The sequence below is a fragment of the Diorhabda sublineata genome, unplaced genomic scaffold, assembly GCF_026230105.1.
Source record: "Diorhabda sublineata isolate icDioSubl1.1 unplaced genomic scaffold, icDioSubl1.1 Dsub_29, whole genome shotgun sequence".
In the NCBI taxonomy this organism is placed as follows: domain Eukaryota; kingdom Metazoa; phylum Arthropoda; class Insecta; order Coleoptera; family Chrysomelidae; genus Diorhabda; species Diorhabda sublineata.
The window spans coordinates 164,087-236,175 of NW_026614232.1; the positions used below are offsets into that span (position 1 = coordinate 164,087).

Genomic DNA, 72,089 nt, shown 5'->3' on the forward strand with positions numbered 1-72,089 from the left:
ATTAGCCATAAAACCCAAAGATTAGCCATAAAACCCAAAAATTAGCTAGAGAAACTCCAAAATTGGTTAGAAAAACTCAGAAATCAGCTAGAAAAACTCAAAAATAAGCCATAAAAGCTCAAAAATTAGCCACAAAAACTCAAAAGTTAGCCTTGAAAATCCACAAATTAGCCATAAAAACCAAAAAATTAGCCATAAAACCCAGGAATTAGCCAGAAAAACTAGAAAATTAGCTAGAAAAACTCAGAAATTAGCCACAAAAACCCAACAATTGGCTAGAAAAACTCAGAAATTAGCCACAAAAACCCAACAATTGTCTAGAAAAACTCAGAAATTAGCAACAAAACCCAAAAATTAACCATGTAAAACCAAAAATTAGCCATAAAACCCAAAAATTTTCCACAAAAACCCAACAATCAGCTAGAAAAACACAGAAATTAGTCACAAAACCCAAAAATTGTTAGAAAAACCCAAAAATTATCTATAAAAACCCAAAAATTAGTTAGAAAACCTCGAAAATTATCCATAAAAACCCAAAAATTAGCCATAAAACCCGAAAATTAGCTAAAGAAACTCAAAAATTGGCTATAAAAACTCAGAAACTATCTAGAAAAACTCGAAAATTAGCCACAAAAACTCAAAAGTTAGCCTTAAAAATCCACAAATTAGCCATAAAAACCAAAAAATTAGCCATAAAACACAGGAATTAGCCAGAAAAACCCAACAATTGGCTAGAAAAACTCAGAAATTAGCAACAAAATCCAAAAATTAGCCATAAAAACGCAAATATTAGCCATAAAACTCAAAAATTAGCTGGAAAAACTCAGAAACTAGCTAGAAAAACTCAAAAATTATCAACAAAAACCCATAAATTGGCTAGAAAAACTCAAAATTTAGCCATAAAACCCAAAAATTAGCTAAAAAACCTCAAAAATTAGCCATAAAAACCCGAAAATTAGCCAGAGAAACTCAAAAATTAGCTAGAAAAACTCAGAAACTAGCTAGAAAAACTCAAAAATTAGCCACAAAAATCAATGAATTGGCTTGAAAAACTCAAAATTTAGCAATAAAAACCAAATATTAGCTAGAAAAACACAAGAATCAGCTGGAAAAACTTGGAAAGTAGCCACATAAACCAAAGAATTTGCTCAAAAATCCCAGAAATTAGCCATAAAAACCAAAAAATTAGCTAGAAAAACTCAAAAATTAGCAACAAAACCCAAAAATTGTTAGAAAAACCTAAAGATTAGCTATAAAAACTCGTAAAATAGCTATAAAACCTAGACATTAGCTAGAAAAACCCAAAAATTAGCTATAAAAACTCGTAAAATAGCTATAAAACCCAAAAATTAGCTAGAAAAACCCAAAAACTAGCTAGAAAAACTCAGGAATTCGCTAGAAAAACTCAGAAATTAGCCACAAAATCCAAAAATCGTTAGAAAAATCCAAAAATTAGCTATAAAATTTCGTAAAATAGCTATAAAACCTAAATATTAGCTAGAAAAACCCGAAAATTAGCTATAAAAACTCGTAAAATAGCTATAAAACCCAAAAATTAGCTAGAAAAACCCAAAAACTAGCTAGAACAACTCAGAAATTCGCTAGAAAAACTCAGAAATTAGCCACAAAACCAATAAATTGTTGGAAAAACCCAAAAATTAGCTTTGAGAACCCAATAATTAGCTATAAAACTTAAAAATTAACTAGAAAAACTCAGAAATTAGCCATAAAAACCCAAATATTAGCCATAAAAGCAAAAAATTAGCAAGAAAAACTCAGAAATTAGCTAGAAAAACTCAGAAATTAGCCACAGAAACCAATTGTTAGAAAAACCCAATAATTAGCTTGAAGAACTCAAAAATTGGCCATAAAATCTCAAAAATTAGCCACAAAAACCCAAAAAATTAGCTAAAAAACTCAAACATTAGCTAGAAAAACTTAGAAATTGGCTACAAAAACCAATAAATTGTTAGAAAAGCACAAAAATTAGCTTTAAGAACCCAAAAATTAGACATAAAACCCAAAAATTGTTAGAAAAACCCAGAATTTAGCTTAAAAACCTCGAGAAATAGCTATAAAATCCAAAAATTAGCTATAAAAACCCAAAAATTAGCCTTAAAAACCCAAAACTTACCCATAAAACCCGAAAATTAGCTAGAGAATCTCAAGAATTAGCTAGAAAAACTCAAAAATTGGCCATAAAAACCCAAAAATTAGCCATAAAACCCGGAAATTGGCTAGAGAAACTCAAAAATTAGCTAGAAAAACTCAGAAACTAGCTAGAAAAACTCGAAAATTAGCCACAAACACCCATAAATTGGCTAGAAAAACTCAAAATTTAGCCATAAAACCCAAACATTAGCTAGAAAAACTCAAGAATCAGCTAGAAAAACTTGGAAATTAGTCACATAAACCCAAAAATTGCTAGAAAAACCCAACAATTAGCTATAAAAACCCAAAAGATAAGCTATGAAACCCATAAATTTTTGGGTTTTATAGCTACTTTTTGGGTTTTTATAGCTGATTTTTGGGTTTTCGTGGCTAATTTTTGTGTTTTTCTGGCTAATTTTTGGGTTTTTATTCCTAATTTTTGAGTTTTTCTACGTGATTTTTGGGTTTCCTAGCAATTTTTGGGTTTTTCTGGCTAATTTTTGGGTTTTGTGGCTAATTTTTGGTTTTTATGGCTAATGTCTGGGTTTCTATAGCTAATTTTTGGGTTTTTTTGGCTAATTTTTGAGTTTTTCTAGCTAATTTTTGGGTTGTATAGCTAATTTTCGGGTTTCTCTAGCTAATTTTCGGGTATTATTGCTAATTTTTGGGTTTTCATCGCTAATTTTTGAGTTTTTCAAGCTAAATTTTGGACTGTATAGCTATTTTTTTGGTTTTCATAGCTAATTTTTGGGTTTTTCCAACAATTTTTGGGTTTTTGTGTTTAATGTCTGGGTTTTTCTAGCTAACTTTCGAGTTTTCTGGCTAATTTTTGGGTTTTATGGCTTATATTTGGGTTTTTATGGCTAATTTTTGGGTTTTTTTAGCTAATTTTTGGGTTTTATAGCTAATTTTTGGGTTTTTAAAAATAATTTTTGGGTTTTTCTAACAATTTATTGGTTTTTGTGGCTAATTGCTGAGTTTTTCTAGCTAATTTTTAGAGTTTTCCTAGCTATAAAAACCTAAAAAATAGCTATAAAACCAAAAAATTAGCTAGAAAAATCCAAAAAATAAGCCATAAAAACCCAAAAATTAGCTAGAACTCAAAAATTAGCCATAAAAACTCAAAAATTGCTAGAAAAACCCAAAAATTAGCTATAAAAACTCAAAAAATAGCTATTTATTTATTTATGGGTTTCATAGCTAATCGTAGGTAATTTTTGGATTTTTATGACTAATTTTCGAGTTATTCTAGCTAACTTCTGAGTATTTCCAGCTAATGTTTAAGTTTCCCAGCTGATTTTTGGGCTTTTATGGCTATCTTTTGGGTTTTTCTAGCTAATTTTTGGATTTTACAGCTATTTTTTGAGTTTTTATAGCTAATTTTTGGGGTTTCCCAACAATTTTGGGGTAAAAACTCCAAGAATAAGGAGAAAACAACTGAATTTTCCAGAATCATAATTCAGCAAAAAGCTGATTATGAAGCGCTGGTTGAGAAGATGGGGCAGCAAATTAAATCCCTCGAAGAAAGAATGAGGAATTATGAACAAACGTTAATTGCTAAAGACAAGCAAATTAAGTCCTTAGAGGACATTATTAAAGAAAACAATGCCGATAACTACAAATTGGCAGACACAATTGTAGAATTGAGAGATGAGATAAAAACTCATGAGAAAAAAATACAAGAACGTACACAAATCGAAGACTGCCCTATGGAAGGAGACTTCACGGAAGTGAAGAACAAAAAAAAAAGAAAAAAAGCAGATAAACAATCCTCAGACGAAGAAGAAGAAACATCAACGGACAATCAAATCCAAGAAGAATTGGAGAAAATAAAAAAAGACGAACAAAGGAAACAGACAAAACCGGAGAGAAGGCCACCTCCGATAATTTTAAAATCCCCACTGATGTGGACAGCACTACGCAAACAGCTAGTGCAAAGGAAAATCAATGCCCAGTGTAAAATGGGAATACACACGGGCAAAATAACGACGGCGACTAAAGACGACTTTAACAAGATGAAGATGCTCCTGAGCGAGTATAAGGAAATTGAGTGGTATACATACCTACTCAATGAAGAAAAGGAGAGGAAGCTCGTCATAAAAGGACTTGCTGTTAACACCCCAGTGTCGGAGGTAGAGGAGGAATTGAAGGAAAATGGACTTAGACCGAAGAAAGTATGGCAGTTGACAAGCCGTACTCAAAGAAATCAGGACAACACACGAAAACTACTACCTATATACATGGTAGTAATAGAACCGAAAGAAGAACCAACTTATAAGAAGTTGAGATACCTCTGCCACACAAAAATAAGTGTGGTAGAACAAAAAAGGCACGACGGACCTGTACAATGTTACAGGTGTCAGGGATTCCATCACGGACAAAGCACGTGCAACATGGACGTGCACTGCGTGAGATGCGCGGGAGCGCATAGAGCGGCGGAATGCACGCTCAGCAAGACGGAAAAACCGAATTGCAAGAACTGCGGAGGAGAACACCCCGCAAACTACAAAGGGTGCCCGAAACACCCGAAAAAGACGGAGAACAACCAAGCAAGGAACACCACGCAAACAGGACGCACTTACGCACAAGTTGCGAAGAAAACAACGAAGACAGAAGAAAAAACACCGGAACTACTGAGTATGTTGCAAAATATGCAGATACTCATAGCAACACTTATCGCCCAACAAAAATAAACCACAAGAGGACACCCCCCGACACGGTAATTCTGCATTTCACAAGGAAATGTAGAGTTATACATCGGGGACAGCTATAGAGAAGGCGAAGGACCACTCGGACTAGATCTTTTCCTATCGGCATGAGGTAGGAAGAGGTTTACCCGAGGCCGCGAAACACACACACACACGAAGACGTCCAGAACAAGAAGCCAAGAGTGTATAGCCAACAGGCTAATCTCTTTAATAAAAAGATAAGACATCCCAGAATCTCCCATAGACCTAAGGGGAGAGGAGGGATTCTACACGCGAAACTGCGACGTGAGAGAGGATGAGGACCTGTCGGAAGTGACAGGGGGTGGTTGGAATGTTCTTCTTCGCACCCACTCGTGGATTTATCCGGGGGTGGATGTCTAGAGGGACGGGCTCGTCTCAAGGGAAATGTGTGTGTGTGCACACACAGGCAGCGAAAAAAGCCGGAAAGGCTCAAAAGAATATTTCGAAAGCCGATAAAAAGAAAAAAAGGAGGAGGAAGGAAAGTTATGCTATTTACATTTACAAAGTACTTAAGCAAGTTCATCCTGATACCGGTATATCGAGTAAAGCTATGAGTATAATGAATAGTTTTGTTAATGATATATTCGAACGAATCGCCGCCGAAGCATCCAGATTGGCTCATTATAATAAACGTTCAACAATTACAAGTAGAGAAATTCAAACTGCAGTGAGATTATTGCTTCCCGGAGAATTAGCAAAACACGCAGTCAGTGAAGGAACTAAAGCCGTTACCAAATATACTAGTTCTAAATAATAAGTATAACACATCTACTATATTGACCGAAAATTTTTTATTTTATTTACTTAAATGGTAACATCGACAAAAAAAAAAAAAACGGTTCTTTTCAGAACCACAATACTACTTTTTTTTATTTATATGATATATGATAACAACGAACGAACGACTGACTGACTTTAATTCAATTGATATTCCACTTAACTGAAAATTATGTATATATATATATATATATATATATATATATATAAAAACTTTCTAACGTCGCTTTTGTTTAAAAAAGTTTCATATACTAATTCACTGTCGGCTAAAGGCAAAAAAAAACCCGACCGTCGGTAAGATAAAACATACAAAGCGGTTGGTCGGTTGCCGTTGTCAAAGTAGTTTTTGTGGCGTCTTTGAAATTATGTTATAAACACTTTCTTTTTCTTTTCAAATTGGTTTGAAATTTTAAATAAAATATGTTCATTTCCTAAAATAATATACTATACAATGTAAAAAAGAATAAAAAATGTCGGATAAAATATTAAATATTGTAATAGACAGACATAGTTGCGAATAGAGCGAAGTAGCTCGTTCAAAGAAAATTTAATCAGTCAATCAATTTATTGTAATAATTATAATTTGCTACTACCACTTACCCACCATTCGATATCTAAAATGAAATATACGCGGGTTCCAATATTGAAATTTGATATTTTTCTTATATTTAGTATGTCGGAACACATTGTTATTGAAAAATACTCATAATAATATATTAGTTGGGAACATATAGTAGAAACGTGTCGCGTAAATCAGGGTAGACATGTCACCGTTCAAATGATAATTGCGGTATTATTTCAATTCGTTTTGATATTTTTAAATATTGGTCATTATTGTGAATAGACACGTTTCTCTTTACCTTCATTGTATTTTAAGAAGGACTTTTATTTAATTTCGAAATTATATCTAAAGTGCTAAGCATCGACGGAAATAAATTTTTAACCATTTTTAAGTGGTACTTTTTTTTAATAACAAACGTTGTTAGCAATTATTAAATTATAGTAAAACTTCGGCGAAAGTTCGAAGTATACCTTAGTTAGTTATTTGTCAATTTTTTTCATTACATTCGATTCGAAAATCTCGAAGAAACCAAGGTTTTTGAGGTTGGTTTGGTTTATGAGGTTCGTTTTTTAACTTAGTTCTATTCGTTCGTTCAGTCTTCCGTCCGCTTTATTTGAATGACTCCTCTTGTAACTCATTACACGCGAAAAATTAAAAGTCTTTTATACTTTTAAGTATATAGAGAGGTGAAATTTTTTAAAACTAAATATAAAAGTACATCCAATATTTTTTTTTTTTTTTTATATCAGTTTAGTGTAGTTTATCGACGATATAATAACTCTCAAGGTTGTTTGTTAGTAGTTATGGCGGATACAGAAAATCAAACTTCGGTTGTAACCGCAACGTCTGCGTCTAATTCACCGCAGGTTTCGTCGTCTCCAATAAATAAAAAGGAAAAAAAAGCTAAAAATCCTAGGACCAAACCATCTCATCCACCGACTTCGGAAATGGTAAACAATGCGATCAAACGTTTAAAGGAACGCGGAGGCTCATCTTTACAAGCAATTAAAAAGTACATTGCTGCCAATTACAAAGTTGATGCAGAAAAAGTAGCGCCATTCATCAAAAAATATTTGAAAGCATCTGTAGTATCGGGATCTTTGGTACAAACTAAAGGTAAAGGAGCTTCCGGATCGTTCAAGTTAGCTTCGGCAACTTCGACTGGTGGTACTTCGGCTAAAACGAATGCTATTGACAAAAAGAAAAAGAAAACAGCCGCTTCTACTCCAGGCGTAACTAAATCCAAAAAAATTGTAACAGCTGCAAAAAGAAATGCTATTATTGCAGGAGGAGGAGGAGGAGGAGGAGGAGGAGGAGTGGATAAATCGAAAAGTATTAAGAAATCTAATAAAGGCAAAAAAACGACAGGTACAGCAGCGGCTTCTTTAAAAACTTCGACAACAACAACACCAACTACTGATAAGAAAGGCGTTAAAGTTGCCAAAAAAACAGATAAAAAATCTTCGGCTAAAGGAGGAGTCGCCGCCGCCGCCGCTACCAATACAGCCAGTGCCGCATCATCCGAAATTAAAACGAAGAATCCTACTAAAGCAAAAAAATCTAATAAAGGCAGTCCCACGAAAAAGCCGAAAGCACCAAAACCGAAAACTGCGAAAGCAGCTGCTAGCAGTTCCTCTCCTAAAGCAAGAAAAGCCGCCGCCGCCGCCGCTCCTAAAAAGAAGAAATAAAAAGAATATTTTTTTTCTGACAGAAAGATAGTACAACAATCGAGAAGTATTATCGGACTGATGATGGGTACGACGACAATCGACAATAATAACAAATGGCCCTTGTCAGGGCCACAATTTTTTCATTTATTTATGAAGAAAATGAAAAACAAATAATGTTTGTTTTGATGAAACAAGAATTTTTTGAATTTCGGTTCAATAATTGATATGTTATGTTATATATAACATTTTCATCGATCGATGTAATGTAGGTTGTTACCACCTTCTAGATTTGTCTCGACCTACCTACGATATAGTAGATCTAATCTGTTTTATAAACTTTCAATTATTATATGTCGATATTGTCTAAAATTTGTTAGTTAAAAATAATAATTTTCTCTATCTCGTGCGTGCGTGCGTGCGTGCGTGTGTGTGTGTGTGTGCGTGCGTGCGTGCGTGCGTCTTCTTTACCCAATCAACAATCACATCCTTCTTTTATATTTCAATGTTTTCAAACGAACATCCTATATTTATATCAAAATATTATACTACTATCATAAATGTTAAATTATTTGTGGTTCTGAAAAGAACCGTTTTTACTTACAATATATATATAAAACAAAAAATCTATTATAATCAAATAGATAAAATGTAATTTTATATAAAAAAAAAAAAAAAAAAATTTGTATTTATGCTCGTTCTCCGCGAATTCTTCTAGCCAATTGGATATCCTTGGGCATAATGGTGACTCTTTTAGCATGAATGGCACACAGATTAGTATCTTCGAATAGACCTACCAAATAAGCCTCACTAGCTTCCTGGAGAGCCATAACCGCTGAACTTTGAAAACGTAAATCTGTTTTAAAATCTTGTGCTATTTCACGAACCAATCGTTGAAACGGCAATTTTCTAATAAGTAATTCGGTACTCTTTTGATAACGTCTTATCTCACGAAGAGCTACAGTACCTGGCCTATAACGATGAGGTTTTTTTACTCCACCAGTAGCTGGTGCGCTTTTACGGGCGGCTTTCGTCGCTAATTGTTTACGAGGAGCTTTCCCTCCAGTCGATTTTCTAGCAGTTTGTTTAGTACGAGCCATCTTATTTTTTTTTTGTAAGTATATAAGAAATGTCAATATACTAAACCGCTATAGCAACTCGATAAACACACAATGAATGAGATAAATTTAAGAGAGAGAGAGAGATTCGTTGTGAAAAATTAGGAAGGAAGGGTTTTTTTTTTTTTTTTTTGGTAATTTGGTTATGATTTGCATTAGGCCCTGATATAGGAATTTTTTCCTCTGCAGGGCTGGGTGTGGGGATATTTAGTTGGGAAGTGTTTGCTCGGCTGCTTCTAGCGGTGCAGTTACATTTTTTTTTTGTTAAGATTTTTTTTTTCTTTTTTATATTTTTTTTGGGGGGTTTTTTTTTTTATATATTTTTTTTTGTTTATTTTTTGTTTTTTCTTAATCTAATTGGGGGTGGGCGGGTACAGCTGCGGCTGTATTATTCCCTATCGTCGGACATTTGTCTGGAGAATCGGTTCTCCAGGTTGCAGGGAAACCGCAGAAAACCTGCAACTCCGACGATGGATAAAAATGAGGGTGGGTGTTGGGGGTAGGAATTTATCTGATTGATATGGGAGCTATTATTGAGGAAATTGAGGAAGGATGAGGAGGGTCCCTTTCGCCACGGAATTTTTGATTCTATGGATCGAATCAGTTAGAAGGGGCTTGGAGGTCATTTAGGCGGCTTGGAATGGGGGTTATGTCAGTATTGACATAAATGGCGTTGCTAGGGCTAACCCTACACTTTTTCAGTGGGACGTGTTTGGTTTTTGGGTGAAAGCGAAATGAATGCGGTTACCCACGCCGCTGGTTACGGTACAATTATAACCGTAAAAAGGGGGAATGAGGCGTTGTAGCGTTTCGGCTACTAGCGCCCGAGAAGTAGGGATGGCGTTCATTATTGTTGTTGCCAGGATTTCGATTAGGATTTTAGTGTCAGTAGACAGGTCGTAAGGGGTTTGAGGTTTTTCTAGGGTGACTGGGGCTGTATCCTGGGGGGCTTTCGGAGTTTCAATCCTTTTCGGACAGCGGGGGTGGAAGGCGGGGTGAGGTCCGCCGCAATTTTTACAGGTAGGGGAGTTAGCTTTTGGGCATTTTTCTGGCTTGTGACCAGAAGCACCACAGGTTGGACAAATAGGTTTGGCATTGCAGGTGTCTGCGGAGTGGCCGGTAGATGAGCAACGGTTGCAGTATTTGGGGACTGCGGGTATGGTGTTTGAATTTGAGGCTTCGCAGTAGTGCGGAAGCCCGTGGAAGTTAATACCCTTGGTTAGGGCGTGATGGTAGGCGGTTTCGGAATCTGTAATAATTCGGAACATGGATGTGGGTTTATTCGTGGATCTAGCTATAATTCTCCAAGTTTTAAGGACAGGGAATTTCAGGATAGAGAGGATCTCCAGGAACTCTTCTTCGGTGTAGGATTGGTCTACATTCTTGCAGACCAGAGAAAAGGTGGTTTTTTTGGTTTTAGTGGTGAGGGGTTTTTGGGCTCTTTGGGGAGGGTTTATCGGGATTACGACGATTTTCTCGTCGCCTATGGCGTAACGGATTTTCCTTGCCAACGTTTCGTGATGAAACGTGGAAGGAATTTTGAGGAGGGCGGTTCCATTGGGGTTAGCTTTGAGAAAGCTCATTTGTCCCCTCAACAGCTCTTGCGTGTTGAGGAGATTGTAGAGCTCTCTCTGTGAGGTATATTTAGTTGGGAGGTTTCTCAAATTGAGTGTTTGGGTGATGGTTTGGGATTGTTGGTGGGTTTTGGGGGTCTGGGATTGTTGGTGGGTTCTGGGGGTCTGGGGTTGTTGGTGGGTTCTGGGAGTCTGGGTTTGACTTGGTGCCTGGGGTTTAGTGGTATTTTGGGTATTTTTTTTTGGCTTTTGAGGTATTGAGATTGACTTGGAATTTAGAGGGGGAATTTTGTTTTTGGGGATCGCGCCTTGTCGGGTATAATCAACACGCTGGGATTTAGAGTTGGACGATTTCTGCGAGACCCTAGAAGCATAGGAATCCGCAGATGGTGCTGGTGAGGAGCTTCTATTATTCTCGAGTGATTTCCGTTTGATATACTCAATGGCATTACGAACTTGGGTGAATTGATTTGGACTGTACCGCGAGTATTCTGCGACCAATTCTGCAAAGGTTTCCTCCTCAGAAGGAGAATTGGGGTTGGTAGGGAGTGGTGGGAATTCATCGATGGTGGAAACAGGTTTACTTCGGGTTTGAATGGGGGAACGGGGTACTCGGGGCATTTTCAAAAGTGAAATAGGTGAAATAAAAGATCGATAGAGTCAGATCAAGTGAGGATAAGAAATAAGGATTTCGAGAATTGAAATCCTTTGTTAGTACCTAACAAGAGTTGGCTATCAAAGCCGACAGCGGACTCACTGCCGGAGGGAGTTTCCTCCCCGGTTAAAGAATTCCTGACCCTTTTGATTGCCTGTTAGTGTTTTATAAAAATGAAAATAATATTCACCTGAAACTGGCTGATCCTAGGACTCACGTTGGTTCTTGAAACACTTGCCCCCGAAAGGGTTTATTTCATTATAAAAAAAAGCCCCGAAAAGGGCAGGTAGGTAGAGCAACAAAGCCCCGAAAGGGGCATTTTTTGCAATGGTATACACTAATAATACGAGTTTCTTTGTCAGCGAGAATTTTTAATCGCAGTAGGCGACCCTGCGTTTACCGGTGTGTTTTCTAAAATAAAACAGTGACCGATTATACAGCAGTCCTTTAATCCGTACTTGCGACCTTCTCGAAGCGCTCTAAGAAAGCAACTGGAGATAAATTTATTTATGACCTTCTTTTATAGCTTTGCCCAACATTACGGAGTACTAATCTGGGATTGGTGCGTACTTTTTCTAATGGGCGGAGCCGATAGGTATTATAAAGAGATTAGGGAAAATTCTTAGGTCAGTATTTTGAAGTCTTTTCGAAGTTATCATCGGATTGTTTTAGGTATATAGAAAAAACAAAATAAAAGAAAAATAATGACCGGTCGTGGAAAAGGTGGTAAAGGACTTGGAAAAGGGGGTGCAAAACGACACCGAAAAGTTTTACGTGATAATATCCAAGGAATTACCAAACCTGCTATTAGAAGATTAGCTAGACGTGGAGGAGTAAAACGTATATCGGGATTAATTTACGAAGAAACTCGTGGAGTTTTGAAAGTGTTTTTGGAAAATGTTATTAGAGATGCCGTAACATATACTGAACATGCTAAGAGAAAAACGGTAACGGCTATGGATGTTGTTTATGCTTTAAAACGTCAAGGTCGTACTTTATATGGTTTTGGTGGTTAATTTTCATTTTTCATATTTGAAGTAGAAGAATATGTCCTCCATCGCATTCTTCCCATAGCATATGTATATATACAAAAAAAAAAAAAACGGTTCTTTTCAGAACCACAACATATTTTGCTTGAATATGAAAATAAAAAAAAAATAAATAACTTACACATTAGTTTGTTCTCTTATATATAAGAACAACCTCGCATTTATTGATACGCACATACATATACACTACATACATACATATAGATAAGAACATAAGCGAGTAGAGGAACTTTTATTTATCTTCATCTCATTATTTGCAATTTTTATTTCTAGTACGAACGTTATTATTAACGATGCTGAAAATAATCACATTAACCAACCACAATTCCAGTTATTATTACAGATGATAAGTTTTCTTATATATCAGGACATTTATTTATTTTTTTTTTATCTAACAGTACGTTACACGAGAATCTCTTCTATCTCAACCAAAGAAAATAGAGAAATCAACGAATCAATAAATCTATCTAGCTCTATATATATATATATATATATATATATATATATATATATATATATATATATATATAAATATAAAATTTAACTATATTATAATCTCTTTTTTTATATATATATATAAAAATAAAAAAAATTGTGGCCCTTAAAAGGGCCGGTTTATGCATATGTATTTCGATAAAATAAAGAAAAATAATATAATTAATAAAGAATTAAGCTTTCTTTTCTGTCTTTTTCGGTAAAAGTACAGCTTGAATGTTAGGAAGAACACCACCTTGTGCGATGGTTACTCCAGACAACAATTTATTCAATTCTTCATCGTTTCTAATGGCTAATTGTAAATGCCTTGGAATTATACGGGTCTTTTTGTTATCTCTAGCAGCATTTCCTGCTAATTCGAGTACTTCGGCTGCCAAATATTCCATAACAGCTGCCAAATATACTGGAGCTCCGGCACCGACTCGTTCTGCATAATTGCCTTTTCTCAACAAACGATGTATACGTCCTACAGGAAATTGTAATCCAGCTCGGTTTGAGCGAGACTTTGCCTTTCCCTTTACTTTACCACCTTTACCACGTCCAGACATTTTTTTTTATATATATTTTTCTTTTTCAAAAAAAAAAAAAAAATAGAACTGTGTCAATTGAAAACTATGAAGCGCAACCGATGCGACGAAACTAACTGTTAAACAAAAAATTTACACTCGACCTATTTATTTATATTAACATGCCCTACCAATGAAATTATAGCAAATGCGCAAACGTAGAAAGGCGGAGCCTATTAGAATTACGTACGTTGATATAAAAGAGATGGACATAAGTGCTGTTAACTGCTAATTTTACCCATTTTTCGATAAAAACGGTACGTCATTCGAGTGTTTTTATTTTATTTCAAGAGAAATAATGCCACCAAAAGCTAGCGGAAAGGCAGCGAAAAAAGCCGGAAAGGCTCAAAAGAATATTTCGAAAGCCGATAAAAAGAAAAAAAGGAGGAGGAAGGAAAGTTATGCTATTTACATTTACAAAGTACTTAAGCAAGTTCATCCTGATACCGGTATATCGAGTAAAGCTATGAGTATAATGAATAGTTTTGTTAATGATATATTCGAACGAATCGCCGCCGAAGCATCCAGATTGGCTCATTATAATAAACGTTCAACAATTACAAGTAGAGAAATTCAAACTGCAGTGAGATTATTGCTTCCCGGAGAATTAGCAAAACACGCAGTCAGTGAAGGAACTAAAGCCGTTACCAAATATACTAGTTCTAAATAATAAGTATAACACATCTACTATATTGACCGAAAATTTTTTATTTTATTTACTTAAATGGTAACATCGACAAAAAAAAAAAAAAAAACGGTTCTTTTCAGAACCACAATACTACTTTTTTTTATTTATATGATATATGATAACAACGAACGAACGACTGACTGACTTTAATTCAATTGATATTCCACTTAACTGAAAATTATGTATATATATATATATATATATATATATATAAAAACTTTCTAACGTCGCTTTTGTTTAAAAAAGTTTCATATACTAATTCACTGTCGGCTAAAGGCAAAAAAAAACCCGACCGTCGGTAAGATAAAACATACAAAGCGGTTGGTCGGTTGCCGTTGTCAAAGTAGTTTTTGTGGCGTCTTTGAAATTATGTTATAAACACTTTCTTTTTCTTTTCAAATTGGTTTGAAATTTTAAATAAAATATGTTCATTTCCTAAAATAATATACTATACAATGTAAAAAAGAATAAAAAATGTCGGATAAAATATTAAATATTGTAATAGACAGACATAGTTGCGAATAGAGCGAAGTAGCTCGTTCAAAGAAAATTTAATCAGTCAATCAATTTATTGTAATAATTATAATTTGCTACTACCACTCACCCACCATTCGATATCTAAAATGAAATATACGCGGGTTCCAATATTGAAATTTGATATTTTTCTTATATTTAGTATGTCGGAACACATTGTTATTGAAAAATACTCATAATAATATATTAGTTGGGAACATATAGTAGAAACGTGTCGCGTAAATCAGGGTAGACATGTCACCGTTCAAATGATAATTGCGGTATTATTTCAATTCGTTTTGATATTTTTAAATATTGGTCATTATTGTGAATAGACACGTTTCTCTTTACCTTCATTGTATTTTAAGAAGGACTTTTATTTAATTTCGAAATTATATCTAAAGTGCTAAGCATCGACGGAAATAAATTTTTAACCATTTTTAAGTGGTACTTTTTTTTAATAACAAACGTTGTTAGCAATTATTAAATTATAGTAAAACTTCGGCGAAAGTTCGAAGTATACCTTAGTTAGTTATTTGTCAATTTTTTTCATTACATTCGATTCGAAAATCTCGAAGAAACCAAGGTTTTTGAGGTTGGTTTGGTTTATGAGGTTCGTTTTTTAACTTAGTTCTATTCGTTCGTTCAGTCTTCCGTCCGCTTTATTTGAATGACTCCTCTTGTAACTCATTACACGCGAAAAATTAAAAGTCTTTTATACTTTTAAGTATATAGAGAGGTGAAATTTTTTAAAACTAAATATAAAAGTACATCCAATATTTTTTTTTTTTTTTTATATCAGTTTAGTGTAGTTTATCGACGATATAATAACTCTCAAGGTTGTTTGTTAGTAGTTATGGCGGATACAGAAAATCAAACTTCGGTTGTAACCGCAACGTCTGCGTCTAATTCACCGCAGGTTTCGTCGTCTCCAATAAATAAAAAGGAAAAAAAAGCTAAAAATCCTAGGACCAAACCATCTCATCCACCGACTTCGGAAATGGTAAACAATGCGATCAAAGGTTTAAAGGAACGCGGAGGCTCATCTTTACAAGCAATTAAAAAGTACATTGCTGCCAATTACAAAGTTGATGCAGAAAAAGTAGCGCCATTCATCAAAAAATATTTGAAAGCATCTGTAGTATCGGGATCTTTGGTACAAACTAAAGGTAAAGGAGCTTCCGGATCGTTCAAGTTAGCTTCGGCAACTTCGACTGGTGGTACTTCGGCTAAAACGAATGCTATTGACAAAAAGAAAAAGAAAACAGCCGCTTCTACTCCAGGCGTAACTAAATCCAAAAAAATTGTAACAGCTGCAAAAAGAAATGCTATTATTGCAGGAGGAGGAGGAGGAGGAGGAGGAGGAGGAGTGGATAAATCGAAAAGTATTAAGAAATCTAATAAAGGCAAAAAAACGACAGGTACAGCAGCGGCTTCTTTAAAAACTTCGACAACAACAACACCAACTACTGATAAGAAAGGCGTTAAAGTTGCCAAAAAAACAGATAAAAAATCTTCGGCTAAAGGAGGAGTCGCCGCCGCCGCCGCTACCAATACAGCCAGTGCCGCATCATCCGAAATTAAAACGAAGAATCCTACTAAAGCAAAAAAATCTAATAAAGGCAGTCCCACGAAAAAGCCGAAAGCACCAAAACCGAAAACTGCGAAAGCAGCTGCTAGCAGTTCCTCTCCTAAAGCAAGAAAAGCCGCCGCCGCCGCCGCTCCTAAAAAGAAGAAATAAAAAGAATATTTTTTTTCTGACAGAAAGATAGTACAACAATCGAGAAGTATTATCGGACTGATGATGGGTACGACGACAATCGACAATAATAACAAATGGCCCTTGTCAGGGCCACAATTTTTTCATTTATTTATGAAGAAAATGAAAAACAAATAATGTTTGTTTTGATGAAACAAGAATTTTTTGAATTTCGGTTCAATAATTGATATGTTATGTTATATATAACATTTTCATCGATCGATGTAATGTAGGTTGTTACCACCTTCTAGATTTGTCTCGACCTACCTACGATATAGTAGATCTAATCTGTTTTATAAACTTTCAATTATTATATGTCGATATTGTCTAAAATTTGTTAGTTAAAAATAATAATTTTCTCTATCTCGTGCGTGCGTGCGTGCGTGCGTGCGTGTGTGTGTGTGTGTGTGTGTGTGTGTGTGTGTGTGTGTGTGCGTGCGTGCGTGCGTGCGTGCGTGCGTGCGTGCGTCTTCTTTACCCAATCAACAATCACATCCTTCTTTTATATTTCAATGTTTTCAAACGAACATCCTATATTTATATCAAAATATTATACTACTATCATAAATGTTAAATTATTTGTGGTTCTGAAAAGAACCGTTTTTACTTACAATATATATATAAAACAAAAAATCTATTATAATCAAATAGATAAAATGTAATTTTATATAAAAAAAAAAAAAAAAAAATTTGTATTTATGCTCGTTCTCCGCGAATTCTTCTAGCCAATTGGATATCCTTGGGCATAATGGTGACTCTTTTAGCATGAATGGCACACAGATTAGTATCTTCGAATAGACCTACCAAATAAGCCTCACTAGCTTCCTGGAGAGCCATAACCGCTGAACTTTGAAAACGTAAATCTGTTTTAAAATCTTGTGCTATTTCACGAACCAATCGTTGAAACGGCAATTTTCTAATAAGTAATTCGGTACTCTTTTGATAACGTCTTATCTCACGAAGAGCTACAGTACCTGGCCTATAACGATGAGGTTTTTTTACTCCACCAGTAGCTGGTGCGCTTTTACGGGCGGCTTTCGTCGCTAATTGTTTACGAGGAGCTTTCCCTCCAGTCGATTTTCTAGCAGTTTGTTTAGTACGAGCCATCTTATTTTTTTTTTGTAAGTATATAAGAAATGTCAATATACTAAACCGCTATAGCAACTCGATAAACACACAATGAATGAGATAAATTTAGAAGAGAGAGAGAGAGAGAGATTCGTTGTTAAGAATTTGGAAGGAAGGTTTTTTTTTTTTTTTTTGGTAATTTGGTTATGATTTACATTAGGCCCTGATATAGGAATTTTTTCCTCTGCAGGGCTGGGTGTGGGGATATTTAGTTGGGAAGTGTTTGCTCGGCTGCTTCTAGCGGTGCAGTTACATTTTTTTTTTTTGTTAGATTTTTTTTTTTTTTTTTGGGGGGTTTTTTTTTTATATATTTTTTTTGTTGTTTATTTTTTGTTTTTTTTCTTAATCTAATTGGGGGGGGGCGGGTACAGCTGCGGCTGTATTATTCCCTATCGTCGGACATTTGTCTGGAGAATCGGTTCTCCAGGTTGCAGGGAAACCGCAGAAAACCTGCAACTCCGACGATGGATGAAAATGAGGGTGGGTGTTGGGGGTAGGAATTTATCTGATTGATATGGGAGCTATTATTGAGGAAATTGAGGAAGGATGAGGAGGGTCCCTTTCGCAACGGAATTCTTGATTCTATGGATCGAATCAATTAGAAGGGGCTTGGAGGTCATTTAGGCGGCTTGGAATGGGGGTTATGTCAGTATTGACATAAATGGCGTTGCTAGGGCTAAACCTACACTTTTTCAGTGGGACGTGTTTGGTTTTTGGGTGAAAGCGAAATGAATGCGGTTACCCACGCCGCTGGTTACGGTACAATTATAACCGTAAAAAGGGGGAATGAGGCGTTGTAGCGTTTCGGCTACTAGCGCCCGAGAAGTAGGGATGGCGTTCATTATTGTTGTTGCCAGGATTTCGATTAGGATTTTAGTGTCAGTAGACAGGTCGTAAGGGGTTTGAGGTTTTTCTAGGGTGACTGGGGCTGTATCCTGGGGGGCTTTCGGAGTTTCAATCCTTTTCGGACAGCGGGGGTGGAAGGCGGGGTGAGGTCCGCCGCAATTTTTACAGGTAGGGGAGTTAGCTTTTGGGCATTTTTCTGGCTTGTGACCAGAAGCACCACAGGTTGGACAAATAGGTTTGGCATTGCAGGTGTCTGCGGAGTGGCCGGTAGATGAGCAACGGTTGCAGTATTTGGGGACTGCGGGTATGGTGTTTGAATTTGAGGCTTCGCAGTAGTGCGGAAGCCCGTGGAAGTTAATACCCTTGGTTAGGGCGTGATGGTAGGCGGTTTCGGAATCTGTAATAATTCGGAACATGGATGTGGGTTTATTCGTGGATCTAGCTATAATTCTCCAAGTTTTAAGGACAGGGAATTTCAGGATAGAGAGGATCTCCAGGAACTCTTCTTCGGTGTAGGATTGGTCTACATTCTTGCAGACCAGAGAAAAGGTGGTTTTTTTGGTTTTAGTGGTGAGGGGTTTTTGGGCTCTTTGGGGAGGGTTTATCGGGATTACGACGATTTTCTCGTCGCCTATGGCGTAACGGATTTTCCTTGCCAACGTTTCGTGATGAAACGTGGAAGGAATTTTGAGGAGGGCGGTTCCATTGGGGTTAGCTTTGAGAAAGCTCATTTGTCCCCTCAACAGCTCTTGCGTGTTGAGGAGATTGTAGAGCTCTCTCTGTGAGGTATATTTAGTTGGGAGGTTTCTCAAATTGAGTGTTTGGGTGATGGTTTGGGATTGTTGGTGGGTTTTGGGAGTCTGGGATTGTTGGTGGGTTCTGGGGGTCTGGGGTTGTTGGTGGGTTCTGGGAGTCTGGGTTTGACTTGGTGCCTGGGGTTTAGTGGTATTTTGGGTATTTTTTTTTGGCTTTTGAGGTATTGAGATTGACTTGGAATTTAGAGGGGGAATTTTGTTTTTGGGGATCGCGCCTTGTCGGGTATAATCAACACGCTGGGATTTAGAGTTGGACGATTTCTGCGAGACCCTAGAAGCATAGGAATCCGCAGATGGTGCTGGTGAGGAGCTTCTATTATTCTCGAGTGATTTCCGTTTGATATACTCAATGGCATTACGAACTAGGGTGAATTGATTTGGACTGTACCGCGAGTATTCTGCGACCAATTCTGCAAAGGTTTCCTCCTCAGAAGGAGAATTGGGGTTGGTAGGGAGTGGTGGGAATTCATCGATGGTGGAAACAGGTTTACTTCGGGTTTGAATGGGGGAACGGGGTACTCGGGGCATTTTCAAAAGTGAAATAGGTGAAATAAAAGATCGATAGAGTCAGATCAAGTGAGGATAAGAAATAAGGATTTCGAGAATTGAAATCCTTTGTTAGTACCTAACAAGAGTTGGCTATCAAAGCCGACAGCGGACTCACTGCCGGAGGGAGTTTCCTCCCCGGTTAAAGAATTCCTGACCCTTTTGATTGCCTGTTAGTGTTTTATAAAAATGAAAATAATATTCACCTGAAACTGGCTGATCCTAGGACTCACGTTGGTTCTTGAAACACTTGCCCCCGAAAGGGTTTATTTCATTATAAAAAAAAGCCCCGAAAAGGGCAGGTAGGTAGAGCAACAAAGCCCCGAAAGGGGCATTTTTTGCAATGGTATACACTAATAATACGAGTTTCTTTGTCAGCGAGAATTTTTAATCGCAGTAGGCGACCCTGCGTTTACCGGTGTGTTTTCTAAAATAAAACAGTGACCGATTATACAGCAGTCCTTTAATCCGTACTTGCGACCTTCTCGAAGCGCTCTAAGAAAGCAACTGGAGATAAATTTAAAAAAGAGAGATTCGTTGTGAAAAATTAGGAAGGAAGGGTTTTTTTTTTTTTTTTGGTAATTTGGTTATGATTTGCATTAGGCCCTGATATAGGAATTTTTTCCTCTGCAGGGCTGGGTGTGGGGATATTTAGTTGGGAAGTGTTTGCTCGGCTGCTTCTAGCGGTGCAGTTACATTTTTTTTTTTGTTAAGATTTTTTTTTTCTTTTTTATATTTTTTTTGGGGGGTTTTTTTTTTATATATTTTTTTTTGTTTATTTTTTGTTTTTTCTTAATCTAATTGGGGGTGGGCGGGTACAGCTGCGGCTGTATTATTCCCTATCGTCGGACATTTGTCTGGAGAATCGGTTCTCCAGGTTGCAGGGAAACCGCAGAAAACCTGCAACTCCGACGATGGATAAAAATGAGGGTGGGTGTTGGGGGTAGGAATTTATCTGATTGATATGGGAGCTATTATTGAGGAAATTGAGGAAGGATGAGGAGGGTCCCTTTCGCCACGGAATTTTTGATTCTATGGATCGAATCAGTTAGAAGGGGCTTGGAGGTCATTTAGGCGGCTTGGAATGGGGGTTATGTCAGTATTGACATAAATGGCGTTGCTAGGGCTAACCCTACACTTTTTCAGTGGGACGTGTTTGGTTTTTGGGTGAAAGCGAAATGAATGCGGTTACCCACGCCGCTGGTTACGGTACAATTATAACCGTAAAAAGGGGGAATGAGGCGTTGTAGCGTTTCGGCTACTAGCGCCCGAGAAGTAGGGATGGCGTTCATTATTGTTGTTGCCAGGATTTCGATTAGGATTTTAGTGTCAGTAGATAGGTCGTAAGGGGTTTGAGGTTTTTCTAGGGTGACTGGGGCTGTATCCTGGGGGGCTTTCGGAGTTTCAATCCTTTTCGGACAGCGGGGGTGGAAGGCGGGGTGAGGTCCGCCGCAATTTTTACAGGTAGGGGAGTTAGCTTTTGGGCATTTTTCTGGCTTGTGACCAGAAGCACCACAGGTTGGACAAATAGGTTTGGCATTGCAGGTGTCTGCGGAGTGGCCGGTAGATGAGCAACGGTTGCAGTATTTGGGGACTGCGGGTATGGTGTTTGAATTTGAGGCTTCGCAGTAGTGCGGAAGCCCGTGGAAGTTAATACCCTTGGTTAGGGCGTGATGGTAGGCGGTTTCGGAATCTGTAATAATTCGGAACATGGATGTGGGTTTATTCGTGGATCTAGCTATAATTCTCCAAGTTTTAAGGACAGGGAATTTCAGGATAGAGAGGATCTCCAGGAACTCTTCTTCGGTGTAGGATTGGTCTACATTCTTGCAGACCAGAGAAAAGGTGGTTTTTTTGGTTTTAGTGGTGAGGGGTTTTTGGGCTCTTTGGGGAGGGTTTATCGGGATTACGACGATTTTCTCGTCGCCTATGGCGTAACGGATTTTCCTTGCCAACGTTTCGTGATGAAACGTGGAAGGAATTTTGAGGAGGGCGGTTCCATTGGGGTTAGCTTTGAGAAAGCTCATTTGTCCCCTCAACAGCTCTTGCGTGTTGAGGAGATTGTAGAGCTCTCTCTGTGAGGTATATTTAGTTGGGAGGTTTCTCAAATTGAGTGTTTGGGTGATGGTTTGGGATTGTTGGTGGGTTTTGGGGGTCTGGGATTGTTGGTGGGTTCTGGGGGTCTGGGGTTGTTGGTGGGTTCTGGGAGTCTGGGTTTGACTTGGTGCCTGGGGTTTAGTGGTATTTTGGGTATTTTTTTTTGGCTTTTGAGGTATTGAGATTGACTTGGAATTTAGAGGGGGAATTTTGTTTTTGGGGATCGCGCCTTGTCGGGTATAATCAACACGCTGGGATTTAGAGTTGGACGATTTCTGCGAGACCCTAGAAGCATAGGAATCCGCAGATGGTGCTGGTGAGGAGCTTCTATTATTCTCGAGTGATTTCCGTTTGATATACTCAATGGCATTACGAATTTGGGTGAATTGATTTGGACTGTACCGCGAGTATTCTGCGACCAATTCTGCAAAGGTTTCCTCCTCAGAAGGAGAATTGGGGTTGGTAGGGAGTGGTGGGAATTCATCGATGGTGGAAACAGGTTTACTTCGGGTTTGAATGGGGGAACGGGGTACTCGGGGCATTTTCAAAAGTGAAATAGGTGAAATAAAAGATCGATAGAGTCAGATCAAGTGAGGATAAGAAATAAGGATTTCGAGAATTGAAATCCTTTGTTAGTACCTAACAAGAGTTGGCTATCAAAGCCGACAGCGGACTCACTGCCGGAGGGAGTTTCCTCCCCGGTTAAAGAATTCCTGACCCTTTTGATTGCCTGTTAGTGTTTTATAAAAATGAAAATAATATTCACCTGAAACTGGCTGATCCTAGGACTCACGTTGGTTCTTGAAACACTTGCCCCCGAAAGGGTTTATTTCATTATAAAAAAAAGCCCCGAAAAGGGCAGGTAGGTAGAGCAACAAAGCCCCGAAAGGGGCATTTTTTGCAATGGTATACACTAATAATACGAGTTTCTTTGTCAGCGAGAATTTTTAACCGCAGTAGGCGACCCTGCGTTTACCGGTGTGTTTTCTAAAATAAAACAGTGACCGATTATACAGCAGTCCTTTAATCCGTACTCGCGACCTTCTCGAAGCGCTCTAAGAAAGCAACTGGAGATAAATTTATTTATGACCTTCTTTTATAGCTTTGCCCAACATTACGGAGTACTAATCTGGGATTGGTGCGTACTTTTTCTAATGGGCGGAGCCGATAGGTATTATAAAGAGATTAGGGAAAATTCTTAGGTCAGTATTTTGAAGTCTTTTCGAAGTTATCATCGGATTGTTTTAGGTATATAGAAAAAACAAAATAAAAGAAAAATAATGACCGGTCGTGGAAAAGGTGGTAAAGGACTTGGAAAAGGGGGTGCAAAACGACACCGAAAAGTTTTACGTGATAATATCCAAGGAATTACCAAACCTGCTATTAGAAGATTAGCTAGACGTGGAGGAGTAAAACGTATATCGGGATTAATTTACGAAGAAACTCGTGGAGTTTTGAAAGTGTTTTTGGAAAATGTTATTAGAGATGCCGTAACATATACTGAACATGCTAAGAGAAAAACGGTAACGGCTATGGATGTTGTTTATGCTTTAAAACGTCAAGGTCGTACTTTATATGGTTTTGGTGGTTAATTTTCATTTTTCATATTTGAAGTAGAAGAATATGTCCTCCATCGCATTCTTCCCATAGCATATGTATATATACAAAAAAAAAAAAAACGGTTCTTTTCAGAACCACAACATATTTTGCTTGAATATGAAAATAAAAAAAAAATAAATAACTTACACATTAGTTTGTTCTCTTATATATAAGAACAACCTCGCATTTATTGATACGCACATACATATACACTACATACATACATATAGATAAGAACATAAGCGAGTAGAGGAACTTTTATTTATCTTCATCTCATTATTTGCAATTTTTATTTCTAGTACGAACGTTATTATTAACGATGCTGAAAATAATCACATTAACCAACCACAATTCCAGTTATTATTACAGATGATAAGTTTTCTTATATATCAGGACATTTATTTATTTTTTTTTTATCTAACAGTACGTTACACGAGAATCTCTTCTATCTCAACCAAAGAAAATAGAGAAATCAACGAATCAATAAATCTATCTAGCTCTATATATATATATATATATATATATATATATATATATATATATATATATATATAATATAAAATTTAACTATATTATAATCTCTTTTTTTATATATATATATAAAAATAAAAAAAATTGTGGCCCTTAAAAGGGCCGGTTTATGCATATGTATTTCGATAAAATAAAGAAAAATAATATAATTAATAAAGAATTAAGCTTTCTTTTCTGTCTTTTTCGGTAAAAGTACAGCTTGAATGTTAGGAAGAACACCACCTTGTGCGATGGTTACTCCAGACAACAATTTATTCAATTCTTCATCGTTTCTAATGGCTAATTGTAAATGCCTTGGAATTATACGGGTCTTTTTGTTATCTCTAGCAGCATTTCCTGCTAATTCGAGTACTTCGGCTGCCAAATATTCCATAACAGCTGCCAAATATACTGGAGCTCCGGCACCGACTCGTTCTGCATAATTGCCTTTTCTCAACAAACGATGTATACGTCCTACAGGAAATTGTAATCCAGCTCGGTTTGAGCGAGACTTTGCCTTTCCCTTTACTTTACCACCTTTACCACGTCCAGACATTTTTTTTTATATATATTTTTCTTTTTCAAAAAAAAAAAAAAAATAGAACTGTGTCAATTGAAAACTATGAAGCGCAACCGATGCGACGAAACTAACTGTTAAACAAAAAATTTACACTCGACCTATTTATTTATATTAACATGCCCTACCAATGAAATTATAGCAAATGCGCAAACGTAGAAAGGCGGAGCCTATTAGAATTACGTACGTTGATATAAAAGAGATGGACATAAGTGCTGTTAACTGCTAATTTTACCCATTTTTCGATAAAAACGGTACGTCATTCGAGTGTTTTTATTTTATTTCAAGAGAAATAATGCCACCAAAAGCTAGCGGAAAGGCAGCGAAAAAAGCCGGAAAGGCTCAAAAGAATATTTCGAAAGCCGATAAAAAGAAAAAAAGGAGGAGGAAGGAAAGTTATGCTATTTACATTTACAAAGTACTTAAGCAAGTTCATCCTGATACCGGTATATCGAGTAAAGCTATGAGTATAATGAATAGTTTTGTTAATGATATATTCGAACGAATCGCCGCCGAAGCATCCAGATTGGCTCATTATAATAAACGTTCAACAATTACAAGTAGAGAAATTCAAACTGCAGTGAGATTATTGCTTCCCGGAGAATTAGCAAAACACGCAGTCAGTGAAGGAACTAAAGCCGTTACCAAATATACTAGTTCTAAATAATAAGTATAACACATCTACTATATTGACCGAAAATTTTTTATTTTATTTACTTAAATGGTAACATCGACAAAAAAAAAAAAAAAAACGGTTCTTTTCAGAACCACAATACTACTTTTTTTTATTTATATGATATATGATAACAACGAACGAACGACTGACTGACTTTAATTCAATTGATATTCCACTTAACTGAAAATTATGTATATATATATATATATATATATATATATATATATATAAAAACTTTCTAACGTCGCTTTTGTTTAAAAAAGTTTCATATACTAATTCACTGTCGGCTAAAGGCAAAAAAAAACCCGACCGTCGGTAAGATAAAACATACAAAGCGGTTGGTCGGTTGCCGTTGTCAAAGTAGTTTTTGTGGCGTCTTTGAAATTATGTTATAAACACTTTCTTTTTCTTTTCAAATTGGTTTGAAATTTTAAATAAAATATGTTCATTTCCTAAAATAATATACTATACAATGTAAAAAAGAATAAAAAATGTCGGATAAAATATTAAATATTGTAATAGACAGACATAGTTGCGAATAGAGCGAAGTAGCTCGTTCAAAGAAAATTTAATCAGTCAATCAATTTATTGTAATAATTATAATTTGCTACTACCACTTACCCACCATTCGATATCTAAAATGAAATATACGCGGGTTCCAATATTGAAATTTGATATTTTTCTTATATTTAGTATGTCGGAACACATTGTTATTGAAAAATACTCATAATAATATATTAGTTGGGAACATATAGTAGAAACGTGTCGCGTAAATCAGGGTAGACATGTCACCGTTCAAATGATAATTGCGGTATTATTTCAATTCGTTTTGATATTTTTAAATATTGGTCATTATTGTGAATAGACACGTTTCTCTTTACCTTCATTGTATTTTAAGAAGGACTTTTATTTAATTTCGAAATTATATCTAAAGTGCTAAGCATCGACGGAAATAAATTTTTAACCATTTTTAAGTGGTACTTTTTTTTAATAACAAACGTTGTTAGCAATTATTAAATTATAGTAAAACTTCGGCGAAAGTTCGAAGTATACCTTAGTTAGTTATTTGTCAATTTTTTTCATTACATTCGATTCGAAAATCTCGAAGAAACCAAGGTTTTTGAGGTTGGTTTGGTTTATGAGGTTCGTTTTTTAACTTAGTTCTATTCGTTCGTTCAGTCTTCCGTCCGCTTTATTTGAATGACTCCTCTTGTAACTCATTACACGCGAAAAATTAAAAGTCTTTTATACTTTTAAGTATATAGAGAGGTGAAATTTTTTAAAACTAAATATAAAAGTACATCCAATATTTTTTTTTTTTTTTTATATCAGTTTAGTGTAGTTTATCGACGATATAATAACTCTCAAGGTTGTTTGTTAGTAGTTATGGCGGATACAGAAAATCAAACTTCGGTTGTAACCGCAACGTCTGCGTCTAATTCACCGCAGGTTTCGTCGTCTCCAATAAATAAAAAGGAAAAAAAAGCTAAAAATCCTAGGACCAAACCATCTCATCCACCGACTTCGGAAATGGTAAACAATGCGATCAAAGGTTTAAAGGAACGCGGAGGCTCATCTTTACAAGCAATTAAAAAGTACATTGCTGCCAATTACAAAGTTGATGCAGAAAAAGTAGCGCCATTCATCAAAAAATATTTGAAAGCATCTGTAGTATCGGGATCTTTGGTACAAACTAAAGGTAAAGGAGCTTCCGGATCGTTCAAGTTAGCTTCGGCAACTTCGACTGGTGGTACTTCGGCTAAAACGAATGCTATTGACAAAAAGAAAAAGAAAACAGCCGCTTCTACTCCAGGCGTAACTAAATCCAAAAAAATTGTAACAGCTGCAAAAAGAAATGCTATTATTGCAGGAGGAGGAGGAGGAGGAGGAGGAGGAGGAGTGGATAAATCGAAAAGTATTAAGAAATCTAATAAAGGCAAAAAAACGACAGGTACAGCAGCGGCTTCTTTAAAAACTTCGACAACAACAACACCAACTACTGATAAGAAAGGCGTTAAAGTTGCCAAAAAAACAGATAAAAAATCTTCGGCTAAAGGAGGAGTCGCCGCCGCCGCCGCTACCAATACAGCCAGTGCCGCATCATCCGAAATTAAAACGAAGAATCCTACTAAAGCAAAAAAATCTAATAAAGGCAGTCCCACGAAAAAGCCGAAAGCACCAAAACCGAAAACTGCGAAAGCAGCTGCTAGCAGTTCCTCTCCTAAAGCAAGAAAAGCCGCCGCCGCCGCCGCTCCTAAAAAGAAGAAATAAAAAGAATATTTTTTTTCTGACAGAAAGATAGTACAACAATCGAGAAGTATTATCGGACTGATGATGGGTACGACGACAATCGACAATAATAACAAATGGCCCTTGTCAGGGCCACAATTTTTTCATTTATTTATGAAGAAAATGAAAAACAAATAATGTTTGTTTTGATGAAACAAGAATTTTTTGAATTTCGGTTCAATAATTGATATGTTATGTTATATATAACATTTTCATCGATCGATGTAATGTAGGTTGTTACCACCTTCTAGATTTGTCTCGACCTACCTACGATATAGTAGATCTAATCTGTTTTATAAACTTTCAATTATTATATGTCGATATTGTCTAAAATTTGTTAGTTAAAAATAATAATTTTCTCTATCTCGTGCGTGCGTGCGTGCGTGCGGTGTGTGTGTGTGTGTGTGTGTGTGTGTGTGTGTGTGTGTGTGTGTGTGCGTGCGTGCGTGCGTCTTCTTTACCCAATCAACAATCACATCCTTCTTTTATATTTCAATGTTTTCAAACGAACATCCTATATTTATATCAAAATATTATACTACTATCATAAATGTTAAATTATTTGTGGTTCTGAAAAGAACCGTTTTTACTTACAATATATATATAAAACAAAAAATCTATTATAATCAAATAGATAAAATGTAATTTTATATAAAAAAAAAAAAAAAAAAAAATTTGTATTTATGCTCGTTCTCCGCGAATTCTTCTAGCCAATTGGATATCCTTGGGCATAATGGTGACTCTTTTAGCATGAATGGCACACAGATTAGTATCTTCGAATAGACCTACCAAATAAGCCTCACTAGCTTCCTGGAGAGCCATAACCGCTGAACTTTGAAAACGTAAATCTGTTTTAAAATCTTGTGCTATTTCACGAACCAATCGTTGAAACGGCAATTTTCTAATAAGTAATTCGGTACTCTTTTGATAACGTCTTATCTCACGAAGAGCTACAGTACCTGGCCTATAACGATGAGGTTTTTTCACTCCACCAGTAGCTGGTGCGCTTTTACGGGCGGCTTTCGTCGCTAATTGTTTACGAGGAGCTTTCCCTCCAGTCGATTTTCTAGCAGTTTGTTTAGTACGAGCCATCTTATTTTTTTTTTGTAAGTATATAAGAAATGTCAATATACTAAACCGCTATAGCAACTCGATAAACACACAATGAATGAGATAAATTTATTTATGACCTTCTTTTATAGCTTTGCCCAACATTACGGAGTACTAATCTGGGATTGGTGCGTACTTTTTCTAATGGGCGGAGCCGATAGTTATTATAAAGAGATTAGGGAAAATTCTTAGGTCAGTATTTTGAAGTCTTTTCGAAGTTATCATCGGATTGTTTTAGGTATATAGAAAAAACAAAATAAAAGAAAAATAATGACCGGTCGTGGTAAAGGTGGTAAAGGACTTGGAAAAGGGGGTGCAAAACGACACCGAAAAGTTTTACGTGATAATATCCAAGGAATTACCAAACCTGCTATTAGAAGATTAGCTAGACGTGGAGGAGTAAAACGTATATCGGGATTAATTTACGAAGAAACTCGTGGAGTTTTGAAAGTGTTTTTGGAAAATGTTATTAGAGATGCCGTAACATATACTGAACATGCTAAGAGAAAAACGGTAACGGCTATGGATGTTGTTTATGCTTTAAAACGTCAAGGTCGTACTTTATATGGTTTTGGTGGTTAATTTTCATTTTTCATATTTGAAGTAGAAGAATATGTCCTCCATCGCATTCTTCCCATAGCATATGTATATATACAAAAAAAAAAAAACGGTTCTTTTCAGAACCACAACATATTTTGCTTGAATATGAAAATAAAAAAAAAATAAATAACTTACACATTAGTTTGTTCTCTTATATATAAGAACAACCTCGCATTTATTGATACGCACATACATATACACTACATACATACATATAGATAAGAACATAAGCGAGTAGAGGAACTTTTATTTATCTTCATCTCATTATTTGCAATTTTTATTTCTAGTACGAACGTTATTATTAACGATGCTGAAAATAATCACATTAACCAACCACAATTCCAGTTATTATTACAGATGATAAGTTTTCTTATATATCAGGACATTTATTTATTTTTTTTTTTATCTAACAGTACGTTACACGAGAATCTCTTCTATCTCAACCAAAGAAAATAGAGAAATCAACGAATCAATAAATCTATCTAGCTCTATATATATATATATATATATATATATATATATATATATATATATATATATATATATATAAAAATAAAAAAAATTGTGGCCCTTAAAAGGGCCGGTTTATGCATATGTATTTCGATAAAATAAAGAAAAATAATATAATTAATAAAGAATTAAGCTTTCTTTTCTGTCTTTTTCGGTAAAAGTACAGCTTGAATGTTAGGAAGAACACCACCTTGTGCGATGGTTACTCCAGACAACAATTTATTCAATTCTTCATCGTTTCTAATGGCTAATTGTAAATGCCTTGGAATTATACGGGTCTTTTTGTTATCTCTAGCAGCATTTCCTGCTAATTCGAGTACTTCGGCTGCCAAATATTCCATAACAGCTGCCAAATATACTGGAGCTCCGGCACCGACTCGTTCTGCATAATTGCCTTTTCTCAACAAACGATGTATACGTCCTACAGGAAATTGTAATCCAGCTCGGTTTGAGCGAGACTTTGCCTTTCCCTTTACTTTACCACCTTTACCACGTCCAGACATTTTTTTTTATATATATTTTTCTTTTTCAAAAAAAAAAAAAAAATAGAACTGTGTCAATTGAAAACTATGAAGCGCAACCGATGCGACGAAACTAACTGTTAAACAAAAAATTTACACTCGACCTATCTATTTATATTAACATGCCCTACCAATGAAATTATAGCAAATGCGCAAACGTAGAAAGGCGGAGCCTATTAGAATTACGTACGTTGATATAAAAGAGATGGACATAAGTGCTGTTAACTGCTAGCAGTAGTGTAGTAGCAGTTGACTCCGAGACTTCGACGAGTGAACAAGTGTGACAGTGAAGTGAAGTGAAAGCGGACCCAGGTAGTCAGGTGAGACCCTGATTAAACTTTCCTTTTTCTTTTCAGCAGGTAGCTGTGCTTTGACACAGCCTTTTATTTATAATGCTAAAAAACATTTCTGCATGAAAGAATTGTGTTTATCAACACAAATTTGATTGTGCGGAATTTCTCCGTTTTAAAAATAGCCGTACTTCTCAGTACGGCTTAATATTTTATTTTTAGATAATTTCTAGGTACTCCAGAAAAATTGGAAAACCAAAACAGAAATTAACAGGCATGGAGCCTGAGAACTCCAAGAATAGGGAAAAACCCTACGACAGAGGATCGTCTGCAGAAAAACCGAGACAAAGCAAAGATACCAAAATTAAACGACTAGAAGAAGAGAAAATCATTGAGTGTTCAAAAATGATAACTGAATATCAATTATTGACAAAGACGTTGACCCAACAAATTAAATCACTCGAAGAGAGAATTAAAGATTATGAAGAGAGAGAGACTAAAAAAAATCAGCTTATTGTGAACTTAAAGGACTATACTTATGAACTGAAAGTCGAGAACGAAGCATTTGCAAAAAAAATAGAAGAGATGGAAAGGAACCCAACTACAGGGGGAGTAGATAATACGAAAACTCCGAAAACTCAGAAGAAATTGAACGAAGAACCACAAAATGAAGACTGCCCTATGGAAGGAGACTTCACGGAAGTGAAGAACAAAAAAAAAAGAAAAAAAGCAGATAAACAATCCTCAGACGAAGAAGAAGAAACATCAACGGACAATCAAATCCAAGAAGAATTGGAGAAAATAAAAAAAGACGAACAAAGGAAACAGACAAAACCGGAGAGAAGGCCACCTCCGATAATTTTAAAATCCCCACTGATGTGGACAGCACTACGCAAACAGCTAGTGCAAAGGAAAATCAATGCCCAGTGTAAAATGGGAATACACACGGGCAAAATAACGACGGCGACTAAAGACGACTTTAACAAGATGAAGATGCTCCTGAGCGAGTATAAGGAAATTGAGTGGTATACATACCTACTCAATGAAGAAAAGGAAATGAAGCTCGTCATAAAAGGACTTGCTGTTAACACCCCAGTGTCGGAGGTAGAGGAGGAATTGAAGGAAAATGGACTTAGACCGAAGAAAGTATGGCAGTTGACAAGCCGTACTCAAAGAAATCAGGACAACACACGAAAACTACTACCTATATACATGGTAGTAATAGAACCGAAAGAAGAACCAACTTATAAGAAGTTGAGATACCTCTGCCACACAAAAATAAGTGTGGTAGAACAAAAAAGGCACGACGGACCTGTACAATGTTACAGGTGTCAGGGATTCCATCACGGACAAAGCACGTGCAACATGGACGTGCACTGCGTGAGATGCGCGGGAGCGCATAGAGCGGCGGAATGCACGCTCAGCAAGACGGAAAAACCGAATTGCAGGAACTGCGGGGGAGAACACCCCGCAAACTACAAGGGGTGCCCGAAACACCCGAAAAAGACGGAGAACAACCAAACAAAAAATACAGGACGCACTTACGCACAAGTCGCGAAGAAAACAACAAAGACAGAAGAAAAAACTCCGGAGCTACTGAGTATGTTGCAAAATATGCAGATACTCATAGCAACACTCATTGCCCAACAAAAATAAACTACAAGAGGACACCCCCCGACACGGTAATTCTGCATTTCACAAGGAAATGTAGAGTTATACATCGGGGACAGCTATAGAGAAGGCGAAGGACCACTTGGATTAGATCTTTTCCTATCGGCATGAGGTAGGAAGAGGTTTACCCGAGGCCGCGAAACACACACACACACGAAGACGTCCAGAACAAGAAGCCAAGAGTGTATAGCCAACAGGCTAATCTCTTTAATAAAAAAAGATAAGACATCCCAGAATCTCCCATAGACCTAAGGGGAGAGGAGGGATTCTACACGCGAAACTGCGACGTGAAAGAGGATGAGGACCTGTCGGAAGTGACAGGGGGTGGTTGGAATGTTCTTCTTCGCACCCACTCGTGGATTTATCCGGGGGTGGATGTCTAGAGGGACGGGCTCGTCTCAAGGGAAATGTGTGTGTGTGTGTGTGTTAACTGCTAATTTTACCCATTTTTCGATAAAAACGGTACGTCATTCGAGTGTTTTTATTTTATTTCAAGAGAAATAATGCCACCAAAAGCTAGCGGAAAGGCAGCGAAAAAAGCCGGAAAGGCTCAAAAGAATATTTCGAAAGCCGATAAAAAGAAAAAAAGGAGGAGGAAGGAAAGTTATGCTATTTACATTTACAAAGTACTTAAGCAAGTTCATCCTGATACCGGTATATCGAGTAAAGCTATGAGTATAATGAATAGTTTTGTTAATGATATATTCGAACGAATCGCCGCCGAAGCATCCAGATTGGCTCATTATAATAAACGTTCAACAATTACAAGTAGAGAAATTCAAACTGCAGTGAGATTATTGCTTCCCGGAGAATTAGCAAAACACGCAGTCAGTGAAGGAACTAAAGCCGTTACCAAATATACTAGTTCTAAATAATAAGTATAACACATCTACTATATTGACCGAAAATTTTTTATTTTATTTACTTAAATGGTAACATCGACAAAAAAAAAAAAAAAACGGTTCTTTTCAGAACCACAATACTACTTTTTTTTATTTATATGATATATGATAACAACGAACGAACGACTGACTGACTTTAATTCAATTGATATTCCACTTAACTGAAAATTATGTATATATATATATATATATATATATGTATATATATATGTATATATATATATATATATATATATATATATATATATATATATATATATATATATATAAAAACTTTCTAACGTCGCTTTTGTTTAAAAAAGTTTCATATACTAATTCACTGTCGGCTAAAGGCAAAAAAAAACCCGACCGTCGGTAAGATAAAACATACAAAGCGGTTGGTCGGTTGCCGTTGTCAAAGTAGTTTTTGTGGCGTCTTTGAAATTATGTTATAAACACTTTCTTTTTCTTTTCAAATTGGTTTGAAATTTTAAATAAAATATGTTCATTTCCTAAAATAATATACTATACAATGTAAAAAAGAATAAAAAATGTCGGATAAAATATTAAATATTGTAATAGACAGACATAGTTGCGAATAGAGCGAAGTAGCTCGTTCAAAGAAAATTTAATCAGTCAATCAATTTATTGTAATAATTATAATTTGCTACTACCACTTACCCACCATTCGATATCTAAAATGAAATATACGCGGGTTCCAATATTGAAATTTGATATTTTTCTTATATTTAGTATGTCGGAACACATTGTTATTGAAAAATACTCATAATAATATATTAGTTGGGAACATATAGTAGAAACGTGTCGCGTAAATCAGGGTAGACATGTCACCGTTCAAATGATAATTGCGGTATTATTTCAATTCGTTTTGATATTTTTAAATATTGGTCATTATTGTGAATAGACACGTTTCTCTTTACCTTCATTGTATTTTAAGAAGGACTTTTATTTAATTTCGAAATTATATCTAAAGTGCTAAGCATCGACGGAAATAAATTTTTAACCATTTTTAAGTGGTACTTTTTTTTAATAACAAACGTTGTTAGCAATTATTAAATTATAGTAAAACTTCGGCGAAAGTTCGAAGTATACCTTAGTTAGTTATTTGTCAATTTTTTTCATTACATTCGATTCGAAAATCTCGAAGAAACCAAGGTTTTTGAGGTTGGTTTGGTTTATGAGGTTCGTTTTTTAACTTAGTTCTATTCGTTCGTTCAGTCTTCCGTCCGCTTTATTTGAATGACTCCTCTTGTAACTCATTACACGCGAAAAATTAAAAGTCTTTTATACTTTTAAGTATATAGAGAGGTGAAATTTTTTAAAACTAAATATAAAAGTACATCCAATATTTTTTTTTTTTTTTATATCAGTTTAGTGTAGTTTATCGACGATATAATAACTCTCAAGGTTGTTTGTTAGTAGTTATGGCGGATACAGAAAATCAAACTTCGGTTGTAACCGCAACGTCTGCGTCTAATTCACCGCAGGTTTCGTCGTCTCCAATAAATAAAAAGGAAAAAAAAGCTAAAAATCCTAGGACCAAACCATCTCATCCACCGACTTCGGAAATGGTAAACAATGCGATCAAAGGTTTAAAGGAACGCGGAGGCTCATCTTTACAAGCAATTAAAAAGTACATTGCTGCCAATTACAAAGTTGATGCAGAAAAAGTAGCGCCATTCATCAAAAAATATTTGAAAGCATCTGTAGTATCGGGATCTTTGGTACAAACTAAAGGTAAAGGAGCTTCCGGATCGTTCAAGTTAGCTTCGGCAACTTCGACTGGTGGTACTTCGGCTAAAACGAATGCTATTGACAAAAAGAAAAAGAAAACAGCCGCTTCTACTCCAGGCGTAACTAAATCCAAAAAAATTGTAACAGCTGCAAAAAGAAATGCTATTATTGCAGGAGGAGGAGGAGGAGGAGGAGGAGTGGATAAATCGAAAAGTATTAAGAAATCTAATAAAGGCAAAAAAACGACAGGTACAGCAGCGGCTTCTTTAAAAACTTCGACAACAACAACACCAACTACTGATAAGAAAGGCGTTAAAGTTGCCAAAAAAACAGATAAAAAATCTTCGGCTAAAGGAGGAGTCGCCGCCGCCGCCGCTACCAATACAGCCAGTGCCGCATCATCCGAAATTAAAACGAAGAATCCTACTAAAGCAAAAAAATCTAATAAAGGCAGTCCCACGAAAAAGCCGAAAGCACCAAAACCGAAAACTGCGAAAGCAGCTGCTAGCAGTTCCTCTCCTAAAGCAAGAAAAGCCGCCGCCGCCGCCGCTCCTAAAAAGAAGAAATAAAAAGAATATTTTTTTTCTGACAGAAAGATAGTACAACAATCGAGAAGTATTATCGGACTGATGATGGGTACGACGACAATCGACAATAATAACAAATGGCCCTTGTCAGGGCCACAATTTTTTCATTTATTTATGAAGAAAATGAAAAACAAATAATGTTTGTTTTGATGAAACAAGAATTTTTTGAATTTCGGTTCAATAATTGATATGTTATGTTATATATAACATTTTCATCGATCGATGTAATGTAGGTTGTTACCACCTTCTAGATTTGTCTCGACCTACCTACGATATAGTAGATCTAATCTGTTTTATAAACTTTCAATTATTATATGTCGATATTGTCTAAAATTTGTTAGTTAAAAATAATAATTTTCTCTATCTCGTGCGTGCGTGCGTGCGTGCGTGTGTGTGTGTGTGTGTGTGTGTGTGTGTGTGTGTGTGTGTGTGTGTGCGTGCGTGCGTGCGTCTTCTTTACCCAATCAACAATCACATCCTTCTTTTATATTTCAATGTTTTCAAACGAACATCCTATATTTATATCAAAATATTATACTACTATCATAAATGTTAAATTATTTGTGGTTCTGAAAAGAACCGTTTTTACTTACAATATATATATAAAACAAAAAATCTATTATAATCAAATAGATAAAATGTAATTTTATATAAAAAAAAAAAAAAAAAAAAATTTGTATTTATGCTCGTTCTCCGCGAATTCTTCTAGCCAATTGGATATCCTTGGGCATAATGGTGACTCTTTTAGCATGAATGGCACACAGATTAGTATCTTCGAATAGACCTACCAAATAAGCCTCACTAGCTTCCTGGAGAGCCATAACCGCTGAACTTTGAAAACGTAAATCTGTTTTAAAATCTTGTGCTATTTCACGAACCAATCGTTGAAACGGCAATTTTCTAATAAGTAATTCGGTACTCTTTTGATAACGTCTTATCTCACGAAGAGCTACAGTACCTGGCCTATAACGATGAGGTTTTTTCACTCCACCAGTAGCTGGTGCGCTTTTACGGGCGGCTTTCGTCGCTAATTGTTTACGAGGAGCTTTCCCTCCAGTCGATTTTCTAGCAGTTTGTTTAGTACGAGCCATCTTATTTTTTTTTTGTAAGTATATAAGAAATGTCAATATACTAAACCGCTATAGCAACTCGATAAACACACAATGAATGAGATAAATTAGAGAGAGAGAGAGAGAGATTCGTTGTGAAAAATTAGGAAGGAAGGTTTTTTTTTTTTTTTTTGGTAATTTGGTTATGATTTGCATTAGGCCCTGATATAGGAATTTTTTCCTCTGCAGGGCTGGGTGTGGGGATATTTAGTTGGGGAGTGTTTGCTCGGCTGCTTCTAGCGGTGCAGTTACATTTTTTTTTTTTTGTTAAGATTTCTTTTTTTCTTTTTTATATTTTTTTTTGGGGTTTTTTTTTTTTTATATATTTTTTTTTGTTTATTTTTTGTTTTTTCTTAATCTAATTGGGGGTGGGCGGGTACAGCTGCGGCTGTATTATTCCCTATCGTCGGACATTTGTCTGGAGAATCGGTTCTCCAGGTTGCAGGGAAACCGCAGAAAACCTGCAACTCCGACGATGGATGAAAATGAGGGTGGGTGTTGGGGGTAGGAATTTATCTGATTGATATGGGAGCTATTATTGAGGAAATTGAGGAAGGATGAGGAGGGTCCCTTTCGCAACGGAATTCTTGATTCTATGGATCGAATCAATTAGAAGGGGCTTGGAGGTCATTTAGGCGGCTTGGAATGGGGGTTATGTCAGTATTGACATAAATGGCGTTGCTAGGGCTAAACCTACACTTTTTCAGTGGGACGTGTTTGGTTTTTGGGTGAAAGCGAAATGAATGCGGTTACCCACGCCGCTGGTTACGGTACAATTATAACCGTAAAAAGGGGGAATGAGGCGTTGTAGCGTTTCGGCTACTAGCGCCCGAGAAGTAGGGATGGCGTTCATTATTGTTGTTGCCAGGATTTCGATTAGGATTTTAGTGTCAGTAGACAGGTCGTAAGGGGTTTGAGGTTTTTCTAGGGTGACTGGGGCTGTATCCTGGGGGGCTTTCGGAGTTTCAATCCTTTTCGGACAGCGGGGGTGGAAGGCGGGGTGAGGTCCGCCGCAATTTTTACAGGTAGGGGAGTTAGCTTTTGGGCATTTTTCTGGCTTGTGACCAGAAGCACCACAGGTTGGACAAATAGGTTTGGCATTGCAGGTGTCTGCGGAGTGGCCGGTAGATGAGCAACGGTTGCAGTATTTGGGGACTGCGGGTATGGTGTTTGAATTTGAGGCTTCGCAGTAGTGCGGAAGCCCGTGGAAGTTAATACCCTTGGTTAGGGCGTGATGGTAGGCGGTTTCGGAATCTGTAATAATTCGGAACATGGATGTGGGTTTATTCGTGGATCTAGCTATAATTCTCCAAGTTTTAAGGACAGGGAATTTCAGGATAGAGAGGATCTCCAGGAACTCTTCTTCGGTGTAGGATTGGTCTACATTCTTGCAGACCAGAGAAAAGGTGGTTTTTTTGGTTTTAGTGGTGAGGGGTTTTTGGGCTCTTTGGGGAGGGTTTATCGGGATTACGACGATTTTCTCGTCGCCTATGGCGTAACGGATTTTCCTTGCCAACGTTTCGTGATGAAACGTGGAAGGAATTTTGAGGAGGGCGGTTCCATTGGGGTTAGCTTTGAGAAAGCTCATTTGTCCCCTCAACAGCTCTTGCGTGTTGAGGAGATTGTAGAGCTCTCTCTGTGAGGTATATTTAGTTGGGAGGTTTCTCAAATTGAGTGTTTGGGTGATGGTTTGGGATTGTTGGTGGGTTTTGGGGGTCTGGGATTGTTGGTGGGTTCTGGGGGTCTGGGGTTGTTGGTGGGTTCTGGGAGTCTGGGTTTGACTTGGTGCCTGGGGTTTAGTGGTATTTTGGGTATTTTTTTTTGGCTTTTGAGGTATTGAGATTGACTTGGAATTTAGAGGGGGAATTTTGTTTTTGGGGATCGCGCCTTGTCGGGTATAATCAACACGCTGGGATTTAGAGTTGGACGATTTCTGCGAGACCCTAGAAGCATAGGAATCCGCAGATGGTGCTGGTGAGGAGCTTCTATTATTCTCGAGTGATTTCCGTTTGATATACTCAATGGCATTACGAACTTGGGTGAATTGATTTGGACTGTACCGCGAGTATTCTGCGACCAATTCTGCAAAGGTTTCCTCCTCAGAAGGAGAATTGGGGTTGGTAGGGAGTGGTGGGAATTCATCGATGGTGGAAACAGGTTTACTTCGGGTTTGAATGGGGGAACGGGGTACTCGGGGCATTTTCAAAAGTGAAATAGGTGAAATAAAAGATCGATAGAGTCAGATCAAGTGAGGATAAGAAATAAGGATTTCGAGAATTGAAATCCTTTGTTAGTACCTAACAAGAGTTGGCTATCAAAGCCGACAGCGGACTCACTGCCGGAGGGAGTTTCCTCCCCGGTTAAAGAATTCCTGACCCTTTTGATTGCCTGTTAGTGTTTTATAAAAATGAAAATAATATTCACCTGAAACTGGCTGATCCTAGGACTCACGTTGGTTCTTGAAACACTTGCCCCCGAAAGGGTTTATTTCATTATAAAAAAAAGCCCCGAAAAGGGCAGGTAGGTAGAGCAACAAAGCCCCGAAAGGGGCATTTTTTGCAATGGTATACACTAATAATACGAGTTTCTTTGTCAGCGAGAATTTTTAATCGCAGTAGGCGACCCTGCGTTTACCGGTGTGTTTTCTAAAATAAAACAGTGACCGATTATACAGCAGTCCTTTAATCCGTACTTGCGACCTTCTCGAAGCGCTCTAAGAAAGCAACTGGAGATAAATTTATTTATGACCTTCTTTTATAGCTTTGCCCAACATTACGGAGTACTAATCTGGGATTGGTGCGTACTTTTTCTAATGGGCGGAGCCGATAGTTATTATAAAGAGATTAGGGAAAATTCTTAGGTCAGTATTTTGAAGTCTTTTCGAAGTTATCATCGGATTGTTTTAGGTATATAGAAAAAACAAAATAAAAGAAAAATAATGACCGGTCGTGGTAAAGGTGGTAAAGGACTTGGAAAAGGGGGTGCAAAACGACACCGAAAAGTTTTACGTGATAATATCCAAGGAATTACCAAACCTGCTATTAGAAGATTAGCTAGACGTGGAGGAGTAAAACGTATATCGGGATTAATTTACGAAGAAACTCGTGGAGTTTTGAAAGTGTTTTTGGAAAATGTTATTAGAGATGCCGTAACATATACTGAACATGCTAAGAGAAAAACGGTAACGGCTATGGATGTTGTTTATGCTTTAAAACGTCAAGGTCGTACTTTATATGGTTTTGGTGGTTAATTTTCATTTTTCATATTTGAAGTAGAAGAATATGTCCTCCATCGCATTCTTCCCATAGCATATGTATATATACAAAAAAAAAAAAAACGGTTCTTTTCAGAACCACAACATATTTTGCTTGAATATGAAAATAAAAAAAAAATAAATAACTTACACATTAGTTTGTTCTCTTATATATAAGAACAACCTCGCATTTATTGATACGCACATACATATACACTACATACATACATATAGATAAGAACATAAGCGAGTAGAGGAACTTTTATTTATCTTCATCTCATTATTTGCAATTTTTATTTCTAGTACGAACGTTATTATTAACGATGCTGAAAATAATCACATTAACCAACCACAATTCCAGTTATTATTACAGATGATAAGTTTTCTTATATATCAGGACATTTATTTATTTTTTTTTTTATCTAACAGTACGTTACACGAGAATCTCTTCTATCTCAACCAAAGAAAATAGAGAAATCAACGAATCAATAAATCTATCTAGCTCTATATATATATATATATATATATATATATATATATATATATATATAAAATTTAACTATATTATAATCTCTTTTTTTATATATATATATAAAAATAAAAAAAATTGTGGCCCTTAAAAGGGCCGGTTTATGCATATGTATTTCGATAAAATAAAGAAAAATAATATAATTAATAAAGAATTAAGCTTTCTTTTCTGTCTTTTTCGGTAAAAGTACAGCTTGAATGTTAGGAAGAACACCACCTTGTGCGATGGTTACTCCAGACAACAATTTATTCAATTCTTCATCGTTTCTAATGGCTAATTGTAAATGCCTTGGAATTATACGGGTCTTTTTGTTATCTCTAGCAGCATTTCCTGCTAATTCGAGTACTTCGGCTGCCAAATATTCCATAACAGCTGCCAAATATACTGGAGCTCCGGCACCGACTCGTTCTGCATAATTGCCTTTTCTCAACAAACGATGTATACGTCCTACAGGAAATTGTAATCCAGCTCGGTTTGAGCGAGACTTTGCCTTTCCCTTTACTTTACCACCTTTACCACGTCCAGACATTTTTTTTTATATATATTTTTCTTTTTCAAAAAAAAAAAAAAAATAGAACTGTGTCAATTGAAAACTATGAAGCGCAACCGATGCGACGAAACTAACTGTTAAACAAAAAATTTACACTCGACCTATCTATTTATATTAACATGCCCTACCAATGAAATTATAGCAAATGCGCAAACGTAGAAAGGCGGAGCCTATTAGAATTACGTACGTTGATATAAAAGAGATGGACATAAGTGCTGTTAACTGCTAATTTTACCCATTTTTCGATAAAAACGGTACGTCATTCGAGTGTTTTTATTTTATTTCAAGAGAAATAATGCCACCAAAAGCTAGCGGAAAGGCAGCGAAAAAAGCCGGAAAGGCTCAAAAGAATATTTCGAAAGCCGATAAAAAGAAAAAAAGGAGGAGGAAGGAAAGTTATGCTATTTACATTTACAAAGTACTTAAGCAAGTTCATCCTGATACCGGTATATCGAGTAAAGCTATGAGTATAATGAATAGTTTTGTTAATGATATATTCGAACGAATCGCCGCCGAAGCATCCAGATTGGCTCATTATAATAAACGTTCAACAATTACAAGTAGAGAAATTCAAACTGCAGTGAGATTATTGCTTCCCGGAGAATTAGCAAAACACGCAGTCAGTGAAGGAACTAAAGCCGTTACCAAATATACTAGTTCTAAATAATAAGTATAACACATCTACTATATTGACCGAAAATTTTTTATTTTATTTACTTAAATGGTAACATCGACAAAAAAAAAAAAAAAAACGGTTCTTTTCAGAACCACAATACTACTTTTTTTTATTTATATGATATATGATAACAACGAACGAACGACTGACTGACTTTAATTCAATTGATATTCCACTTAACTGAAAATTATGTATATATATATATATATATATATATATATATATATATAAAAACTTTCTAACGTCGCTTTTGTTTAAAAAAGTTTCATATACTAATTCACTGTCGGCTAAAGGCAAAAAAAAACCCGACCGTCGGTAAGATAAAACATACAAAGCGGTTGGTCGGTTGCCGTTGTCAAAGTAGTTTTTGTGGCGTCTTTGAAATTATGTTATAAACACTTTCTTTTTCTTTTCAAATTGGTTTGAAATTTTAAATAAAATATGTTCATTTCCTAAAATAATATACTATACAATGTAAAAAAGAATAAAAAATGTCGGATAAAATATTAAATATTGTAATAGACAGACATAGTTGCGAATAGAGCGAAGTAGCTCGTTCAAAGAAAATTTAATCAGTCAATCAATTTATTGTAATAATTATAATTTGCTACTACCACTTACCCACCATTCGATATCTAAAATGAAATATACGCGGGTTCCAATATTGAAATTTGATATTTTTCTTATATTTAGTATGTCGGAACACATTGTTATTGAAAAATACTCATAATAATATATTAGTTGGGAACATATAGTAGAAACGTGTCGCGTAAATCAGGGTAGACATGTCACCGTTCAAATGATAATTGCGGTATTATTTCAATTCGTTTTGATATTTTTAAATATTGGTCATTATTGTGAATAGACACGTTTCTCTTTACCTTCATTGTATTTTAAGAAGGACTTTTATTTAATTTCGAAATTATATCTAAAGTGCTAAGCATCGACGGAAATAAATTTTTAACCATTTTTAAGTGGTACTTTTTTTTAATAACAAACGTTGTTAGCAATTATTAAATTATAGTAAAACTTCGGCGAAAGTTCGAAGTATACCTTAGTTAGTTATTTGTCAATTTTTTTCATTACATTCGATTCGAAAATCTCGAAGAAACCAAGGTTTTTGAGGTTGGTTTGGTTTATGAGGTTCGTTTTTTAACTTAGTTCTATTCGTTCGTTCAGTCTTCCGTCCGCTTTATTTGAATGACTCCTCTTGTAACTCATTACACGCGAAAAATTAAAAGTCTTTTATACTTTTAAGTATATAGAGAGGTGAAATTTTTTAAAACTAAATATAAAAGTACATCCAATATTTTTTTTTTTTTTTTATATCAGTTTAGTGTAGTTTATCGACGATATAATAACTCTCAAGGTTGTTTGTTAGTAGTTATGGCGGATACAGAAAATCAAACTTCGGTTGTAACCGCAACGTCTGCGTCTAATTCACCGCAGGTTTCGTCGTCTCCAATAAATAAAAAGGAAAAAAAAGCTAAAAATCCTAGGACCAAACCATCTCATCCACCGACTTCGGAAATGGTAAACAATGCGATCAAAGGTTTAAAGGAACGCGGAGGCTCATCTTTACAAGCAATTAAAAAGTACATTGCTGCCAATTACAAAGTTGATGCAGAAAAAGTAGCGCCATTCATCAAAAAATATTTGAAAGCATCTGTAGTATCGGGATCTTTGGTACAAACTAAAGGTAAAGGAGCTTCCGGATCGTTCAAGTTAGCTTCGGCAACTTCGACTGGTGGTACTTCGGCTAAAACGAATGCTATTGACAAAAAGAAAAAGAAAACAGCCGCTTCTACTCCAGGCGTAACTAAATCCAAAAAAATTGTAACAGCTGCAAAAAGAAATGCTATTATTGCAGGAGGAGGAGGAGGAGGAGGAGGAGGAGGAGTGGATAAATCGAAAAGTATTAAGAAATCTAATAAAGGCAAAAAAACGACAGGTACAGCAGCGGCTTCTTTAAAAACTTCGACAACAACAACACCAACTACTGATAAGAAAGGCGTTAAAGTTGCCAAAAAAACAGATAAAAAATCTTCGGCTAAAGGAGGAGTCGCCGCCGCCGCCGCTACCAATACAGCCAGTGCCGCATCATCCGAAATTAAAACGAAGAATCCTACTAAAGCAAAAAAATCTAATAAAGGCAGTCCCACGAAAAAGCCGAAAGCACCAAAACCGAAAACTGCGAAAGCAGCTGCTAGCAGTTCCTCTCCTAAAGCAAGAAAAGCCGCCGCCGCCGCCGCTCCTAAAAAGAAGAAATAAAAAGAATATTTTTTTTCTGACAGAAAGATAGTACAACAATCGAGAAGTATTATCGGACTGATGATGGGTACGACGACAATCGACAATAATAACAAATGGCCCTTGTCAGGGCCACAATTTTTTCATTTATTTATGAAGAAAATGAAAAACAAATAATGTTTGTTTTGATGAAACAAGAATTTTTTGAATTTCGGTTCAATAATTGATATGTTATGTTATATATAACATTTTCATCGATCGATGTAATGTAGGTTGTTACCACCTTCTAGATTTGTCTCGACCTACCTACGATATAGTAGATCTAATCTGTTTTATAAACTTTCAATTATTATATGTCGATATTGTCTAAAATTTGTTAGTTAAAAATAATAATTTTCTCTATCTCGTGCGTGCGTGCGTGCGTGCGTGTGTGTGTGTGTGTGTGTGTGTGTGTGTGCGTGCGTGCGTGCGTCTTCTTTACCCAATCAACAATCACATCCTTCTTTTATATTTCAATGTTTTCAAACGAACATCCTATATTTATATCAAAATATTATACTACTATCATAAATGTTAAATTATTTGTGGTTCTGAAAAGAACCGTTTTTACTTACAATATATATATAAAACAAAAAATCTATTATAATCAAATAGATAAAATGTAATTTTATATAAAAAAAAAAAAAAAAAAAAAATTTGTATTTATGCTCGTTCTCCGCGAATTCTTCTAGCCAATTGGATATCCTTGGGCATAATGGTGACTCTTTTAGCATGAATGGCACACAGATTAGTATCTTCGAATAGACCTACCAAATAAGCCTCACTAGCTTCCTGGAGAGCCATAACCGCTGAACTTTGAAAACGTAAATCTGTTTTAAAATCTTGTGCTATTTCACGAACCAATCGTTGAAACGGCAATTTTCTAATAAGTAATTCGGTACTCTTTTGATAACGTCTTATCTCACGAAGAGCTACAGTACCTGGCCTATAACGATGAGGTTTTTTTACTCCACCAGTAGCTGGTGCGCTTTTACGGGCGGCTTTCGTCGCTAATTGTTTACGAGGAGCTTTCCCTCCAGTCGATTTTCTAGCAGTTTGTTTAGTACGAGCCATCTTATTTTTTTTTTGTAAGTATATAAGAAATGTCAATATACTAAACCGCTATAGCAACTCGATAAACACACAATGAATGAGATAAATTTAGAGAGAGAGAGATTCGTTGTGAAAAATTAGGAAGGAAGGGTTTTTTTTTTTTTTTTTTTTGGTAATTTGGTTATGATTTGCATTAGGCCCTGATATAGGAATTTTTTCCTCTGCAGGGCTGGGTGTGGGGATATTTAGTTGGGAAGTGTTTGCTCGGCTGCTTCTAGCGGTGCAGTTACATTTTTTTTTTTTTGTTAGATTTTTTTTTTTTTTTTCTTTTTTTGGGGGGTTTTTTTTTATATATTTTTTTTGTTGTTTATTTTTTGTTTTTTTTTCTTAATCTAATTGGGGGGGGCGGGTACAGCTGCGGCTGTATTATTCCCTATCGTCGGACATTTGTCTGGAGAATCGGTTCTCCAGGTTGCAGGGAAACCGCAGAAAACCTGCAACTCCGACGATGGATGAAAATGAGGGTGGGTGTTGGGGGTAGGAATTTATCTGATTGATATGGGAGCTATTATTGAGGAAATTGAGGAAGGATGAGGAGGGTCCCTTTCGCAACGGAATTCTTGATTCTATGGATCGAATCAATTAGAAGGGGCTTGGAGGTCATTTAGGCGGCTTGGAATGGGGGTTATGTCAGTATTGACATAAATGGCGTTGCTAGGGCTAAACCTACACTTTTTCAGTGGGACGTGTTTGGTTTTTGGGTGAAAGCGAAATGAATGCGGTTACCCACGCCGCTGGTTACGGTACAATTATAACCGTAAAAAGGGGGAATGAGGCGTTGTAGCGTTTCGGCTACTAGCGCCCGAGAAGTAGGGATGGCGTTCATTATTGTTGTTGCCAGGATTTCGATTAGGATTTTAGTGTCAGTAGACAGGTCGTAAGGGGTTTGAGGTTTTTCTAGGGTGACTGGGGCTGTATCCTGGGGGGCTTTCGGAGTTTCAATCCTTTTCGGACAGCGGGGGTGGAAGGCGGGGTGAGGTCCGCCGCAATTTTTACAGGTAGGGGAGTTAGCTTTTGGGCATTTTTCTGGCTTGTGACCAGAAGCACCACAGGTTGGACAAATAGGTTTGGCATTGCAGGTGTCTGCGGAGTGGCCGGTAGATGAGCAACGGTTGCAGTATTTGGGGACTGCGGGTATGGTGTTTGAATTTGAGGCTTCGCAGTAGTGCGGAAGCCCGTGGAAGTTAATACCCTTGGTTAGGGCGTGATGGTAGGCGGTTTCGGAATCTGTAATAATTCGGAACATGGATGTGGGTTTATTCGTGGATCTAGCTATAATTCTCCAAGTTTTAAGGACAGGGAATTTCAGGATAGAGAGGATCTCCAGGAACTCTTCTTCGGTGTAGGATTGGTCTACATTCTTGCAGACCAGAGAAAAGGTGGTTTTTTTGGTTTTAGTGGTGAGGGGTTTTTGGGCTCTTTGGGGAGGGTTTATCGGGATTACGACGATTTTCTCGTCGCCTATGGCGTAACGGATTTTCCTTGCCAACGTTTCGTGATGAAACGTGGAAGGAATTTTGAGGAGGGCGGTTCCATTGGGGTTAGCTTTGAGAAAGCTCATTTGTCCCCTCAACAGCTCTTGCGTGTTGAGGAGATTGTAGAGCTCTCTCTGTGAGGTATATTTAGTTGGGAGGTTTCTCAAATTGAGTGTTTGGGTGATGGTTTGGGATTGTTGGTGGGTTTTGGGGGTCTGGGATTGTTGGTGGGTTCTGGGGGTCTGGGGTTGTTGGTGGGTTCTGGGAGTCTGGGTTTGACTTGGTGCCTGGGGTTTAGTGGTATTTTGGGTATTTTTTTTTGGCTTTTGAGGTATTGAGATTGACTTGGAATTTAGAGGGGGAATTTTGTTTTTGGGGATCGCGCCTTGTCGGGTATAATCAACACGCTGGGATTTAGAGTTGGACGATTTCTGCGAGACCCTAGAAGCATAGGAATCCGCAGATGGTGCTGGTGAGGAGCTTCTATTATTCTCGAGTGATTTCCGTTTGATATACTCAATGGCATTACGAATTTGGGTGAATTGATTTGGACTGTACCGCGAGTATTCTGCGACCAATTCTGCAAAGGTTTCCTCCTCAGAAGGAGAATTGGGGTTGGTAGGGAGTGGTGGGAATTCATCGATGGTGGAAACAGGTTTACTTCGGGTTTGAATGGGGGAACGGGGTACTCGGGGCATTTTCAAAAGTGAAATAGGTGAAATAAAAGATCGATAGAGTCAGATCAAGTGAGGATAAGAAATAAGGATTTCGAGAATTGAAATCCTTTGTTAGTACCTAACAAGAGTTGGCTATCAAAGCCGACAGCGGACTCACTGCCGGAGGGAGTTTCCTCCCCGGTTAAAGAATTCCTGACCCTTTTGATTGCCTGTTAGTGTTTTATAAAAATGAAAATAATATTCACCTGAAACTGGCTGATCCTAGGACTCACGTTGGTTCTTGAAACACTTGCCCCCGAAAGGGTTTATTTCATTATAAAAAAAAGCCCCGAAAAGGGCAGGTAGGTAGAGCAACAAAGCCCCGAAAGGGGCATTTTTTGCAATGGTATACACTAATAATACGAGTTTCTTTGTCAGCGAGAATTTTTAATCGCAGTAGGCGACCCTGCGTTTACCGGTGTGTTTTCTAAAATAAAACAGTGACCGATTATACAGCAGTCCTTTAATCCGTACTTGCGACCTTCTCGAAGCGCTCTAAGAAAGCAACTGGAGATAAATTTATTTATGACCTTCTTTTATAGCTTTGCCCAACATTACGGAGTACTAATCTGGGATTGGTGCGTACTTTTTCTAATGGGCGGAGCCGATAGTTATTATAAAGAGATTAGGGAAAATTCTTAGGTCAGTATTTTGAAGTCTTTTCGAAGTTATCATCGGATTGTTTTAGGTATATAGAAAAAACAAAATAAAAGAAAAATAATGACCGGTCGTGGTAAAGGTGGTAAAGGACTTGGAAAAGGGGGTGCAAAACGACACCGAAAAGTTTTACGTGATAATATCCAAGGAATTACCAAACCTGCTATTAGAAGATTAGCTAGACGTGGAGGAGTAAAACGTATATCGGGATTAATTTACGAAGAAACTCGTGGAGTTTTGAAAGTGTTTTTGGAAAATGTTATTAGAGATGCCGTAACATATACTGAACATGCTAAGAGAAAAACGGTAACGGCTATGGATGTTGTTTATGCTTTAAAACGTCAAGGTCGTACTTTATATGGTTTTGGTGGTTAATTTTCATTTTTCATATTTGAAGTAGAAGAATATGTCCTCCATCGCATTCTTCCCATAGCATATGTATATATACAAAAAAAAAAAAAAACGGTTCTTTTCAGAACCACAACATATTTTGCTTGAATATGAAAATAAAAAAAAAATAAATAACTTACACATTAGTTTGTTCTCTTATATATAAGAACAACCTCGCATTTATTGATACGCACATACATATACACTACATACATACATATAGATAAGAACATAAGCGAGTAGAGGAACTTTTATTTATCTTCATCTCATTATTTGCAATTTTTATTTCTAGTACGAACGTTATTATTAACGATGCTGAAAATAATCACATTAACCAACCACAATTCCAGTTATTATTACAGATGATAAGTTTTCTTATATATCAGGACATTTATTTATTTTTTTTTTTATCTAACAGTACGTTACACGAGAATCTCTTCTATCTCAACCAAAGAAAATAGAGAAATCAACGAATCAATAAATCTATCTAGCTCTATATATATATATATATATATATATATATATATATAAAATTTAACTATATTATAATCTCTTTTTTTATATATATATATAAAAATAAAAAAAATTGTGGCCCTTAAAAGGGCCGGTTTATGCATATGTATTTCGATAAAATAAAGAAAAATAATATAATTAATAAAGAATTAAGCTTTCTTTTCTGTCTTTTTCGGTAAAAGTACAGCTTGAATGTTAGGAAGAACACCACCTTGTGCGATGGTTACTCCAGACAACAATTTATTCAATTCTTCATCGTTTCTAATGGCTAATTGTAAATGCCTTGGAATTATACGGGTCTTTTTGTTATCTCTAGCAGCATTTCCTGCTAATTCGAGTACTTCGGCTGCCAAATATTCCATAACAGCTGCCAAATATACTGGAGCTCCGGCACCGACTCGTTCTGCATAATTGCCTTTTCTCAACAAACGATGTATACGTCCTACAGGAAATTGTAATCCAGCTCGGTTTGAGCGAGACTTTGCCTTTCCCTTTACTTTACCACCTTTACCACGTCCAGACATTTTTTTTTATATATATTTTTCTTTTTCAAAAAAAAAAAAAAAATAGAACTGTGTCAATTGAAAACTATGAAGCGCAACCGATGCGACGAAACTAACTGTTAAACAAAAAATTTACACTCGACCTATCTATTTATATTAACATGCCCTACCAATGAAATTATAGCAAATGCGCAAACGTAGAAAGGCGGAGCCTATTAGAATTACGTACGTTGATATAAAAGAGATGGACATAAGTGCTGTTAACTGCTAATTTTACCCATTTTTCGATAAAAACGGTACGTCATTCGAGTGTTTTTATTTTATTTCAAGAGAAATAATGCCACCAAAAGCTAGCGGAAAGGCAGCGAAAAAAGCCGGAAAGGCTCAAAAGAATATTTCGAAAGCCGATAAAAAGAAAAAAAGGAGGAGGAAGGAAAGTTATGCTATTTACATTTACAAAGTACTTAAGCAAGTTCATAGTTCATCCTGATACCGGTATATCGAGTAAAGCTATGAGTATAATGAATAGTTTTGTTAATGATATATTCGAACGAATCGCCGCCGAAGCATCCAGATTGGCTCATTATAATAAACGTTCAACAATTACAAGTAGAGAAATTCAAACTGCAGTGAGATTATTGCTTCCCGGAGAATTAGCAAAACACGCAGTCAGTGAAGGAACTAAAGCCGTTACCAAATATACTAGTTCTAAATAATAAGTATAACACATCTACTATATTGACCGAAAATTTTTTATTTTATTTACTTAAATGGTAACATCGACAAAAAAAAAAAAAAAACGGTTCTTTTCAGAACCACAATACTACTTTTTTTTATTTATATGATATATGATAACAACGAACGAACGACTGACTGACTTTAATTCAATTGATATTCCACTTAACTGAAAATTATGTATATATATATATATATATATATATATGTATATATATATATATATATATATATATATATATATATATATATATATATATATATATATATATAACTTTCTAACGTCGCTTTTGTTTAAAAAAGTTTCATATACTAATTCACTGTCGGCTAAAGGCAAAAAAAAACCCGACCGTCGGTAAGATAAAACATACAAAGCGGTTGGTCGGTTGCCGTTGTCAAAGTAGTTTTTGTGGCGTCTTTGAAATTATGTTATAAACACTTTCTTTTTCTTTTCAAATTGGTTTGAAATTTTAAATAAAATATGTTCATTTCCTAAAATAATATACTATACAATGTAAAAAAGAATAAAAAATGTCGGATAAAATATTAAATATTGTAATAGACAGACATAGTTGCGAATAGAGCGAAGTAGCTCGTTCAAAGAAAATTTAATCAGTCAATCAATTTATTGTAATAATTATAATTTGCTACTACCACTTACCCACCATTCGATATCTAAAATGAAATATACGCGGGTTCCAATATTGAAATTTGATATTTTTCTTATATTTAGTATGTCGGAACACATTGTTATTGAAAAATACTCATAATAATATATTAGTTGGGAACATATAGTAGAAACGTGTCGCGTAAATCAGGGTAGACATGTCACCGTTCAAATGATAATTGCGGTATTATTTCAATTCGTTTTGATATTTTTAAATATTGGTCATTATTGTGAATAGACACGTTTCTCTTTACCTTCATTGTATTTTAAGAAGGACTTTTATTTAATTTCGAAATTATATCTAAAGTGCTAAGCATCGACGGAAATAAATTTTTAACCATTTTTAAGTGGTACTTTTTTTTAATAACAAACGTTGTTAGCAATTATTAAATTATAGTAAAACTTCGGCGAAAGTTCGAAGTATACCTTAGTTAGTTATTTGTCAATTTTTTTCATTACATTCGATTCGAAAATCTCGAAGAAACCAAGGTTTTTGAGGTTGGTTTGGTTTATGAGGTTCGTTTTTTAACTTAGTTCTATTCGTTCGTTCAGTCTTCCGTCCGCTTTATTTGAATGACTCCTCTTGTAACTCATTACACGCGAAAAATTAAAAGTCTTTTATACTTTTAAGTATATAGAGAGGTGAAATTTTTTAAAACTAAATATAAAAGTACATCCAATATTTTTTTTTTTTTTTTATATCAGTTTAGTGTAGTTTATCGACGATATAATAACTCTCAAGGTTGTTTGTTAGTAGTTATGGCGGATACAGAAAATCAAACTTCGGTTGTAACCGCAACGTCTGCGTCTAATTCACCGCAGGTTTCGTCGTCTCCAATAAATAAAAAGGAAAAAAAAGCTAAAAATCCTAGGACCAAACCATCTCATCCACCGACTTCGGAAATGGTAAACAATGCGATCAAAGGTTTAAAGGAACGCGGAGGCTCATCTTTACAAGCAATTAAAAAGTACATTGCTGCCAATTACAAAGTTGATGCAGAAAAAGTAGCGCCATTCATCAAAAAATATTTGAAAGCATCTGTAGTATCGGGATCTTTGGTACAAACTAAAGGTAAAGGAGCTTCCGGATCGTTCAAGTTAGCTTCGGCAACTTCGACTGGTGGTACTTCGGCTAAAACGAATGCTATTGACAAAAAGAAAAAGAAAACAGCCGCTTCTACTCCAGGCGTAACTAAATCCAAAAAAATTGTAACAGCTGCAAAAAGAAATGCTATTATTGCAGGAGGAGGAGGAGGAGGAGGAGGAGGAGGAGTGGATAAATCGAAAAGTATTAAGAAATCTAATAAAGGCAAAAAAACGACAGGTACAGCAGCGGCTTCTTTAAAAACTTCGACAACAACAACACCAACTACTGATAAGAAAGGCGTTAAAGTTGCCAAAAAAACAGATAAAAAATCTTCGGCTAAAGGAGGAGTCGCCGCCGCCGCCGCTACCAATACAGCCAGTGCCGCATCATCCGAAATTAAAACGAAGAATCCTACTAAAGCAAAAAAATCTAATAAAGGCAGTCCCACGAAAAAGCCGAAAGCACCAAAACCGAAAACTGCGAAAGCAGCTGCTAGCAGTTCCTCTCCTAAAGCAAGAAAAGCCGCCGCCGCCGCCGCTCCTAAAAAGAAGAAATAAAAAGAATATTTTTTTTCTGACAGAAAGATAGTACAACAATCGAGAAGTATTATCGGACTGATGATGGGTACGACGACAATCGACAATAATAACAAATGGCCCTTGTCAGGGCCACAATTTTTTCATTTATTTATGAAGAAAATGAAAAACAAATAATGTTTGTTTTGATGAAACAAGAATTTTTTGAATTTCGGTTCAATAATTGATATGTTATGTTATATATAACATTTTCATCGATCGATGTAATGTAGGTTGTTACCACCTTCTAGATTTGTCTCGACCTACCTACGATATAGTAGATCTAATCTGTTTTATAAACTTTCAATTATTATATGTCGATATTGTCTAAAATTTGTTAGTTAAAAATAATAATTTTCTCTATCTCGTGCGTGCGTGCGTGCGTGCGTGTGTGTGTGTGTGTGTGTGTGTGTGTGTGTGTGTGTGTGTGTGTGTGTGCGTGCGTGCGTGCGTCTTCTTTACCCAATCAACAATCACATCCTTCTTTTATATTTCAATGTTTTCAAACGAACATCCTATATTTATATCAAAATATTATACTACTATCATAAATGTTAAATTATTTGTGGTTCTGAAAAGAACCGTTTTTACTTACAATATATATATAAAACAAAAAATCTATTATAATCAAATAGATAAAATGTAATTTTATATAAAAAAAAAAAAAAAAAAAAATTTGTATTTATGCTCGTTCTCCGCGAATTCTTCTAGCCAATTGGATATCCTTGGGCATAATGGTGACTCTTTTAGCATGAATGGCACACAGATTAGTATCTTCGAATAGACCTACCAAATAAGCCTCACTAGCTTCCTGGAGAGCCATAACCGCTGAACTTTGAAAACGTAAATCTGTTTTAAAATCTTGTGCTATTTCACGAACCAATCGTTGAAACGGCAATTTTCTAATAAGTAATTCGGTACTCTTTTGATAACGTCTTATCTCACGAAGAGCTACAGTACCTGGCCTATAACGATGAGGTTTTTTTACTCCACCAGTAGCTGGTGCGCTTTTACGGGCGGCTTTCGTCGCTAATTGTTTACGAGGAGCTTTCCCTCCAGTCGATTTTCTAGCAGTTTGTTTAGTACGAGCCATCTTATTTTTTTTTTGTAAGTATATAAGAAATGTCAATATACTAAACCGCTATAGCAACTCGATAAACACACAATGAATGAGATAAATTTAAGAGAGAGAGAGAGAGATTCGTTGTGAAAAATTAGGAAGGAAGGGTTTTTTTTTTTTTTTTGGTAATTTGGTTATGATTTGCATTAGGCCCTGATATAGGAATTTTTTCCTCTGCAGGGCTGGGTGTGGGGATATTTAGTTGGGAAGTGTTTGCTCGGCTGCTTCTAGCGGTGCAGTTACATTTTTTTTTTTTGTTAAGATTTTTTTTTTCCTTTTTACATATTTTTTTTTGGGGGTTTTTTTTTTTTATATATTTTTTTTTGTTTATTTTTTGTTTTTTCTTAATCTAATTGGGGGTGGGCGGGTACAGCTGCGGCTGTATTATTCCCTATCGTCGGACATTTGTCTGGAGAATCGGTTCTCCAGGTTGCAGGGAAACCGCAGAAAACCTGCAACTCCGACGATGGATGAAAATGAGGGTGGGTGTTGGGGGTAGGAATTTATCTGATTGATATGGGAGCTATTATTGAGGAAATTGAGGAAGGATGAGGAGGGTCCCTTTCGCAACGGAATTCTTGATTCTATGGATCGAATCAATTAGAAGGGGCTTGGAGGTCATTTAGGCGGCTTGGAATGGGGGTTATGTCAGTATTGACATAAATGGCGTTGCTAGGGCTAAACCTACACTTTTTCAGTGGGACGTGTTTGGTTTTTGGGTGAAAGCGAAATGAATGCGGTTACCCACGCCGCTGGTTACGGTACAATTATAACCGTAAAAAGGGGGAATGAGGCGTTGTAGCGTTTCGGCTACTAGCGCCCGAGAAGTAGGGATGGCGTTCATTATTGTTGTTGCCAGGATTTCGATTAGGATTTTAGTGTCAGTAGACAGGTCGTAAGGGGTTTGAGGTTTTTCTAGGGTGACTGGGGCTGTATCCTGGGGGGCTTTCGGAGTTTCAATCCTTTTCGGACAGCGGGGGTGGAAGGCGGGGTGAGGTCCGCCGCAATTTTTACAGGTAGGGGAGTTAGCTTTTGGGCATTTTTCTGGCTTGTGACCAGAAGCACCACAGGTTGGACAAATAGGTTTGGCATTGCAGGTGTCTGCGGAGTGGCCGGTAGATGAGCAACGGTTGCAGTATTTGGGGACTGCGGGTATGGTGTTTGAATTTGAGGCTTCGCAGTAGTGCGGAAGCCCGTGGAAGTTAATACCCTTGGTTAGGGCGTGATGGTAGGCGGTTTCGGAATCTGTAATAATTCGGAACATGGATGTGGGTTTATTCGTGGATCTAGCTATAATTCTCCAAGTTTTAAGGACAGGGAATTTCAGGATAGAGAGGATCTCCAGGAACTCTTCTTCGGTGTAGGATTGGTCTACATTCTTGCAGACCAGAGAAAAGGTGGTTTTTTTGGTTTTAGTGGTGAGGGGTTTTTGGGCTCTTTGGGGAGGGTTTATCGGGATTACGACGATTTTCTCGTCGCCTATGGCGTAACGGATTTTCCTTGCCAACGTTTCGTGATGAAACGTGGAAGGAATTTTGAGGAGGGCGGTTCCATTGGGGTTAGCTTTGAGAAAGCTCATTTGTCCCCTCAACAGCTCTTGCGTGTTGAGGAGATTGTAGAGCTCTCTCTGTGAGGTATATTTAGTTGGGAGGTTTCTCAAATTGAGTGTTTGGGTGATGGTTTGGGATTGTTGGTGGGTTTTGGGGGTCTGGGATTGTTGGTGGGTTCTGGGGGTCTGGGGTTGTTGGTGGGTTCTGGGAGTCTGGGTTTGACTTGGTGCCTGGGGTTTAGTGGTATTTTGGGTATTTTTTTTTGGCTTTTGAGGTATTGAGATTGACTTGGAATTTAGAGGGGGAATTTTGTTTTTGGGGATCGCGCCTTGTCGGGTATAATCAACACGCTGGGATTTAGAGTTGGACGATTTCTGCGAGACCCTAGAAGCATAGGAATCCGCAGATGGTGCTGGTGAGGAGCTTCTATTATTCTCGAGTGATTTCCGTTTGATATACTCAATGGCATTACGAACTTGGGTGAATTGATTTGGACTGTACCGCGAGTATTCTGCGACCAATTCTGCAAAGGTTTCCTCCTCAGAAGGAGAATTGGGGTTGGTAGGGAGTGGTGGGAATTCATCGATGGTGGAAACAGGTTTACTTCGGGTTTGAATGGGGGAACGGGGTACTCGGGGCATTTTCAAAAGTGAAATAGGTGAAATAAAAGATCGATAGAGTCAGATCAAGTGAGAGATAAGGAATAAGGATTTCGAAAATTGAAATCCTTTGTTAGTACCTAACAAGAGTTGGCTATCAAAGCCGACAGCGGACTCACTGCCGGAGGGAGTTTCCTCCCCGGTTAAAGAATTCCTGACCCTTTTGATTGCCTGTTAGTGTTTTATAAAAATGAAAATAATATTCACCTGAAACTGGCTGATCCTAGGACTCACGTTGGTTCTTGAAACACTTGCCCCCGAAAGGGTTTATTTCATTATAAAAAAAAGCCCCGAAAAGGGCAGGTAGGTAGAGCAACAAAGCCCCGAAAGGGGCATTTTTTGCAATGGTATACACTAATAATACGAGTTTCTTTGTCAGCGAGAATTTTTAATCGCAGTAGGCGACCCTGCGTTTACCGGTGTGTTTTCTAAAATAAAACAGTGACCGATTATACAGCAGTCCTTTAATCCGTACTTGCGACCTTCTCGAAGCGCTCTAAGAAAGCAACTGGAGATAAATTTATTTATGACCTTCTTTTATAGCTTTGCCCAACATTACGGAGTACTAATCTGGGATTGGTGCGTACTTTTTCTAATGGGCGGAGCCGATAGTTATTATAAAGAGATTAGGGAAAATTCTTAGGTCAGTATTTTGAAGTCTTTTCGAAGTTATCATCGGATTGTTTTAGGTATATAGAAAAAACAAAATAAAAGAAAAATAATGACCGGTCGTGGTAAAGGTGGTAAAGGACTTGGAAAAGGGGGTGCAAAACGACACCGAAAAGTTTTACGTGATAATATCCAAGGAATTACCAAACCTGCTATTAGAAGATTAGCTAGACGTGGAGGAGTAAAACGTATATCGGGATTAATTTACGAAGAAACTCGTGGAGTTTTGAAAGTGTTTTTGGAAAATGTTATTAGAGATGCCGTAACATATACTGAACATGCTAAGAGAAAAACGGTAACGGCTATGGATGTTGTTTATGCTTTAAAACGTCAAGGTCGTACTTTATATGGTTTTGGTGGTTAATTTTCATTTTTCATATTTGAAGTAGAAGAATATGTCCTCCATCGCATTCTTCCCATAGCATATGTATATATACAAAAAAAAAAAAAACGGTTCTTTTCAGAACCACAACATATTTTGCTTGAATATGAAAATAAAAAAAAAATAAATAACTTACACATTAGTTTGTTCTCTTATATATAAGAACAACCTCGCATTTATTGATACGCACATACATATACACTACATACATACATATAGATAAGAACATAAGCGAGTAGAGGAACTTTTATTTATCTTCATCTCATTATTTGCAATTTTTATTTCTAGTACGAACGTTATTATTAACGATGCTGAAAATAATCACATTAACCAACCACAATTCCAGTTATTATTACAGATGATAAGTTTTCTTATATATCAGGACATTTATTTATTTTTTTTTTTATCTAACAGTACGTTACACGAGAATCTCTTCTATCTCAACCAAAGAAAATAGAGAAATCAACGAATCAATAAATCTATCTAGCTCTATATATATATATATATATATATATATATATATAAAATTTAACTATATTATAATCTCTTTTTTTATATATATATATAAAAATAAAAAAAATTGTGGCCCTTAAAAGGGCCGGTTTATGCATATGTATTTCGATAAAATAAAGAAAAATAATATAATTAATAAAGAATTAAGCTTTCTTTTCTGTCTTTTTCGGTAAAAGTACAGCTTGAATGTTAGGAAGAACACCACCTTGTGCGATGGTTACTCCAGACAACAATTTATTCAATTCTTCATCGTTTCTAATGGCTAATTGTAAATGCCTTGGAATTATACGGGTCTTTTTGTTATCTCTAGCAGCATTTCCTGCTAATTCGAGTACTTCGGCTGCCAAATATTCCATAACAGCTGCCAAATATACTGGAGCTCCGGCACCGACTCGTTCTGCATAATTGCCTTTTCTCAACAAACGATGTATACGTCCTACAGGAAATTGTAATCCAGCTCGGTTTGAGCGAGACTTTGCCTTTCCCTTTACTTTACCACCTTTACCACGTCCAGACATTTTTTTTTATATATATTTTTCTTTTTCAAAAAAAAAAAAAAAATAGAACTGTGTCAATTGAAAACTATGAAGCGCAACCGATGCGACGAAACTAACTGTTAAACAAAAAATTTACACTCGACCTATCTATTTATATTAACATGCCCTACCAATGAAATTATAGCAAATGCGCAAACGTAGAAAGGCGGAGCCTATTAGAATTACGTACGTTGATATAAAAGAGATGGACATAAGTGCTGTTAACTGCTACTGCCAGTAGCTGCTGGACTCCGAGAATTCGACGAGTGAACAAGTGTGACAGTGAAGTGAGGTGAAAGCGGACTCAGGTGAGATACTGATAAAACTTTCCTTCTTTTTCAGCAGGTAGCTGTGCCTTGACACAGCCTTTTATTTATAATGCTAAAAAACATTTCTGCATGAAAGAATTGTGTTTATCAACACATATTTGATTGTGCGGAATTATCCGTTTTTTCGAAACAGCCGTACTTATCAGTACGGCTTAAACTTTTCTTTTAGGTAACTTTAGATACCAAACCAAAATAGGAAAACCGGGACCGAGAGCAACAGGCATGGAGCCTAAAAACTCCAAGAATAAGGAGAAAACAACTGAATTATCCAGAATCATAATTCAGCAAAAAGCTGATTATGAAGCGCTGGTTGAGAAGATGGGACAGCAAATTAAATCCCTCGAAGAGAGAATGAGGAATTATGAACAAACGTTAATTGCTAAAGACAAGCAAATTAAGTCCTTAGAGGACATTATTAAAGAAAACAATGCCGATAACTACAAATTGGCAGACACAATTGTAGAATTGAGAGATGAGATAAAAACTCATGAGAAAAAAATACAAGAACGTACACAAATCGAAGACTGCCCTATGGAAGGAGACTTCACGGAAGTGAAGAACAAAAAAAAAAGAAAAAAAGCAGATAAACAATCCTCAGACGAAGAAGAAGAAACATCAACGGACAATCAAATCCAAGAAGAATTGGAGAAAATAAAAAAAGACGAACAAAGGAAACAGACAAAACCGGAGAGAAGGCCACCTCCGATAATTTTAAAATCCCCACTGATGTGGACAGCACTACGCAAACAGCTAGTGCAAAGGAAAATCGATGCCCAGTGTAAAATGGGAATACACACGGGCAAAATAACGACGGCGACTAAAGACGACTTTAACAAGATGAAGATGCTCCTGAGCGAGTATAAGGAAATTGAGTGGTATACATACCTACTCAATGAAGAAAAGGAGAGGAAGCTCGTCATAAAAGGACTTGCTGTTAACACCCCAGTGTCGGAGGTAGAGGAGGAATTGAAGGAAAATGGACTTAGACCGAAGAAAGTATGGCAGTTGACAAGCCGTACTCAAAGAAATCAGGACAACACACGAAAACTACTACCTATATACATGGTAGTAATAGAACCGAAAGAAGAACCAACTTATAAGAAGTTGAGATACCTCTGCCACACAAAAATAAGTGTGGTAGAACAAAAAAGGCACGACGGACCTGTACAATGTTACAGGTGTCAGGGATTCCATCACGGACAAAGCACGTGCAACATGGACGTGCACTGCGTGAGATGCGCGGGAGCGCATAGAGCGGCGGAATGCACGCTCAGCAAGACGGAAAAACCGAATTGCAAGAACTGCGGAGGAGAACACCCCGCAAACTACAAAGGGTGCCCGAAACACCCGAAAAAGACGGAGAACAACCAAGCAAGGAACACCACGCAAACAGGACGCACTTACGCACAAGTTGCGAAGAAAACAACGAAGACAGAAGAAAAAACACCGGAGCTACTGAGTATGTTGCAAAATATGCAGATACTCATAGCAACACTTATCGCCCAACAAAAATAAACCACAAGAGGACACCCCCCGACACGGTAATTCTGCATTTCACAAGGAAATGTAGAGTTATACATCGGGGACAGCTATAGAGAAGGCGAAGGACCACTCGGATTAGATCTTTTCCTATCGGCATGAGGTAGGAAGAGGTTTACCCGAGGCCGCGAAACACACACACACACGAAGACGTCTAGAACAAGAAGCCAAGAGTGTATAGCCAACAGGCTAATCTCTTTAATAAAAAGATATGACATCCCAGAATCTCCCATAGACCTAAGGGGAGAGGAGGGATTCTACACGCGAAACTGCGACGTGAGAGAGGATGAGGACCTGTCGGAAGTGACAGGGGGTGGTTGGAATGTTCTTCTTCGCACCCACTCGTGGATTTATCCGGGGGTGGATGTCTAGAGGGACGGGCTCGTCTCAAGGGAAATGTGTGTGTGCTGTTAACTGCTAATTTTACCCATTTTTCGATAAAAACGGTACGTCATTCGAGTGTTTTTATTTTATTTCAAGAGAAATAATGCCACCAAAAGCTAGCGGAAAGGCAGCGAAAAAAGCCGGAAAGGCTCAAAAGAATATTTCGAAAGCCGATAAAAAGAAAAAAAGGAGGAGGAAGGAAAGTTATGCTATTTACATTTACAAAGTACTTAAGCAAGTTCATCCTGATACCGGTATATCGAGTAAAGCTATGAGTATAATGAATAGTTTTGTTAATGATATATTCGAACGAATCGCCGCCGAAGCATCCAGATTGGCTCATTATAATAAACGTTCAACAATTACAAGTAGAGAAATTCAAACTGCAGTGAGATTATTGCTTCCCGGAGAATTAGCAAAACACGCAGTCAGTGAAGGAACTAAAGCCGTTACCAAATATACTAGTTCTAAATAATAAGTATAACACATCTACTATATTGACCGAAAATTTTTTATTTTATTTACTTAAATGGTAACATCGACAAAAAAAAAAAAAAAACGGTTCTTTTCAGAACCACAATACTACTTTTTTTTATTTATATGATATATGATAACAACGAACGAACGACTGACTGACTTTAATTCAATTGATATTCCACTTAACTGAAAATTATGTATATATATATATATATATATATATATATATATATATGTATATATATATATATATATATATATATATATATATATATATATATATATATATAAAACTTTCTAACGTCGCTTTTGTTTAAAAAAGTTTCATATACTAATTCACTGTCGGCTAAAGGCAAAAAAAAACCCGACCGTCGGTAAGATAAAACATACAAAGCGGTTGGTCGGTTGCCGTTGTCAAAGTAGTTTTTGTGGCGTCTTTGAAATTATGTTATAAACACTTTCTTTTTCTTTTCAAATTGGTTTGAAATTTTAAATAAAATATGTTCATTTCCTAAAATAATATACTATACAATGTAAAAAAGAATAAAAAATGTCGGATAAAATATTAAATATTGTAATAGACAGACATAGTTGCGAATAGAGCGAAGTAGCTCGTTCAAAGAAAATTTAATCAGTCAATCAATTTATTGTAATAATTATAATTTGCTACTACCACTTACCCACCATTCGATATCTAAAATGAAATATACGCGGGTTCCAATATTGAAATTTGATATTTTTCTTATATTTAGTATGTCGGAACACATTGTTATTGAAAAATACTCATAATAATATATTAGTTGGGAACATATAGTAGAAACGTGTCGCGTAAATCAGGGTAGACATGTCACCGTTCAAATGATAATTGCGGTATTATTTCAATTCGTTTTGATATTTTTAAATATTGGTCATTATTGTGAATAGACACGTTTCTCTTTACCTTCATTGTATTTTAAGAAGGACTTTTATTTAATTTCGAAATTATATCTAAAGTGCTAAGCATCGACGGAAATAAATTTTTAACCATTTTTAAGTGGTACTTTTTTTTAATAACAAACGTTGTTAGCAATTATTAAATTATAGTAAAACTTCGGCGAAAGTTCGAAGTATACCTTAGTTAGTTATTTGTCAATTTTTTTCATTACATTCGATTCGAAAATCTCGAAGAAACCAAGGTTTTTGAGGTTGGTTTGGTTTATGAGGTTCGTTTTTTAACTTAGTTCTATTCGTTCGTTCAGTCTTCCGTCCGCTTTATTTGAATGACTCCTCTTGTAACTCATTACACGCGAAAAATTAAAAGTCTTTTATACTTTTAAGTATATAGAGAGGTGAAATTTTTTAAAACTAAATATAAAAGTACATCCAATATTTTTTTTTTTTTTTTATATCAGTTTAGTGTAGTTTATCGACGATATAATAACTCTCAAGGTTGTTTGTTAGTAGTTATGGCGGATACAGAAAATCAAACTTCGGTTGTAACCGCAACGTCTGCGTCTAATTCACCGCAGGTTTCGTCGTCTCCAATAAATAAAAAGGAAAAAAAAGCTAAAAATCCTAGGACCAAACCATCTCATCCACCGACTTCGGAAATGGTAAACAATGCGATCAAAGGTTTAAAGGAACGCGGAGGCTCATCTTTACAAGCAATTAAAAAGTACATTGCTGCCAATTACAAAGTTGATGCAGAAAAAGTAGCGCCATTCATCAAAAAATATTTGAAAGCATCTGTAGTATCGGGATCTTTGGTACAAACTAAAGGTAAAGGAGCTTCCGGATCGTTCAAGTTAGCTTCGGCAACTTCGACTGGTGGTACTTCGGCTAAAACGAATGCTATTGACAAAAAGAAAAAGAAAACAGCCGCTTCTACTCCAGGCGTAACTAAATCCAAAAAAATTGTAACAGCTGCAAAAAGAAATGCTATTATTGCAGGAGGAGGAGGAGGAGGAGGAGGAGGAGGAGGAGGAGGAGGAGTGGATAAATCGAAAAGTATTAAGAAATCTAATAAAGGCAAAAAAACGACAGGTACAGCAGCGGCTTCTTTAAAAACTTCGACAACAACAACACCAACTACTGATAAGAAAGGCGTTAAAGTTGCCAAAAAAACAGATAAAAAATCTTCGGCTAAAGGAGGAGTCGCCGCCGCCGCCGCTACCAATACAGCCAGTGCCGCATCATCCGAAATTAAAACGAAGAATCCTACTAAAGCAAAAAAATCTAATAAAGGCAGTCCCACGAAAAAGCCGAAAGCACCAAAACCGAAAACTGCGAAAGCAGCTGCTAGCAGTTCCTCTCCTAAAGCAAGAAAAGCCGCCGCCGCCGCCGCTCCTAAAAAGAAGAAATAAAAAGAATATTTTTTTTCTGACAGAAAGATAGTACAACAATCGAGAAGTATTATCGGACTGATGATGGGTACGACGACAATCGACAATAATAACAAATGGCCCTTGTCAGGGCCACAATTTTTTCATTTATTTATGAAGAAAATGAAAAACAAATAATGTTTGTTTTGATGAAACAAGAATTTTTTGAATTTCGGTTCAATAATTGATATGTTATGTTATATATAACATTTTCATCGATCGATGTAATGTAGGTTGTTACCACCTTCTAGATTTGTCTCGACCTACCTACGATATAGTAGATCTAATCTGTTTTATAAACTTTCAATTATTATATGTCGATATTGTCTAAAATTTGTTAGTTAAAAATAATAATTTTCTCTATCTCGTGCGTGCGTGCGTGTGTGTGTGTGTGTGTGTGTGTGTGTGTGTGTGTGTGTGCGTGCGTGCGTGCGTGCGTGCGTGCGTCTTCTTTACCCAATCAACAATCACATCCTTCTTTTATATTTCAATGTTTTCAAACGAACATCCTATATTTATATCAAAATATTATACTACTATCATAAATGTTAAATTATTTGTGGTTCTGAAAAGAACCGTTTTTACTTACAATATATATATAAAACAAAAAATCTATTATAATCAAATAGATAAAATGTAATTTTATATAAAAAAAAAAAAAAAATTTGTATTTATGCTCGTTCTCCGCGAATTCTTCTAGCCAATTGGATATCCTTGGGCATAATGGTGACTCTTTTAGCATGAATGGCACACAGATTAGTATCTTCGAATAGACCTACCAAATAAGCCTCACTAGCTTCCTGGAGAGCCATAACCGCTGAACTTTGAAAACGTAAATCTGTTTTAAAATCTTGTGCTATTTCACGAACCAATCGTTGAAACGGCAATTTTCTAATAAGTAATTCGGTACTCTTTTGATAACGTCTTATCTCACGAAGAGCTACAGTACCTGGCCTATAACGATGAGGTTTTTTTACTCCACCAGTAGCTGGTGCGCTTTTACGGGCGGCTTTCGTCGCTAATTGTTTACGAGGAGCTTTCCCTCCAGTCGATTTTCTAGCAGTTTGTTTAGTACGAGCCATCTTATTTTTTTTTTGTAAGTATATAAGAAATGTCAATATACTAAACCGCTATAGCAACTCGATAAACACACAATGAATGAGATAAATTTAGAGAGAGAGAGAGAGAGATTCGTTGTGAAAAATTAGGAAGGAAGGGTTTTTTTTTTTTGGTAATTTGGTTATGATTTGCATTAGGCCCTGATATAGGAATTTTTTCCTCTGCAGGGCTGGGTGTGGGGATATTTAGTTGGGAAGTGTTTGCTCGGCTGCTTCTAGCGGTGCAGTTACAATTTTTTTTTTTTTGTTAAGATTTTTTTTTTCCTTTTTATATATATTTTTTTTTTGGGGGGTTTTTTTTTTATATATTTTTTTTTGTTTATTTTTTGTTTTTTCTTAATCTAATTGGGGGTGGGCGGGTACAGCTGCGGCTGTATTATTCCCTATCGTCGGACATTTGTCTGGAGAATCGGTTCTCCAGGTTGCAGGGAAACCGCAGAAAACCTGCAACTCCGACGATGGATGAAAATGAGGGTGGGTGTTGGGGGTAGGAATTTATCTGATTGATATGGGAGCTATTATTGAGGAAATTGAGGAAGGATGAGGAGGGTCCCTTTCGCAACGGAATTCTTGATTCTATGGATCGAATCAATTAGAAGGGGCTTGGAGGTCATTTAGGCGGCTTGGAATGGGGGTTATGTCAGTATTGACATAAATGGCGTTGCTAGGGCTAAACCTACACTTTTTCAGTGGGACGTGTTTGGTTTTTGGGTGAAAGCGAAATGAATGCGGTTACCCACGCCGCTGGTTACGGTACAATTATAACCGTAAAAAGGGGGAATGAGGCGTTGTAGCGTTTCGGCTACTAGCGCCCGAGAAGTAGGGATGGCGTTCATTATTGTTGTTGCCAGGATTTCGATTAGGATTTTAGTGTCAGTAGACAGGTCGTAAGGGGTTTGAGGTTTTTCTAGGGTGACTGGGGCTGTATCCTGGGGGGCTTTCGGAGTTTCAATCCTTTTCGGACAGCGGGGGTGGAAGGCGGGGTGAGGTCCGCCGCAATTTTTACAGGTAGGGGAGTTAGCTTTTGGGCATTTTTCTGGCTTGTGACCAGAAGCACCACAGGTTGGACAAATAGGTTTGGCATTGCAGGTGTCTGCGGAGTGGCCGGTAGATGAGCAACGGTTGCAGTATTTGGGGACTGCGGGTATGGTGTTTGAATTTGAGGCTTCGCAGTAGTGCGGAAGCCCGTGGAAGTTAATACCCTTGGTTAGGGCGTGATGGTAGGCGGTTTCGGAATCTGTAATAATTCGGAACATGGATGTGGGTTTATTCGTGGATCTAGCTATAATTCTCCAAGTTTTAAGGACAGGGAATTTCAGGATAGAGAGGATCTCCAGGAACTCTTCTTCGGTGTAGGATTGGTCTACATTCTTGCAGACCAGAGAAAAGGTGGTTTTTTTGGTTTTAGTGGTGAGGGGTTTTTGGGCTCTTTGGGGAGGGTTTATCGGGATTACGACGATTTTCTCGTCGCCTATGGCGTAACGGATTTTCCTTGCCAACGTTTCGTGATGAAACGTGGAAGGAATTTTGAGGAGGGCGGTTCCATTGGGGTTAGCTTTGAGAAAGCTCATTTGTCCCCTCAACAGCTCTTGCGTGTTGAGGAGATTGTAGAGCTCTCTCTGTGAGGTATATTTAGTTGGGAGGTTTCTCAAATTGAGTGTTTGGGTGATGGTTTGGGATTGTTGGTGGGTTTTGGGGGTCTGGGATTGTTGGTGGGATCTGGGGGTCTGGGGTTGTTGGTGGGTTCTGGGAGTCTGGGTTTGACTTGGTGCCTGGGGTTTAGTGGTATTTTGGGTATTTTTTTTTTGCTTTTGAGGTATTGAGATTGACTTGGAATTTAGAGGGGGAATTTTGTTTTTGGGGATCGCGCCTTGTCGGGTATAATCAACACGCTCGGATTTAGAGTTGGACGATTTCTGCGAGACCCTAGAAGCATAGGAATCCGCAGATGGTGTTGGTGAGGAGCTTCTATTAATCTCGAGTGATTTCCGTTTGATATACTCAATGGCATTACGAACTTGGGTGAATTGATTTGGACTGTACCGCGAGTATTCTGCGACCAATTCTGCAAAGGTTTCCTCCTCAGAAGGAGAATTGGGGTTGGTAGGGAGTGGTGGGAATTCATCGATGGTGGAAACAGGTTTACTTCGGGTTTGAATGGGGGAACGGGGTACTCGGGGCATTTTCAAAAGTGAAATAGGTGAAATAAAAGATCGATAGAGTCAGATCAAGTGAGGATAAGAAATAAGGATTTCGAGAATTGAAATCCTTTGTTAGTACCTAACAAGAGTTGGCTATCAAAGCCGACAGCGGACTCACTGCCGGAGGGAGTTTCCTCCCCGGTTAAAGAATTCCTGACCCTTTTGATTGCCTGTTAGTGTTTTATAAAAATGAAAATAATATTCACCTGAAACTGGCTGATCCTAGGACTCACGTTGGTTCTTGAAACACTTGCCCCCGAAAGGGTTTATTTCATTATAAAAAAAAGCCCCGAAAAGGGCAGGTAGGTAGAGCAACAAAGCCCCGAAAGGGGCATTTTTTGCAATGGTATACACTAATAATACGAGTTTCTTTGTCAGCGAGAATTTTTAATCGCAGTAGGCGACCCTGCGTTTACCGGTGTGTTTTCTAAAATAAAACAGTGACCGATTATACAGCAGTCCTTTAATCCGTACTTGCGACCTTCTCGAAGCGCTCTAAGAAAGCAACTGAGATAAATTTAGAGAGAGAGAGAGAGATTCGTTGTGAAAAATTAGGAAGGAAGGGTTTTTTTTTTTTTTTTGGTAATTTGGTTATGATTTGCATTAGGCCCTGATATAGGAATTTTTTCCTCTGCAGGGCTGGGTGTGGGGATATTTAGTTGGGAAGTGTTTGCTCGGCTGCTTCTAGCGGTGCAGTTACATTTTTTTTTTTTGTTAAGATTTTTTTTTTCCTTTTTATATATTTTTTTTTGGGGGGTTTTTTTTTTATATATTTTTTTTTGTTTATTTTTTGTTTTTTCTTAATCTAATTGGGGGTGGGCGGGTACAGCTGCGGCTGTATTATTCCCTATCGTCGGACATTTGTCTGGAGAATCGGTTCTCCAGGTTGCAGGGAAACCGCAGAAAACCTGCAACTCCGACGATGGATGAAAATGAGGGTGGGTGTTGGGGGTAGGAATTTATCTGATTGATATGGGAGCTATTATTGAGGAAATTGAGGAAGGATGAGGAGGGTCCCTTTCGCAACGGAATTCTTGATTCTATGGATCGAATCAATTAGAAGGGGCTTGGAGGTCATTTAGGCGGCTTGGAATGGGGGTTATGTCAGTATTGACATAAATGGCGTTGCTAGGGCTAAACCTACACTTTTTCAGTGGGACGTGTTTGGTTTTTGGGTGAAAGCGAAATGAATGCGGTTACCCACGCCGCTGGTTACGGTACAATTATAACCGTAAAAAGGGGGAATGAGGCGTTGTAGCGTTTCGGCTACTAGCGCCCGAGAAGTAGGGATGGCGTTCATTATTGTTGTTGCCAGGATTTCGATTAGGATTTTAGTGTCAGTAGACAGGTCGTAAGGGGTTTGAGGTTTTTCTAGGGTGACTGGGGCTGTATCCTGGGGGGCTTTCGGAGTTTCAATCCTTTTCGGACAGCGGGGGTGGAAGGCGGGGTGAGGTCCGCCGCAATTTTTACAGGTAGGGGAGTTAGCTTTTGGGCATTTTTCTGGCTTGTGACCAGAAGCACCACAGGTTGGACAAATAGGTTTGGCAATGCAGGTGTCTGCGGAGTGGCCGGTAGATGAGCAACGGTTGCAGTATTTGGGGACTGCGGGTATGGTGTTTGAATTTGAGGCTTCGCAGTAGTGCGGAAGCCCGTGGAAGTTAATACCCTTGGTTAGGGCGTGATGGTAGGCGGTTTCGGAATCTGTAATAATTCGGAACATGGATGTGGGTTTATTCGTGGATCTAGCTATAATTCTCCAAGTTTTAAGGACAGGGAATTTCAGGATAGAGAGGATCTCCAGGAACTCTTCTTCGGTGTAGGATTGGTCTACATTCTTGCAGACCAGAGAAAAGGTGGTTTTTTTGGTTTTAGTGGTGAGGGGTTTTTGGGCTCTTTGGGGAGGGTTTATCGGGATTACGACGATTTTCTCGTCGCCTATGGCGTAACGGATTTTCCTTGCCAACGTTTCGTGATGAAACGTGGAAGGAATTTTGAGGAGGGCGGTTCCATTGGGGTTAGCTTTGAGAAAGCTCATTTGTCCCCTCAACAGCTCTTGCGTGTTGAGGAGATTGTAGAGCTCTCTCTGTGAGGTATATTTAGTTGGGAGGTTTCTCAAATTGAGTGTTTGGGTGATGGTTTGGGATTGTTGGTGGGTTTTGGGGGTCTGGGATTGTTGGTGGGTTCTGGGGGTCTGGGGTTGTTGGTGGGTTCTGGGAGTCTGGGTTTGACTTGGTGCCTGGGGTTTAGTGGTATTTTGGGTATTTTTTTTTGGCTTTTGAGGTATTGAGATTGACTTGGAATTTAGAGGGGGAATTTTGTTTTTGGGGATCGCGCCTTGTCGGGTATAATCAACACGCTGGGATTTAGAGTTGGACGATTTCTGCGAGACCCTAGAAGCATAGGAATCCGCAGATGGTGCTGGTGAGGAGCTTCTATTATTCTCGAGTGATTTCCGTTTGATATACTCAATGGCATTACGAATTTGGGTGAATTGATTTGGACTGTACCGCGAGTATTCTGCGACCAATTCTGCAAAGGTTTCCTCCTCAGAAGGAGAATTGGGGTTGGTAGGGAGTGGTGGGAATTCATCGATGGTGGAAACAGGTTTACTTCGGGTTTGAATGGGGGAACGGGGTACTCGGGGCATTTTCAAAAGTGAAATAGGTGAAATAAAAGATCGATAGAGTCAGATCAAGTGAGGATAAGAAATAAGGATTTCGAGAATTGAAATCCTTTGTTAGTACCTAACAAGAGTTGGCTATCAAAGCCGACAGCGGACTCACTGCCGGAGGGAGTTTCCTCCCCGGTTAAAGAATTCCTGACCCTTTTGATTGCCTGTTAGTGTTTTATAAAAATGAAAATAATATTCACCTGAAACTGGCTGATCCTAGGACTCACGTTGGTTCTTGAAACACTTGCCCCCGAAAGGGTTTATTTCATTATAAAAAAAAGCCCCGAAAAGGGCAGGTAGGTAGAGCAACAAAGCCCCGAAAGGGGCATTTTTTGCAATGGTATACACTAATAATACGAGTTTCTTTGTCAGCGAGAATTTTTAATCGCAGTAGGCGACCCTGCGTTTACCGGTGTGTTTTCTAAAATAAAACAGTGACCGATTATACAGCAGTCCTTTAATCCGTACTTGCGACCTTCTCGAAGCGCTCTAAGAAAGCAACTGTGAGATAAATTTATTTATGACCTTCTTTTATAGCTTTGCCCAACATTACGGAGTACTAATCTGGGATTGGTGCGTACTTTTTCTAATGGGCGGAGCCGATAGTTATTATAAAGAGATTAGGGAAAATTCTTAGGTCAGTATTTTGAAGTCTTTTCGAAGTTATCATCGGATTGTTTTAGGTATATAGAAAAAACAAAATAAAAGAAAAATAATGACCGGTCGTGGTAAAGGTGGTAAAGGACTTGGAAAAGGGGGTGCAAAACGACACCGAAAAGTTTTACGTGATAATATCCAAGGAATTACCAAACCTGCTATTAGAAGATTAGCTAGACGTGGAGGAGTAAAACGTATATCGGGATTAATTTACGAAGAAACTCGTGGAGTTTTGAAAGTGTTTTTGGAAAATGTTATTAGAGATGCCGTAACATATACTGAACATGCTAAGAGAAAAACGGTAACGGCTATGGATGTTGTTTATGCTTTAAAACGTCAAGGTCGTACTTTATATGGTTTTGGTGGTTAATTTTCATTTTTCATATTTGAAGTAGAAGAATATGTCCTCCATCGCATTCTTCCCATAGCATATGTATATATACAAAAAAAAAAAAAAACGGTTCTTTTCAGAACCACAACATATTTTGCTTGAATATGAAAATAAAAAAAAAATAAATAACTTACACATTAGTTTGTTCTCTTATATATAAGAACAACCTCGCATTTATTGATACGCACATACATATACACTACATACATACATATAGATAAGAACATAAGCGAGTAGAGGAACTTTTATTTATCTTCATCTCATTATTTGCAATTTTTATTTCTAGTACGAACGTTATTATTAACGATGCTGAAAATAATCACATTAACCAACCACAATTCCAGTTATTATTACAGATGATAAGTTTTCTTATATATCAGGACATTTATTTATTTTTTTTTTTATCTAACAGTACGTTACACGAGAATCTCTTCTATCTCAACCAAAGAAAATAGAGAAATCAACGAATCAATAAATCTATCTAGCTCTATATATATATATATATATATATATATATAAATTTAACTATATTATAATCTCTTTTTTTATATATATATATAAAAATAAAAAAAATTGTGGCCCTTAAAAGGGCCGGTTTATGCATATGTATTTCGATAAAATAAAGAAAAATAATATAATTAATAAAGAATTAAGCTTTCTTTTCTGTCTTTTTCGGTAAAAGTACAGCTTGAATGTTAGGAAGAACACCACCTTGTGCGATGGTTACTCCAGACAACAATTTATTCAATTCTTCATCGTTTCTAATGGCTAATTGTAAATGCCTTGGAATTATACGGGTCTTTTTGTTATCTCTAGCAGCATTTCCTGCTAATTCGAGTACTTCGGCTGCCAAATATTCCATAACAGCTGCCAAATATACTGGAGCTCCGGCACCGACTCGTTCTGCATAATTGCCTTTTCTCAACAAACGATGTATACGTCCTACAGGAAATTGTAATCCAGCTCGGTTTGAGCGAGACTTTGCCTTTCCCTTTACTTTACCACCTTTACCACGTCCAGACATTTTTTTTTATATATATTTTTCTTTTTCAAAAAAAAAAAAAAAATAGAACTGTGTCAATTGAAAACTATGAAGCGCAACCGATGCGACGAAACTAACTGTTAAACAAAAAATTTACACTCGACCTATCTATTTATATTAACATGCCCTACCAATGAAATTATAGCAAATGCGCAAACGTAGAAAGGCGGAGCCTATTAGAATTACGTACGTTGATATAAAAGAGATGGACATAAGTGCTGTTAACTGCTAATTTTACCCATTTTTCGATAAAAACGGTACGTCATTCGAGTGTTTTTATTTTATTTCAAGAGAAATAATGCCACCAAAAGCTAGCGGAAAGGCAGCGAAAAAAGCCGGAAAGGCTCAAAAGAATATTTCGAAAGCCGATAAAAAGAAAAAAAGGAGGAGGAAGGAAAGTTATGCTATTTACATTTACAAAGTACTTAAGCAAGTTCATCCTGATACCGGTATATCGAGTAAAGCTATGAGTATAATGAATAGTTTTGTTAATGATATATTCGAACGAATCGCCGCCGAAGCATCCAGATTGGCTCATTATAATAAACGTTCAACAATTACAAGTAGAGAAATTCAAACTGCAGTGAGATTATTGCTTCCCGGAGAATTAGCAAAACACGCAGTCAGTGAAGGAACTAAAGCCGTTACCAAATATACTAGTTCTAAATAATAAGTATAACACATCTACTATATTGACCGAAAATTTTTTATTTTATTTACTTAAATGGTAACATCGACAAAAAAAAAAAAAAAACGGTTCTTTTCAGAACCACAATACTACTTTTTTTTATTTATATGATATATGATAACAACGAACGAACGACTGACTGACTTTAATTCAATTGATATTCCACTTAACTGAAAATTATGTATATATATATATATATATATATATATATGTATATATATATATATATATATATATATATATATATATATATATATATATATATATAAAAACTTTCTAACGTCGCTTTTGTTTAAAAAAGTTTCATATACTAATTCACTGTCGGCTAAAGGCAAAAAAAAACCCGACCGTCGGTAAGATAAAACATACAAAGCGGTTGGTCGGTTGCCGTTGTCAAAGTAGTTTTTGTGGCGTCTTTGAAATTATGTTATAAACACTTTCTTTTTCTTTTCAAATTGGTTTGAAATTTTAAATAAAATATGTTCATTTCCTAAAATAATATACTATACAATGTAAAAAAGAATAAAAAATGTCGGATAAAATATTAAATATTGTAATAGACAGACATAGTTGCGAATAGAGCGAAGTAGCTCGTTCAAAGAAAATTTAATCAGTCAATCAATTTATTGTAATAATTATAATTTGCTACTACCAC

At 36.7% G+C, this 72,089-nt stretch overlaps 6 protein-coding genes across 6 annotated transcripts; all 6 read left to right on the forward strand.

Annotated features, from left to right (window-relative positions):
* Window positions 1-13,641: 13,641 nt before the first annotated feature.
* Window positions 13,642-14,013, forward strand: LOC130452210 (histone H2B). The gene has a single exon (XM_056791507.1). The coding sequence runs from the start codon at window positions 13,642-13,644 to the stop codon at window positions 14,011-14,013; it is 372 nt and encodes a 123-aa protein (XP_056647485.1).
* A 10,703-nt stretch (window positions 14,014-24,716) lies between these two features.
* LOC130452209 (histone H2B) lies at window positions 24,717-25,088 on the forward strand. Its single transcript, XM_056791506.1, has one exon. It carries the CDS (start codon window positions 24,717-24,719, stop codon window positions 25,086-25,088), a length of 372 nt encoding a protein of 123 aa, XP_056647484.1.
* Window positions 25,089-32,591: 7,503 nt separating this feature from the next.
* LOC130452208 (histone H2B) lies at window positions 32,592-32,963 on the forward strand. The gene has a single exon (XM_056791505.1). It carries the CDS (start codon window positions 32,592-32,594, stop codon window positions 32,961-32,963), a length of 372 nt encoding a protein of 123 aa, XP_056647483.1.
* An 8,084-nt stretch (window positions 32,964-41,047) lies between these two features.
* LOC130452202 (histone H2B) lies at window positions 41,048-41,419 on the forward strand. The gene has a single exon (XM_056791499.1). The coding sequence runs from the start codon at window positions 41,048-41,050 to the stop codon at window positions 41,417-41,419; it is 372 nt and encodes a 123-aa protein (XP_056647477.1).
* Window positions 41,420-59,932: 18,513 nt separating this feature from the next.
* Window positions 59,933-60,304, forward strand: LOC130452207 (histone H2B). The gene has a single exon (XM_056791504.1). It carries the CDS (start codon window positions 59,933-59,935, stop codon window positions 60,302-60,304), a length of 372 nt encoding a protein of 123 aa, XP_056647482.1.
* A 10,740-nt stretch (window positions 60,305-71,044) lies between these two features.
* Window positions 71,045-71,416, forward strand: LOC130452206 (histone H2B). The gene has a single exon (XM_056791502.1). It carries the CDS (start codon window positions 71,045-71,047, stop codon window positions 71,414-71,416), a length of 372 nt encoding a protein of 123 aa, XP_056647480.1.
* Window positions 71,417-72,089: the final 673 nt, after the last annotated feature.

Bases quoted from the DNA above. Each gene is read 5' to 3' on its own strand.
- LOC130452202 (XM_056791499.1), top strand. From the start codon at position 41,048: ATGCCACCAAAAGCTAGCGGAAAGGCAGCGAAAAAAGCCGGAAAGGCT.
- LOC130452210 (XM_056791507.1), top strand. From the start codon at position 13,642: ATGCCACCAAAAGCTAGCGGAAAGGCAGCGAAAAAAGCCGGAAAGGCT.
- LOC130452206 (XM_056791502.1), top strand. From the start codon at position 71,045: ATGCCACCAAAAGCTAGCGGAAAGGCAGCGAAAAAAGCCGGAAAGGCT.
- LOC130452208 (XM_056791505.1), top strand. From the start codon at position 32,592: ATGCCACCAAAAGCTAGCGGAAAGGCAGCGAAAAAAGCCGGAAAGGCT.
- LOC130452207 (XM_056791504.1), top strand. From the start codon at position 59,933: ATGCCACCAAAAGCTAGCGGAAAGGCAGCGAAAAAAGCCGGAAAGGCT.
- LOC130452209 (XM_056791506.1), top strand. From the start codon at position 24,717: ATGCCACCAAAAGCTAGCGGAAAGGCAGCGAAAAAAGCCGGAAAGGCT.